The 72,089-nt window shown below is 35.3% G+C and overlaps 1 protein-coding gene and 1 pseudogene across 2 annotated transcripts; one reads left to right on the top strand and one right to left on the bottom strand.

Moving 5' to 3' along the window:
• Nucleotides 1-25,791: 25,791 nt before the first annotated feature.
• Nucleotides 25,792-71,844, bottom strand: LOC143406803 (solute carrier family 5 member 4). Of its 2 annotated transcripts, none has more exons than XM_076865678.1 (15): nt 71,680-71,844; nt 70,906-70,977; nt 69,231-69,335; nt 67,382-67,441; nt 64,314-64,418; nt 51,052-51,157; nt 45,495-45,575; nt 43,689-43,909; nt 38,008-38,143; nt 36,341-36,448; nt 35,219-35,369; nt 31,524-31,692; nt 31,079-31,294; nt 28,302-28,401; nt 25,792-26,006 (listed from the first exon to the last, which is right to left on the bottom strand). In XM_076865678.1, the coding sequence occupies exons 1-15, from the start codon at nt 71,815-71,817 to the stop codon at nt 25,792-25,794; spliced, it is 1,983 nt and encodes a 660-aa protein (XP_076721793.1). In that variant the 5' UTR covers nt 71,818-71,844. The 2 variants fall into 2 exon arrangements, with proteins under 2 accessions (XP_076721793.1, XP_076721783.1); XM_076865668.1 differs by having other exon boundaries at nt 28,281-28,401; nt 71,680-71,817.
• On the top strand, nt 46,296-46,856 carry LOC143406812 (cell division control protein 42 homolog pseudogene; annotated as a pseudogene).
• Nucleotides 71,845-72,089: the final 245 nt, after the last annotated feature.

The raw sequence follows: 72,089 nt of genomic DNA, 5'->3' as shown, positions 1-72,089 counted from the left end.
TTGCTAAGGATTGCTTTGGATACTCTGGGTCTCTTGTTTTTCCAAATGAATTTAATGATTGCTTTTTATATTTCTATAAGGAACGACATTGGTATTTTAATTGGAATCCCATTGAATCTGTATAGCTTTTGGGGTAGTATGGCCATTTGACAATATTAATTTTGCCTATCCAAGAGTATGGGAGATTTTTCCATCCTCCAAGGTCATCTTCAATTTCTTTCTTTAGTGTTCTGTAGTTTTTCTTCTACAGGTCTTTCACCTCTTTTGTTAATTTGATTTATTGATTGGAGTGTATATTTTTAGGTTATTGTGAATGGGGTGGTTTTCCTAATTTCTCCTTTAGAGGTTTCATCAGTGATGCATAAAAATGCATTTGATTTATGGGTATTGGTTTTACATCCTGCTACTGTGTTAAATTTACTTATTAAATCTAGAAGCTTTCTGGTGGAATTTTTTGGGTCTTCTGGAATTTTTTGGATCTTCTAAGTATAGAATCATGTCATTGGCAAATAGTGATAATTTGAGTTCTCCTTTTCTTATTTGTATCCCTTTAATTTCCTTCATCTGGCTAGAATTTCAAGGACTATGTTGAATAGAAGTAGTTAAAGAGGGCATCACTGTCTTGTTCCAGTTTTTAGAGAGAATGCTTCCATTTTTTCTCCATTAGGAATGATATTGGGGCCTTGGATTTAGCATAGACAGCTTTTACAATGTTGAGGTATGTTCCTACTATCCCTAGAATTTTTTGGTGTTTTGCACATGAAATGGTGCTGAATTTTGTCAAATGCTTTCTATGCATCTATTGATATAATCATATGATTCTTTTCTGTAAGTCTATTGATGTGATGAAATAACCTTTATTTATTTCCATATGTTGAACCAACCTTGCATCCCTGGGATGAACCCCACTTGATCAGGTACTTTATCTTTTTACTATGTTTTTGTATGTGATTTACCAGAATTTTATTGAGAATTTTTGCATCTATGTTCTTCAGGGGTATTGGTCTGAAATTTTCTTTCCTTGATGAGTCTTTGTCTGGCTTTGATATTAGGGTGATACTAGCTTAATAGAATGAGTTTGGAAGATTTCCCTTTTCTATTTCATGAAATAATTTGAGAAGTATTGATAGTAATTTTTCACTGAAGGTCTTGTAGAACTTGGCTGAGAATTTTTCTGGACCTGGGCTTTTCTTGGTTGATAGGCTTTTGATGGTGTCTTCTATTTCCTTGCTTGAAATTGATCTGTTTAAATTTTGTATGTCCTCCTGATTTAGTTTGGGAAGATCATATGCCTCTAGAAATTTGTTCGTGTCTTTGAGATTTTTTGTTTTATTGGAGTATAAATTTTCAAAATAATTTCTAATTGTCTTCTGTATTTCAGTAGTGCCTGTCATAATGTTTCCTTTTTCATCATGAATTTTAGTAATTTGAGTTTTCTATCCCCTTCTTTTCATTAGGGTTGCTAAGGGTTTATTTATTTATCTTTTCAAAGAACCAGTTTTTTGTTTTGACAATTTTTTCAGTTGTTTCCCTTTTATTCAATTTCATTTATTTCAGCCCTGATTTTAATTATTTTCTGTCTTCTTCTGCTTTTGGTGTTGATTTGTTCTTTTTTAGGGCTTTGAGATGTAATGTCAGGTCATTAATTTGTTGACTTTTTCTTCTTTTAATGAAAAAGTTTAATGCAATTAACTTTCCTCTTAGCACTGCCTTCATAGCATCCTAGAGATTTTGATATGTTCTATCAGAGTTCTTATCTATCTCTAAGAATTTCTTTTTATTTCCTCCCTGATATCTTCAGTTATCCATGCATCATTCAAAAGCATGTTATTTAGTCTCCAGGTGTCGGAGTAGCTTCTATTTTTTATTTCATCATTGATTTCTAATGTCCTTACATTATGGTCAGATAGAATTCAAGGTAGTTATCTCTATTTTTTCCTATTTGATAAGACTTGCTTTGTGGCATAAAATATGGTCTATTTTGGAGAAGGATCCCTGGGCTTCTGAGAAAAAAAGTGTATTTGCTCACTGGTGGATAGAATATTCTATATATGTCTGTTAAGTCTAAATTATTGATCATATTATTGAGTTTTATAGTTTCTTTGTTTAGTTTTTGTTTGGAGGATCTATCCAATGGTGAGAGAAGTGTGTTAAAGGCACACAGTGTTATTGTGGTCCATTTGATTCTTGAAGATGAGAAGGTTTGATTGATATACACAGATGCACCATTGTTTGAGGCATAGATATTTATGATTGTTATATCTTGTTGAAGTATGATTCCCTCAAGCAGTATTTTTTTATCCCTCTTTACTAACTTTGGCTTGAAGTCCACTTTGTCTGATATGAGTATGTAAATCCCTGTTTATTTACATAATCCATGTCAGTGATATATTTTTCCCCATCCTTTCACCTTCAGTCTGTGGATGTCTTTTCCAAAATAAGCTGAGGGCAGCTTATTTTGGGGTCTTTTTTTTAATCCATTCTGCTAGTCTATATCTTTTTATTGATGATTTTAGGCCACTAACATTCAGGGTTATTATTGAAATATCATTTGTATTCCCAGTCATTTTGGTTTATTTTCAGTTTTTAACTTGACTTGGTTTCTCCTTTGATTGGCTTTTCCTTTAATATAATTCCCCCCTTTGCTGATTTTCATTGTTGTTTTTCATTTCCCCCTATGGAATATTTTGCTGAGGATGTTCTGTAGCTGAGGTTTTCTCTGTAAATCCTTTTAACTTTTGTTTATCATCGAAGGTTTTTATTTCACCATCAAATCTGAAGCTTAATTTTGCTAGATATGAGAGTCTTGGTTGGCATTCGTTTTCTTTCAGAATGTGGTACATGTTGTTCCAGGCTCTCCTAGCTCTGGGGGTTTGAGTTGAAAAATCTGCTGAGAGCCTGATTGGTCTTCTCCTCCTACATGTAGTCTGATTTCTTTCTCTTGCAGCCTTTAAAATTCTATCTTTTTTCTGTATGCTAGGCATTTTCATTATAATGGGCCGTGGGGTAGATCTGTTGTAATTTTGTACATTTTGTGTCCTGTTAGCCTCTTGTATTTGATTTTTCAATTCACTGTTCATGTTTGGGAAGATTTCTGATATTAATTCATTGAAGAGATTGTGCATTCCTTTGGTTTGAATCTCTGTACCTTCCTCTATCCCAATAAATCTTTGATTTAGTCTTTTAATGTTATCTCATAATTCTTGGATGTTCTGTTCATGTTTTCTTACCATCTTCACTGTGTGATCAATTTTATTTTCAAGACTAGATATTTTTGTCTTCACTGTCTGAGATTCTGTATTCCAAATGATCTAGTCTGTTGGTGATGCTTTCTATTGATCTTTTTATCTGGTTTATTGTTTTTTTAATTTAAAGGATTTCTGTTTTGTTTTTTGGGGGGTTGTTTGTTTTGTTTTTGTTTTTCAGGATCTCTATTTCTTGAAGTAATCTTTGCTACTTGAATTTGCTCTCTTATCTCCATGTTGGAGTGATCAATTATTGCCTGTACTTGCTCTCTTGTGTTACTGTTTGATTCACAGATCATTTTAATTATGTACATTCTGAACTCCTTCTCTGACATTTCATTTACTATCCTGTCAATGGATTCTATTATTGTTTTATGTCAATGGATTCTATTATTCTACGGTTGGTTTGTATGAGGCAATTTTTTCTCTTGTTTTTTCATATTTTCCATGTGTCTTTTTCTCTCTTGCAATGTGGATCTAAGGTATTACAGTTCTACCCATAAACTTGTTGTGTCCCTGCAGGTTACCAATGCCTTGCCTTTATGGGGGAACTCAATGTTTACAATACCCAATGTATGCAGTATGCAGCCATAAATCTAATAGATCCTGTTTAGACAATTACAGATTTTTCGTTATAAACAGTGATGATGATTATCATCAACCATATAGTCAATAGGTTTGCATAAGGCTTTACAGTTTCTAATTGTGGACAGGAAGAGAAAGGGGGATGTAGAATGAGATGTTCATGAGGTAGGATGTGAGAATGTAGTGGTATTAGATTATAGAAAGAGTGAAAGGGGAACCAAACAAAGTGGGCTGTTAGAAGAAAAATTAGAAAGGGGTGCCCCCATGCAGGGCTCTCTTTTGCCTCTCCAACAAGATGGTGTCAATTAGCACACCTAGTAGGGATACCTTTGGTGTAACCAGGTCCACAGGAACCTTGGTGATGGTCTTTCAGGTCTTGTTAGTTGCCCCTAGATAGAAGTGGTCACATCCCTAATTGGTGACAGCAGTAGTGTCAAACTTATAAGTACCTTACTGTTGGGCTTCCAGGCCCCAGTTGGTGTCCCAAGATGCAAGCTGCCCCGACTAAAGATGGCAGAGTTGGCAGTGGAGGCAACCCAAGATAGCAGAAGTGGTGTCTGAAGGTGGAAGTGACTGCTTTCAGAGATGGGGATGGAACGATGCCCCCATGTGATGGCATTGGGTGGCCTGTGTGGTGATGCAGTGCTGCAGCAGGCAGCTACCTCTAGGCCCTTTCCATTATCTTATGGTGGAAGCTACCATGTGGGAAGGACTATGGCTATGGCTGTTGTGTCTCAAGATTGAGGCAGTCTGGGGGACCCACAGCATGGTTGAGTCATTTCTCCATGTGGGCCCAGTCAGGTCCAGAAAAATCTTCAAGCATAACAGTAACGGAAATCTCTTAAAATAGCACAAACAGCTTAAAACCAAATTGTGAAAAGAAAGCTGAGCTGGGGTCTGCAGCCATCTTATGTAGCTGTCAGCTGACCCATTTCCTTCTTAAAGCATGTCTTCCCATGCCCAGTCAACTGCAAACTGAGCCAGGGGAAAGTGCAAAGAGATCTCTTAAAAATCCAGACAGAATGAACTTCTAGAAGGACCACTATTAGCCCTAAATCACCAAAATTGTTCCCCCCTCCACACTCACTATGAACTAGGATAACCAAGCAGGCTGGAGGGGTCTGGTGCCAGGGAAGTGCGACAAGCCCCACTATGTATCTGTGCCCCAAGCAAGAGCAACAAAGCAGCAGCTTTGGAACTGAACAAAAGAAGGCAGATTCACCAGGCCACCAAATACCAACTCTTGGGTGAGGCACCATAGGAAGTCAAGGAATAGTCCCCAGGATACAAATAGCAGGAATGAGGTTGAAGGGCCTGCCAGAGGGAAGCTGCCTGAATATCCAGTGGCATAGAGACCCAGCAGGGAAGTTCCTGAGTCTATGCAGCAGATAAGAGCTGATGCCAGTGCAATCATAACTGGCAAGTGACAGGGCATTACTTGGGATATTTTCAGGTCCTGGCATCAAGAATCAATAGAAGAATTATGTGATGCATGCCATTCACAACCTGGGGCAGTAGAAAATAGAGTCTAGGTGAACCACTGGAGTCCCTTTACTACCATATCTCAGAAAGCTGTGTTGGCCAGGGGAACACTTCTTCACCACAGATAACCCGAAGAAAGTTCACAACCAACATTTCTGCACCCACAGACAGCCACCAGGATCTTCACTTCTGCAAAATGGAATGAATAGAGGAGAACAGGTACACACAGCGATCACAGGGACACTCTAGAACCTAAATCCTGAAATACTACACATGCAATAGAAACAATGTGCCAACTGAGCAGTCACCTGCAGGCCCCAGAGCTGACAAACCAGAAGCTGCTGATAGGAATACCATAGCAAACATGAAATTGTCCCCTGTCTCCCAGCAACTCAGGAGAGAACCATGATTTAAGACTCATGGACATCTACTAAATTTCCATACCACGATGAAATCCAAACCAAGATCCAATAAGAATTTTCTTCATCGGGATATGGTATACTATATACAACTCTAACATCAACTTTGATTATATAAATAATGCCTTAATTTGAATATAATTGTTAACCTAATTGCCAACACTGTACATTCAACACATTTGATTGTATTTCATCTAATTGTTTGAAGCATTAAATAGAATCAAACTTCCTATCTTTGTTTTCCTAGCTCTAATTTATATCTGCCTCTCTCATTTCCTACTCAACCCTCAAATAACACCCATCTTTCTCTTTCTACCTTTGTATAAATTACCCTTTTACAGCCTCTTCCTCTCCCCCTTTCTTTCTTTCTGTCAATTTTTTCCTCTCCTATTTGTCCAATCTTATTCCTTCCTCCTTTTAGCCCTCAAGGGTATAGTAAATTTACTAAATTTAAAAATAATTTTTTACCTCCTTCCAGAACTTTAGTTATATATCTGAATGTAAGGAACAACAGAGATCAACTGCAGCAAGTTTTTGTTCTTATAAGGTTGAATGGAATAAGGCTTGGCCCCGAAATGACTATAGTAAATAGGGCTAAGTGTCATCACTTAAAGTGGGTCTGATATCAGAATCAGCAGAGGTCACAAGTGGATTAAAATATCATCTGGATATTCACCTAACACAGGACTCTTAAGAAAAAAGATCACAAATTGTTCCTTCACATAAAAGAATTCAGAAACATACTGATAGATGGGTAGACATAGAAACATGAAAAGACAAGGGAACAAGCCATCCTAAACCACCCAAAATGCCTCAAAAACAGACCTCATTGAAATCACGATGGAGGAAATGTCAGAGAAGAAATTTAGAAAGTTCATAGTTAAACGGTTCAATGAGCTAAAAGACAATGTATGGAGTGAAATCCATACATTGGAAGAGGAAGTGCAAGAAGTGAATGATCAACTCAATAAGGAGATAAAAGTTTTGAAAAAGAACCAATCAGAGATAATCAAAATGAAGGAATCAATAAACCAAATTAAAAATTCAATGGAAAGCATCACCAATAGATTAGACAATTTTTAAGATAGATTTTCAGACCTTAAAGACAAAGTATGTTGAAAATAAAGTTGACCATAAAGAAAAGATGTTAAGAGACTGTGAATAGAATGTTCAAGAAATATTGAATAACATTAAAAGGCCAAATTTAAGATTCATTAGGATAGATGAAAGCTCTGAAGGATAAACTCAAAGAAAGCACCATTTTTTTTCTATGAAATAATATTAAAATATTTTTCAAACCTAAAGAATAAAATGAAAATTCTAATACAGGAGGCATATAGGGCTCCAAATATACAAAATCACAACAGATTCTCTCCAAGACACATTACTATGGAAATGCCTAACATACAGAATAAGAGTAGATTTTTAAAGCTGCTAGGGAAAAACATCAGGTCACATTTAGTCATAAACCAATCCAGATTTCAGCTGATTTTTCAACCCAGACCCTAAAATCCAAGAGGTCTTGGAATATTATATGCCAACATTTGAAAAAAAATGAATGATAATCAGGAGTAATCAGCCCTAAAAAATTAAGTTGAATAACAATCAAATTTAAACACTAGAAATTAATCAAAATGACCAGAAATAAAAATAACAAATTATATATATATATATATATATATATATATATATATATATATATATATATCTCCTTCAATCTAAAGACATGGTTGGCAGAATGAATTTAGAAACAAGAACTTACCTGATGTGGTGGCACACACCTGTAATCCCAGTGACTTGGGAGGTGAAGGCAGGAGGATTGCAAGTTCAAAGCCAGCCTCAGCAATTTAATGAGATGCTAAGCAACTCAGTGAGATCCTATCTCTAATAAAATACAAAATATGGCTAGGGATGTGGCTCAGTGGTCGAGTGCCCCTGAGTTCAATCCCTGGTACATTCCGCCCCCCCCCCCCAAAAAAAAGAAAAAAAGAAACAAGATCCGATAATATGCTGTCTCTAAGAGACTCTTCTCTCATGCAAACACATTCACAGACTGAAGGTAAAAGGATGGGGGAAAACATACCATTCACATGGATCTTGTAAACAAGCAGGGGTTTCTATCCTTATATTAGATAAAGTAGACTTCAAGCCACAATTAATCAGAAGAGACAAAGAAGGTCATTTCATTCTACTTTAGGGAAAGATACATCAACAAAAATAGCAGTGGTAAAAATTTATGCCCCAAACAACATAGCATATTCATACAATAAACACTTCTCAATTTCAAGAATTAAACAGACCATAACACAATGATACTGGGTGACTTTATACCCATTTATCATCACTGGATAGATCTTTCAAACAAAAACAAACTAAAAAAGCAACAAAACTAAAAAACACAATAATTAAGACTTAATGGACATATATAGAATATTTCATCTAACAATAACTGAATACATTTTCTTCTCAATAGCACATGGATTCTTCTCTAAAATAGACCATATCCTAGGCCACAAACTCTTAGCAACTTTTTTTAAAAAGTAGAAAAAAGTGCCTTGTATACTAGCAGATCATAATGGAATGAAATTAGAAATCAATGATATAAAAAAATAGAAACTCCTTTAACACCTGAAGATTAAATAATACACTTTTGAATGATGAATGGATAGCAGAATAAATTGGGAGAAATAAAAAATACGGTAAATGAGAATAATGGTACAAATCAAAATCTCTAGGACACTAGGAACAGTTCTTTTTCCTTTTTTTTTTGTTTGTTCTTTTTAGGTATACATAAAAATAGAGTATATTTTGACATATTATCCATACATGGAGTATGATTTATTCTAAGTAAGATCCCATTCATGTGAATGTACAGGATGTGAAGTTTCACTGTGGTGTATTCATATATGAACATAATAAATTTATGTCTGATTCATTCCACTATCTTTCCTATCCCTATCTCTTGCTGCTGATTTCTAGTCTCACTTCATTGTGGTCTAATAGGATATATTGGATAATATCATTTCCATATTTTCTAAGACTTAGGTTGTGACCTAGAATATTGTCTATTTTGAAAAAGTTCCAAGAGCTGTTGAGAAAAAGGTAAATTCAGCTGTTTAAGGGTGAAATATTCTGTAGATGTTGATGAAAGATACATCAATAAAAATAGCAGTGGTAAAAATTTGATCTATAGTGTTATTTGGATTGCATATATCTTTATAGATCTTTTGAAGTCCAACAAACAGTATAAATGTGTTTATTTTCCCCCATATCCCCATGAGCATTTGTTATTATTTGTATTCTTGATAATTCTCATTCTGACTATAGTGAGATGAGATTCTCAGCATAGTTTGTTGTTGTTCTTTTTAGACGTACATGACAGTAGAATGTATTTTGACCTACTAAACGTGTTGAGAGCCACAGCTGAAGTGGCCCCAGCAAACTTCCAGCTGCCAGCTGATTGGCATGCTCATTGGGCTGTTTCCCCGCCCTTTAAGACCACGGAGCTGCTCACTGGGGGACTCTTTTGGCTCCGCCCACACGACCCAGCTAATCCACCTCAAGAGCTGGAGGAGAGGGGGTTGAGAGGCTCCCCAGAAGCCGGTGGTGGCAGTTGGGCTCTGAGGGAATTCCTGAAGAGCTCGTGTGGTGCAGCGTGTGTGTTCTAAAAATAAAGTTCGTTTCTGCTTGACAAGTGGCTCGTGAATTGTGCCCAGCCAGACTGCGGCATAAACATACATGAAATATAACTTACTCTAATTAGGATTCTATTCCTGTGGTTGTATATGATATAAATTTACCCTGGTTGTATATTCAAACACAATGATAGAAAAGTTATGACTGATTAATTCTGTTCCCTTTCTATCTCTCTCGCTCCCCTTCCCTTCCTTTCATTCCCCTTTGTCTGATCCAATGGGTTTGTATTCTTCTCTTTCATACCCTCCCCCATTGCAGGCTAGCATCCACACTTCAGCGAAACATTCAGCCTTTTGTTTTTTTGGTACTAGCTTATTTTACTTAGCATTATGTTCTCCAGTTTGATCACCTTACTGGAAAAAGCCATAATTTTATTCCTCTTTATGGCTGAGTAATATTCTATTGTGTATATATACCATATTTTCTTTATTAATTCATCTGTTGAAGGGCACCTAAGTTGGTTTCATAGCTTGATTATTGTAAATTGAGCTGCTCTAAATATTAATGTTGACTCATCACCATAATATGTTGATTTTAAGTCCTTTGGGTATAAGACAGAGTGGGATAACTGGGTCAAATTGTGGTTCCATTTCAAGATTGCTAAGGAATCTCCATACTGCTTTCCAGAGTGGTTGCACCAATTTGCAGTCCCACCAATAATGTATGAGAGAAGATTTTTCCCCACATACTTGTCAGCATTTATTGCTTTGTACTCTTTGATATCCTATCTACTGGTGATAAGGGTGTTTTAATTCACCCACGATCGTATTGAGGTCTCTCAGATATTTAATGTCAAGGAGTATTTTTTTAATTTAATTAGATGTGCTACATTTTGGACATAGATATTTACTATCATTATATATTCTTGTTGGATTTTTTCCCTTTACCAGGATGTAATGGTGTTTTTTATCTTTTTTGATCAATTTTGCCTAAAATCAACTTTATCAGGTATGATAATAGCTGTTCCAGCTTATTTACAAACCCCATTTGCATGTAATATTTTTTCCATCTTTTATCTTTCAGCCAGTGGGTATTTGCTTATGAGATGTGTCTCATGCAGAGAGCATACAGTTAGATTTTGTTTTGATGCTTTCAGCTAATCTATATCTTAAATGGAGAGCTGAGACCGTGTCTATTCAGTGTTATTATGAATATGTTTGTGATTTACTGCAATTTTGATTTTTTTGTGTTGTTTAACTCAGTCTTGATTCTCCCTTAGCTTATTTTATTGATATTCATCTATTTGGGAGTTTTAGGATTTGTTTTGGGGGTCCTCTGTGTGCAGTTTATCTTTGATAATTCTTCAGAGTGATGGCTTTTTGTCATGAATTCCTTTAGTTTATACTTGTCATAGAAATTCTTTATTTCTGTATTGAATATGAAGGAAAGTTTTTCTGGGCATAGCAATCAGATGGAATATGTCACTATAAGCACTCCTTTATTGTAGTGTCTGAGTTGGGAAGTCAGAAGTGAGCCTTATTTATTTGCTTCTTAATGTGACCTGAGGTTTCTCTCTTACAGTTTTTAGTATTATTTTCTTATTTTATGTGATAGGCATTTTATTATGATGTGTCTTGGAGACCTTCTCTTCTGGCTATATCTATTTGGGGTCCTGTATGTTTCCTGTACGTGAATGTCTATTTCTTCTCTGATATCGGAAAAGTTTTTTGTAACATTCTCATTGAAAAAGTTCTTAATGCCTTTAGCTTGTATCTCTATATTCTCTTTTATCCCAATGATTCTTAAATTTTGTCTCTTGATGTTATCCCAGAGTTCTTTTATATTCTGATCCTATTCCATTTTTTTCCTTTATTGTAGGCTGTGTACTCAATTCATGTATTCTGTCTTTAAGACCTGAGGTTCAGTCTTCAAATGCTGAAGTTCAATTTTCAATAATCTGTTTGTGATGCTTTTAAGTGATTTGGGAAATGGGATCCTGGGAGTTGAATCCAGAGGCACTTAACCACTGAACTACATACCCCAGATCCAGCCCTTTTTATATTTTATTTTGAGAGGGTGTCTTGCTAAGTTGCTTAGGGCCTCACTAAGTTGCTGAGATTGTCTTTGAACTTGTGATCCTCCTGCCTCAGCCTCCTGAGCTGCTTGGATTACAGGCATATGCTAACATGCCCAGCTCAAGTGAATTTAATTTAATTCATAGTGTCTTTTATTTTCAGAAATTCTCATTGGTTTATTTTCAATATTTATATTTCTTCTTTATTGAAATATTCTTTCATCTCTTTATTTGTTCTCTTAATTCATTTTTTAGAGCTTTTATTAGTTCACTGAACATTCTAATAAAGATTTTATAATCTTTTTTGGAATTTTATCCTCTTCCATATCTTGTGGAATCTTTCAATGAGGGATTATAAATTTGAGGGGATATTTATTTACCTGTTTCTTCATATTTTTCAGAGGTACTGGACTTACACACCCATTAAGGTAGATTCCCTTTCTCTTTTATACATGTGTCCTAATGTATGTAGGGTTTTTTAAATTTTTCTAGAATTTTTGTTTTTTAATATTTTTTAGTTGTAAATGGACATAACTTTATTTATTTATTTATTTATTTATTTATGTAGTGCTGGAGATCAAACTCAGCGCCTCACATGTGATAGACAAGCATTTTACCATTGAGCCACAACCTCAGCCCCTAGAATTTCTGTTTTTGATTTACAATTGGATGTCAAGGGATAGGACCTGAAGTTCTCCACTAGTTGCTCCTCCTTGGGGCCTGGTTTTTTGTTTGTGGCTTTTGTCTGCCCAATTCTATGATTTGAAGTAATGTTAAGATGCAGGTGGAGCTAGAACGTGTGTGTAGGATGATAGTCACTGTTGCTCGGCTGAGTTGTGAGTGTTTCTTGGCAACAGTATTTCTACTCTGTGATCTTGAAGCATCCCAATCACTTTCAGCCTCTCTTAGAGGAAGGAGTAGCTGGAATAACACTGATGTCATATGCAGATGTATAATTTTAAGATAAATGTCCCGTGTTTACATCTGTAACATTATTGCCACCTATATAGGAATGCTAGGGTAAGCATTCATCATCAGTACCAGCAATAAAATTTTGGACAAGATCAGGCATTCAAACATGAGGTGTCTACCATGTCATCACTAGATTAATAAACATAGTATGAAAGGGGTATGATTTACATCTATATAATTCTATATTTAGAGGAATTAGTTACTTAAGCACAGAGAAAAATAGGGCATAACTATGAGGGAAAGTCTAAAATATTTTTTTAGAAAGTGATAAAGGAGAGACCAGTGGTAGGTAGCAGATGTCAGCTGTAAAGAAGAAATAAAAGGTTTATAAAAAATAAAGATAGGACATAGGAAAAGAAAAATTTGGCTGTTGGTGAGGAGGATAGTGATTGAAGGGAAGATAAAAGGGATGAGAATCAAAGTATGGACAAACTAGCAATTGTAAGATCAAAAAAACTCAAACCCCTATATAAATGAACCCCACCCAAGACAAATCAGGCTATAAAATAAATAGGTGCAGAGGGAGCAATTAATGTGAAAGTAAAATTATATAAACACAGAGATATGATAAATTGTGGTATAAAGGTGTATTAAGAATTGTAATGCAAAAAATAAATTTAAAAATTTTTTTTAAAAATTATATAAACATACTAGTACTTTTTCAAGCCTATCTGCATAGTGAGTACATATACACACACAAACACAAAAACATACATAATGGGAAAAAGAAATAAAATATTATGAAATTATGTTTGAAAATTTTAAAACTTTTTAAAAATAAAAAGTTTTAATTAAAATGGCAATATGAAGAAAAGAAAAAAGAAATGAGCAACAAAAAAATAAACATAATATAAAATGAAAACTCTTACTGAGAAATAAAGGGCTTATTTCCACCAATTCTCTGATAGCATGACCACTTGTTTTCTTGGCTGCAGGGAAGCAGCAGATGGTCACCCTCTCTGGTAGTATGAATGCAAGTGTGAACATGATCATGAGTGCATTTTCCTCACCCACAGGAACTCCCGCACGTGTGGTTGAGTTCTCTGGTAGCAGATGGCTGGCTGCTTTCTCTGGCACAGCAAGCACAGCAGGCAGCCACCTTATCTGGTAGGACAAGTTCATGCTTCCCCCCACCCCATCCCCAAGCCCAGCAGCCAGTTTGCCTTGCCTAAAAATGCTTCACCTCACATGAGAGTTATTTTTGAAATTGCTTTCACTTATTCACTTCCTAGCTGGCTATTAAACTCAACTATTAAAATAATCAGGCTATTAAAATAATGATATTACAATCAGCCTTCCCTCTGTAATCCAACAGGTTACCCTAAGTCAATTCTTCTTTATTTTTTCAGTGTCTTTATCAGCCGGTCATGCTGTCTCTTTTCTCTGCACTGTCCCTCCCCTTTGCGACAGCTGCTGGCAGCCACACTAGAGCCCAAACTGGCACTTACTCTGATGTGTTATTTCTTATATTTGCATTTCTGACTTCTTTGACTCTATAGATAATTTCTTTACAGCTCCGTGTTCAGTTTCAGTGAGTTCCCCAGTTGACAACCTTGCTGAGAAGCCACTTCCTGCTTTGTAAGTTCAGTGCTGAGGAGCTACTAGAATGTGCACCCTTCCTCTAATCTCATTTTGGGGTGTGAGGGGTACTGGGGATTGAACTCAGGGGTACTGGACCATTGAACCACATCTCCAGCCCTATTTTGTATTTTATTTAGAGACAGGAACTCACTGAGTTGCTTGGTGCCTCACAGTTGCTGAGGCTGACTTTGAACTCAAGATCTTCCTGTCTCAGCCTCCCAAGCCGCTGAGATTACAGGCATGCGCCATCATGTCCTGCCCTTTAATCTCATTTTAATAGTACTTTTTAGTTATGCATACATTAGGATTCATTTTGACATGATTATAAAAGCATGGAATACAATTTGCTCTAATTTAATTCCCATTACTTCACCTTTCTCTCCCTTACTCCTTCCCTTTTTCCCTTCTCTCTATGATCTTTCTGCTATTTATTTAAGTTTTTTTGGTTGTTGTTATCAGTGTCTTGTGTGTTTACATAAAGATGAGATTTATTGTGGTATAGTTTATATATATATATATATATATATATATATATATATGCGCATGGGAAAGTAAGATCATAATCATCTCACTGTTATTCCCTTATTCTGTCCCTATCACTCCCCCTTCCTCTACTCCACTGATCTTTATTCTGCTTTGATGGAATTCTCCCCTTTGATTTTACTTTCTTTTTTCTTCTTTTTTTGGACAAGGTTCCATGTATAAGAGAAAACATTTGAAATTTGACATTCTGCATCTGACTTATTTCACTTAGTATAATGATCTCCAGTTCCATCCATTTGTTGGCAAATGCCATAATATCATTCATTTTTTATTAGGAATACTTCTTTAATCATTTGTTGACAGGACCTAGATTGATTCCATACCTTGGTTAATGTGAATTGTGCTTCTATAAATGTTGATATGGCTGCATATTAATTCTTAATAATTGCCATTCTGACTGGAGTGAGATGAAATCTCAATGTAGTTTTTATTTGCTTTTCCCTAATTGCTGTGGAACATTTATTTTATGTATTTCTTGGCCATTTGTATTTCTTCTTTTGGGAAGAGTCTCTTTAGTTCTTTTGGCCACATATTAATTTGGGTATTTTTAGGTATTATGCTTTTTAGTTCTTTATGTATTCTGAAAATTAATCCCCTGCCTGAGGAGGAGGTGACCAAGATCTCCCATTCTTCAGGCTCTCCTTCTTCTAGTGATAGAGACAATACAAAACAAAATCAAAATATGTTAATCAAAAATTGTAACCCTCAAAATACAGAGCATGGGAAAATAACCCTTTCAAAAAAGAAAAACAAGTCCAGAAATGAGGAAAGAGAAGCAAATGTGTATATGTATTGGAGTCTTTGAATCAATCAGTACATATTTAAATAAAACAAAAACCTAATATAGAAAAACAAAACAAAACCCAAATAAAAGGAAAATCTTGGTGAATTGTTAAGAAATTAAGGAGTCATTTCCACTGTTGTGGACAAAATAGTAAACATATGTGTTCTCTGTCTGTGCCCAACTGGTTTTCTTTTCATTTCTTTTTGAAGTGTGAACTAAGTGTGGGAATATGGGCCTTGGACTGTGAGTCCTTCATTTTTATTGTATTGGCCACCTCGTTGAAAGTTGGGGCTTAAGACTTCCCAGCTTCCCTTCTTGGAGGATTATTGGGGACAGTATGGGATGCTGGCCAGGTGGTGAAGCTGGTGGCTGGGGCAGTTGGGCCTGGCAGCAAACTGGCATGACAGGCACGCTGGACTGTGGCCAAATGATGATGAAGTGGTTGGGCCAGGTGGGCCAGCCACAAAGTAGTGGGTCATGCAGGCTGGGCTGTGGCTGGATGGCAAAGTGGATGGCCACATCTAGCAGGCCTAGCTGACCTCAGCCAGGCAGATCAGGGCTGGGTGATGGCCCTGTAGCCATTGGTAAAGCTATGTGCTGGGCCAGGGAGGCCTAGCAGTGAAACAGTGGCCTGGCAGGTTGGGCTATGAGCCAGCAGGAGAGCTCCTGTTTGAGTGAGCAGAGCAGTGGTCCAGGTCAATGTCCAGGGGGCCAGGGAACTGGGAGCTACAGGGCCCAGATGCCCAGGCAGTTGCCAATCTGTTACTGGCACTGGGGACCTGAGAACCCAATGGGTGCCAGACAAGAGAGGATGCTGGGGACCATGGTGATAGGACAGGAGATTAGCCCAGGTGTGCCCCAGGAAACCAGTGGGTGCCAGACTGGGGAAGGCACCAGGGATCAGGCTAGTGTTGGGACCTGGGGTGGGGAGCTGGCCCAGGTGGGCCCTGGGAACTGGTGGGTGCCTGGGACTGTGTGGTTGCTGGGATCAGCCAGCCAGGCATGCAGAGAGCCAAGTGCTCTCATACCCACCTTTCCAACCTCCTGACCACTGTCAGCCCCCATAAGCCTCAGGATTCACAGGACTGGAAACAGCCTCTCCAAACTGTGCTCCTCCAAGCAAAATGGTCCCAGTTTCTGACTTTCCATAGGTTTGCTAAACCCAGCCAAGTCCTTGCTATGCTCAGACAGGCCCACATAGACCTAGCCAAACTCACAAATCTGTATTTCCAGTTCCTGTTGGTGCAGCTGCATTGCAGTCCCAAGATGGCTCCTGAATTGGCTCTTCACTGGATGATTAATAAATTCAGGATGACTTTCTTAGGTCCACTTAATGAGTCAAACAATCTCTGGTTCAGCTAGGACAGACTGCCCCTCCAGTCTCAGAATTTTTCTCTCAGCCTTGGGGAGAAGAAGTATTCCTACTGCTTGAGTTCTGGGTAGCCAAGCTAGGAGAAATGCTGCCTCACTCTAATCTGCAATCTTGTCCCTCCTAATTCACTATTCTTCTAATTAGATTTATTCATACACTGACTCTAATTTTTTATTTGTTTTAATTATACATGACATTATAATGCATTTATGCACTTTGATAATATCATACATAGATGGGATATAATTTCACATTTTTCTGAATGTAAATGTTGCAGAATCATATTGGTCATGTAGTCACATATATACATACAGTAATAATGTCTATTTCATTCTACTATCTTTTCTATCCCCACATCCCCTCCCTTACCTTCCCATCACTTCCCTCTACCCAATATAAGGTAACACTATTCTTCTCTAGTGCCCCCAACTTATTATGAATTAGTATCCGCATATTAGAGAAAACATTTAACCTTTGGTTTTGTGGGATTGGCTTATTTTGCTTAGCATGATATTCTCCTTGCATTTACTGGTAAATGACATAATTTCACTCTTCTTTAAAGCTAAGTAATATTTCATTGAGTATATACCACATTTTCTTTATTTCTGATTTTTAAAATTTCTTCTGCATGAAATATTTCATTGAGTATGTTTTGTGATGATGGTTTAGTGGTTATGGATTCTTTTAGTTCCTGCTTGTCACAGAAAAATTTTTATTTCATCATGGTATGCTATCTTCTTAATGTGTTTTGAAAGTTTTTTGCTAATATTTTATTAATAATTTTTGTGTCTATGATCATCAGAGATATTGGTCTGAAGTTTTCTCTCCTTGATGTCAAGGGTCAATGCTTTTGCTCACACATGGAAACTAGAGAAAAATAAGCCAAAAATGAGGTACATCCCTTAAAAATAGAAGGGAGATCAGTGGAATAGAAGGGGATAGAAGGGCATCCAGGAAGGATGGGAAATGGGAGAAAATGCAGAATAAAATTTACCAAATGATCCTATGTACATATAAGAATATAGTGCACTGAATTTCAACTGTATGTATATCTATAGAGCATTACTAAAAAACTATGATAAATGGAAGGAAGACCAGCAGGGGGAAGTAGGAGGAGCAGGGGAAAGAGGAGTGAACATATACCTGGGACTGAAGTGGAGCAAATTATATTTCATGCATGTATGATTTTTTCAAGATGAGCCCTAATGTTAGTATAATTATAATATGCTCATAAAATCATTTAAAGTTTACAAAAAAAACTAAGTATACATAGGTGCTACATAGATAACAACTTAAAGATGTGGACTCAGTGGCATTCACATTTTTATTTCTCACAGCTCCTAGCCTAGTGTCTTGAGCATGTGAGTGCTCCAGATAACAATGTACTACAAACATGGCCAGTGTAATCATAGAGTTCTGGGTTCAAATTCTAGTTCTGCCATTTATTTAGAAGTGGTATCCCTGAGTAAAAGTTTAATTCTCTGAGAACAATTTCCCCCTTCCAAAAGCTGGAGATTGGTAATAGTACCTTCATTTTAAGATCCTTTTTAATGTTTTTATTAGTACATTTATAGTTATATATAAGTGGGATTATTTGATGATTATATATGCATGGAATGTAGTTTAATCCATTTCAGTCCCCAGTGCTTTCTCTTGCCCTTCCCTCCTCCCTCCCCACATTCCCCTTCCTCTATTCTACTGATTATTCTTCTACTTATTAAAAAAAATTATTAAATTAAGAATTGAAAATGTTTTGATGGGACATGAGAAAATAGAAACTTTAAAGATGATTAAAAGATTATGCTTATGCATCTATATAAATATAATTATCAATCTCAATGATGAGGAAAGGTTGTTAAATGAACAGTTTTGCAGGAATATCAGGAATTAAATTGATCTAAAAATAGTAAATACCACACCACATAATATGGAATAATTCATTATTGTTTATATTACACAAATTTGAAAATTAATTATGATATATTATTAGTACTAATTTAAATATTTTAAATATGCATTTTCTAAAGATCAAATGAGCAGAGAAACTGTAGTTTTAATATGCATGAATACATATTATTCATAAACCTGAATCTATAAAAATAGAAAAAGTTACCAAACATGATTCTAACACTAAAAACACTGAAACATAAAACTAATTTATATATTTATATATAATTTATTTATATTTATATTTAATTTATGTATAATATAGTTGAATTTTTCTAGCTTTTTTTTGACAAGTTTGAGATTAGCTTTGTTTATGTACAATGTATCTCACCTGTTCTGTATGAAAATTTAAAAATAAATTAATAGAAAAGATAAAACAAAAAAAGAATTGAAAATAACAAACATAATAAGAAACACTTTAAAAATTAAGAATTTCTCATTGGTTACATATTGGATATAATAGAGCTTTTCTAAATAGATTTAAATCAGGGAGAAAATACAAAAGTAAACTCAAAGTAGAGGAAAGACTTATGTATAAAGAACAGAAATTTTGCGACTGTTAGAAGAAAAAAAGTAAGAGAAATACTTCAAAATGTAGTAACAGGCAATAACTTCCTAAACAAGATTCCTATAACTCAGGGAATAAGAGCAAGAATCAATGAGTGATGACCATAAAAGACTGAATTCCCTTTTTTCTTAGCATTACATTAAACCTTTTTAAATAGAGCATATTTTAAGTCACAAAGAAAATCTTATCAAATAAAAAAATAGAGATAATACTTTGCATTCTATCAGGCCATTCTATCAGTGGAATGAAATTAGAAGTCAACAATAAGATAAAAAAAGAAACCATTCTAGCACATTAAATAATAAAGGAGATTAAATAATACACTTTTGAATGATGAATGAATAGCAGAAGAAATCAGGGGAGAAATTTTTTAAAGTTCTTAGAAATAAATAAGGGCTTCAACATATCAAAATCTCTGGGAAAGTATAAAGGCAGTTCTAAGAGGAAAATTTATAGCACTGAGTTCATACATCAAAAAAAATAGAAAGATATAAAATAAATAATTTAACATTATGCCTCAAGGTCCTATAAAAAGAACAAACTACCAATAATCAGTAGAAGACAGGAAATAATTAAAAGCCAAAATCAGTGAAATTGAGAATTGAAAAACAACACAAAAGATCAACAAAGAGTAGATTTTTTTTGAAAGGATAAATAAGATTAATAAGTTAGTTAGCAAAACTAACCAAAAAAAAGAAAGAAAACACTCAAATTACCAATATTAGGCACTACTGAAATCCTGAAGGTAATCACAAATGATTTTGAAAATTTATATTTAAACAAATGAATATCAAGTAATGATATTAATCATCTATCAAAAGCCTTCCAACAAAAGCAGTATGGAGACTTCTCAGAAAACTTGGAAAGGAACCACCAATTGACCCAGTTATCCCACTCCTCGAGTTTTACCCAAAGGACTTAAAATCAGCATACTACAGTGATTTCAATGTTTATAGCAGCTCATTCACAATAGCTAAACTATGGAACCAACCTATATGCCCTTCAACAGATAAATAGATAAAGAAAATATGATATAGATACACAATGAAATATTACTCAGCCTTAAAGAAGAATGAAATTGTGGCATTTGCAGGTAAATGGATGGAGCTAGAGAACATCATGCTAAGTGAATTAAGCCAAACCCAAAAAACCAAAGGCCGAATGTTTTCTCTGATAAGTGGATGTTAATCCATAATGGGGGCAGAGATGAAGGAACTTTGGATTGTGCAGAGGGGAGTGAGTGGGGAGGGGGTGTGGGTATGATGAAATGAGATGGGCATTATTACCTTATATACATATATGATTACATTATTGGTGTGAATCCACCCCATGCTCAGCCAGAGGAAGAAGTTGTGCTCCATTATGCACTATGTGTCAAAATGCATTCAGCTGTCATGTATAACTAATTAAAACAAAAACATTTTTAAAAAGCCTTCCAACAAAGAAAAGTCCAGAATCAGATTTTTTTGTTTATTTGTTTGGTTTGGTTGTTTTTTTTGTTTTGTTTTGTTTTGTTTTTTGTGGTACCGGGGATTGAACCCAGGGGCACTTAACCACTAAACCACATCCACAGCCCTTTTTTGTATTTTTTTAGAGACAGAGTCTCACTGAGTAACTTAGGGCCTCCCTAAGTTGCTGAGGCTGGTTTTGAACCCACGAATCCTCCTGCCTCAGCCTCCCATGCCACTGGAATTATAAGCATGAACCACAGCACCCAGTGAACCAGATGGATTCTTAGTCAAGTTCTAACAGACCTTAAAGAACTAATACAATCTTCTTCAAATTATTCCATAAAATAGAAAAGGAGGGAACACTGACACATGCATTCTATAAATGTGTCATGCATTCACTTTGATACCAAAACCAAAGACATATCAAGGAAAGAAAACTTCAGTCCAATATCCTTGATGAGCATAGATGCATAAAAATCTCTTAATAAAAATTTGGCAAAACACATACAAAAACACATTTAAAAGATGTGTATCATGATCCAAGTGGGTTTTATCCCATGGGTGCAAGGAAAATGACATATGGAAATCAATACATGTAACTCAGCATATAAATAGAGTTAAGAATGAGAATCACATGATTATCTCCATATAGTAAAAGCATTTGACAAAGTCTAGGACCCATTTGTATTTAAAATATTAGAGAAACTTGGGTTAGAAAAAACTCATCTCAACATTGTAAAGGCTATATATGACAAACCCAAGGAGTTTCTTCATTCGGTATGATACTGAATGAAGAAAAACTGAAAGCATTTCCTCTAAAAACAGGAACTAGATAAGGATATCCACTCTCACCACTCCTATTCAAGATAGTCCTCAAAACTCTAGACAGAGCAATCAGGCAAGAAAAGAAAATTAAAGGGAAATAAATAGAAAAAACAACAGGGTAAACTATTTCTGATTGCTGACAACATGATCCAATATTTAGAAGACCATAAAACTCCACCAGAAGATTTCTAGAGCTGATAAACAAATTTGGAAAAGTAGCAAGATACAAGATCAGCATAGAAAATCATATTCTAACTCCAACAATGAATGTGCTGAAAAAGAAATTAGGAAAACTATCCTATTCACAATAACCTAAAAAAAGTTTTAGTAATCAACATAACAAAAGAGGTGAAGGAACTCTACAATGAAAACCATAGAATACCAAAGGAAGAAATTAAATACCTTACAAACTAGAAAGACTGCCCATGTTCTTAGCTAAGCAGAATTAAAAATTGTCAAAATGGTCATACAACCAAAAGTGCTATACAAAGAGATCCAATGGAACCCCATCAAAATACCAATGACATTCTTCACAGAACCAGCAATAGCAGATCTGAAATTAATTTTGCAAAATAAGAGACTCATAATAGTCATAGAAATCCTGAGTAAAAGGAGTGATACCAAACCTTGAATTATGCTACAGAGCTAAAGTACGAAAACAGCATGGTACTGTCACGAAAACAGAACTGAAGACCAATGGACTAGAATAGAAGACACAAAGGCAAACACACATAAATATAGTTATCTGATACTTGGCAAAAGTGCCAAAAACATATTTGGAGAAAAAATAACCTTTGAAACAAATGGTACTGGGAAAATTAAAAATCCACATGAAGAAGAATGAAATTGGACCCCTAGCTCTCATCCTGCATAAAAGTCAACTCAAAGTGGATCATAGACCTAGGAGTTAGATCAAAAACTTTGTAATTTCTAGAAGAAAATGTAGGACCAACACTTCAGCATGTCAGCACAGGAACCAATTTCCTTAAGAAGACTCCTAAAGTGCAAGAAATAAAATCAAAATAAGTGTTATGGCATAAAATTAAAAGCATCTGCACAGCAAAGAAAATAAGTGAGAGCACGAAGAGAGAAGTGATGGAATGGAAGAACCGTGCCACCTGCTCCTCAGATGGGGCATTATAATATCCAGAATATATGAGTAACCCAAAAAACTTAAAACCAGAAAAACAAATAACTCAATTAATAAATGTCAAAATAACTAGACAGACATTTCTCAAAATAAGAAATACAAATGACCAACAAATATATTTTAAAAATCTTCAACATTTCTAGCAATTAAGGAAATGCAAACCAAAACTACATGGAGATTTTATCTCCTTCCTGACAGAATGGCAAATATCAAGAATACAAATAATAATAAGTGTTGGTAAGGATGTGTGGGAAAAGGGACACTTGTACATTTTTGGTGGTACTGCAAATTAGAGTAACCACTGTGGAAAAGATTATGGAGATTCCTCAAAAAAATAGGAATGAAACTACCATATGACCCAGTTATCCCACTCTTTGGTTTATATTCAAAAGATTTAGAATCAGTATACTACAGTGATGCAGCCACTTCAATGGTTGTAGCAGCATAATTCACAGTGGCCAAGTTATGAAACAAAGCTAGATTCCCTTCAACACATGAATAGAACAAAAAAATGTAGTCTATATATACACAATGGAGTATTATTCAGTCATAAAGAAGAATGATATTATGGCATTTGCAGGTAAATGAATGGAACTGGAGACTACAATGCTAAGTGAAATAAGGCAGTCCCCAAAAGTCAAATGTCAAATGTTTTCTCTGATATATAGAAGCTAATACAACATAAGGGGGAAAATAGAGAAAAGTGAGGGACAAATTCCTTCAAAATAAAGGAAATATCAGGTGAAGGAGATTGAGGAAGGAAAGAATGACAGGATAAGAAAAGTTAGTGGAATGAATATGACTGAACTTTCAACATGAATATACCTCAATGAATCTCAAAATCAAATATATCCACAAGACCCTAATTTAAAAAAAAACTATAAGTAAATTGTAGAAATATCAGTGGAGTGGAAGTCAGGGGAAGGGGAGAGTGGAGATGGGGAGGGGAAGCATTGGGGACTGAAATAGAGCAAATTATATTCCATGCTATTGTGATTATTTTAAAATGTACCCTGATTATATATAACTAAAAAGAATCATAAAAATAAGTGGGGAGACTCAATTGAAAAAGCTCCTTCATAGAAAAGGATATAATAGAGTGAAGAGGCAATCTACAGAATAGGATAAAATCTTTGCCAGCTACTCTTCTGGACAGATTAATATCCATAATACATAAGGAACTAAAATAACTCAACAATAACAAAAACACAAAACAATAAATGAGCAAATGAACTAAACAAACATTTCTCAAAAGAAGTACAAATTGCCAACAATTACATGAAAAATGTTCAACATCTCTAACTTCCCAGAGAAATGCAAATCAATAGTACACTGAGATTCTATTTCATTCCAGTCACACTGACAATCATCAAAAATACAAATAATAAATGCTGGTGATGATATGAAGCTACAGGGGAAAATGAATCCTTATGCACTGTTGGTAAGGATGTAAATTAGGACAAATTGCTACGGAAATCAGTTTGGAGGTGTCTCGAAAAGCTAAAAATAAAATTGCTATATGATCCAGTTATTCTAGACTCATCATTTATCCAAAAGAAATGAAGTCAGCATACTATAGAGATACATGCATCACCATGTTTATCCCAGCACAATTCACATTAGCCAAGTTATGGAATCAGCTTGAGTATCCTTCAACAGGTGAATGTACAAAGAAAATGTGATATATACACACACACACAAACACACACACACACACACAATGGAGTTTTACTCTGCCATAAAGAACAAAATTATGTAATTTGCATAAATGGAACTAGAGATCGTGTTGTGTTAAATAAGTCAATCTCAGAATGACAAGAATCAAATTTTTTTCTCTCATACGTGAAAGCTAGAGGGGAAAGAAAGGGAATAAAGGGGCATCTTGGAATAGAAGAAAGACCATTAGGGTAAATAAAGGGGATCAGGGGGAGAGAGGTAAAGCATATGATGGAGATATTGAGGAGTGAAATTGATCAAATTATGTTTCTATGCCCAAATTTGCCACAATGAACCCTGCCTTTCAATATAATTAATATGTAGCAATTAAAATCTGTTAAAAATGGTATATCAGGGATAAAATAAGCATTATGCAAGAAAAGAAACAAATTCAATTTTAATTTTTTTGTTCTTTCTCTTTTTTAATTAAAAAAGCAGGATTCTGTGGCCTATCAATTACATAGTAATTCCACAGACATTTTTAAACCTAAATATGACACGCCCAGCCCAATCCATTTGTCTCAGAGTTAAATACTGGAACCCACACAATACAAAATAGGCTGTGAGATTTTGTGAAAAGTCACCTGATGTCAAAATTGGGAAAGTGGAGCTCTGACCAAACTCTACTACTATCAGGCTGTGTGGATGTAGGTGAATTACACAACATTTCTAGAAGTGAGATTGTTCATATGTTTTAAAAAGACTATTTGGAAATATATATATTTCCACTAAAGACAAGGTCAAACTTTTTAGTTCATCTACTATTGTCATATTTATGTTCATTTCCTCTGTGGGGGAACATTACAACTACATTACAAATGTTTATAAATGCAGATGCATAAGGAAGATTGACCCTCCCAGTTATACAGTAAGAAGGAGAAATTGTCCTGGACTATTCACATATGGGAAAAGGTTGGCTTATTTATGCAGATGTATGACCTAATTCATTGGTGATTTACCTACAGTCCAATGGACATAGAATGTCAAAGTCTGCAGGGCAAGAAAACTCTTGAAATAAGGAGTTGTTCATCAAAGTTCTCAAGCTTTCAGAAGCAAGATGAATAAATTCAAAGTATTGAAGATACAACAAGCTGACCATATTTAAAAATACTCTGGTGTACTGGAAGTTGCTGAATAGCTCTTCATTGTTATCACTACAAATGCACAATAGATGACTCTCGACTGGTGCAGTAATTAACTTGACTGTGGTAATCATTTTAATATAAGTATGTGTATTACATATATATCAAATTCTGACTGGAAAAAAGAATTTAGACCTAATCAACACAAAGGAATAATAAAAGCAAAAAAAATCTGGTCTATAATTATCTAATTAGATAAATTTCCAACTGCTTTCCATTTTGCAACACAACAAACTTCGATGTGAAAATCAATAAAATTATCCTTTGCCTAGCCAATATTTTAGTGGCTCAGCAAGAGGTCAGGCAAAATAACCATGGATAAAGACCGCTGCAGCTAGCAGGAGGATGGCATTAATGTTCAGTACAGTCCTCCACAAGGGCTTCTCTGATGTGTCTGTCAATTTCCTCTTTAAGGCTTCTTCCTCCTCTTTGGTCAGTTTGGGCCCTTCCTTCTGCAAACCACAGAATAAGTCATATGTCTTCCTGAGACATCCACGAGATTGCTCAGGATGATCTGAAACAACAAAAAAAAGATGAAGAAATCATCACAAAACATGGAAAACAGAAATCCTTGTCAATGCTCTACATATGACCATAAAAAATCATAACAACATATAAATGTTGGAAGAAATCATAGAGAAAGTAGCTACATTTGGTTATGTGAAAACAAAAAATTTGCATGGTAAAAGCCCAATAAACAAAGTAAAAACATTGGGGAAAGCATTGGCATGTTGTTTTAGAAAGGTACGAATATCCATAGTATAAAATGAGTTTCTAAAAATCGGAAAAGTCCATCAACTTCCTCATGTAAACATTCTAAAGAGATGAAGAAACAGTTCAAAAAATAAAAATAAAAAATGGCTATTAAACTCACTCAAAAAAGAGAAATTTAAATGAAAACTTGCTGAAATGCCACTTCCCATCTATCAAAGGCAAAATTTTAAAGTTACATGTTAAGTCTATGTAGAAACAGCAATTGTCTTATGTAAAATACCAATGAATAAGTATCACACAACTGCATAAATAAGTCTACTTTCTCCCTCTGTGCACATGATCCAGGACAATTTTTCCTTCTTACTATTTCATTGTGAGGGGAAAGCTTCCTTATAATTTATTTTTTATATTTTTAAATCATGCAAGAAAAATACTGTTTAAGTCCAAAGAAGTAGAAATTGGAGAATATAACAAAATAACATTGGCTTTTTGACCTCATAATTCTCTTAAAACCTATCCCAACAATATATTGGCAAATTTACAAAAATACTTATTTACAAAGCTATTTTGCAGCATTGGAAAATCTAAAAATCATAATGAAAGTAAGACTATAATTCCTATACTTAGAAATAAGTGATAATGAAAAGTATACAAAATAAATTCATTAGATGCAACAAAAGTATCTTTGAGAGAAATTTATACATCTTCCAATATTTTTACATTAGAAAATAAGATAGCCTAAAAATTAATGAAATAATACTCAATTGAAGTCAGCAAGTATAGTTAACAGAGTAAACTCAAATGATATAGATGGAAAAGTACACAAATGAGATCAGAATATAATGAAATATGAAAGAAGAAGAATAGAAATATATATAAAATTCGTTCTTTGATTAAAGTAAAATAGGCTAGTCTTTAGTAGGATTTATCATGAAAAAAATCACAGAAATTATATTAGGATTTAAAAGGAAATATAAGTACAGAGGCAGAAGAAATTAAAACAACAATATATAGAATAACTTTATGCCAATATATTTAAGATGTATACTAAACAGACACAATCTTAAAAGTATGTAACTTTCCAGAATAGATTAATGAAGAAATGAAAATTCTATAGCCATTATATAAAGTTAATAAGTAGTTCAGAAGCTTCTCTCTTTTTCTCCATTTGTCTCTGTTCATGTGTCTCTCTCTCTCTCTCTCTCTCTCTCTCTCTCTCTCTCTCTCTCTCTCACACACACACACACACACACACATACACACACAGAAATCCCTAATTTTATTTCTGGCAGAATATTAAAATTTCAATGTGGATATCACTCCAATTTTATTGAAATATTTTCATAAAATTAAAAAATGCTACTTTTTATTTATTCTGAGAACACTGATCTTAACACTAAAACCAAGTACAATACAGGAAAATTACAGGTCAGTCTTATCACAGGAGTACTGATATAAACAGCCAAAAGAAATAGAAGACATTGGTCCTTTCTTAAATTGAAAGAAACTAAATCAAAACTAAAGAATTAGTGTAGAGTTCAAGACAATATATCTTGACATGATAAATCTTGTCAGTAGTTTTAAAAAAGCATGAGGTAATCAAAGCCATAGTGAACTTAGATTTTAGGAATATTTTTTTTTCTTTTGTACAGGAGGTAGAAATATTCTAGGGGGACATGATGCATGTGGGGAAAGGGAGGTAACTTGCCTACTTGGGTTGAAGAAAACAGTGAGAGGTAAGGTTGGGGAGCAGGTAGGTTTAGATACTTAAGCAAAATCAATCAAAATGAATTTGTTGAAAACAACATGTAACTAAAAACAGAAAAGTTTGTAATTATCATTTTAGCAAATGCCATGCATTATTATGGATGGACAGATAGATGGACAGGCAGATGAATGAACAGATTACATATGTAACAACTAGTTGTATTGTTTGCTGAAAAGATGAAATTGTAAAGTTTCAGTTTGCCACAAATTGAATAGTTTTTTCAGAAGCTGAATTTCATGGCATTTAAAAAAAAAAAAAAATCTCACCCTAAACCAAGCCATGCACACAGAGTTCCTACATAGAAACCAAGCGTAAGCCAGACATTACCTTCCTCCTCAGTGTCAGATTCTTCATGCCTTATTTCTTCTGCATCTAAATCAATTCGTTCCTCTGTACTGTTCCGAAGAGCCCAGCACAGGCGATACAACTGACCAGAGATGCCCAAGTTAGTTAGTGATGGAAAAATGTTCCCAATAATCCATTTGTACCCTTATTTAGTGTATGGTTTAAAAAATCAAACTTAACAAGAGAGTATGTCATAAAATAAAGAAAAAGGGCCTCCTGCCAAGTTCACTCACTAAAACATTTTTACTTATAATTATTCTAGCAGATTTTCAAAACTCCAAAAAATATTCTTAGAGGTACAACTGCTGAATTTGTGATTCCAAAAAAATAAAAGTTTTAGCTAACATATACCATGCCCCTTGTTCATTCATTATCCTATCATCCAACTGCTAGTAGCATATCATAGTTTATAATTTTAAAAATATTTTCTGATATTGTATTTCTGATCCATTAGATTTAGATAGCATCTATGTGTTGTTCTTAAATTCTAATTGCAATTAATATCCTTGTTAGCCTTTGGTAACTCATCTTCAAACTTCTGTCAACTATACCAGTACTCTAAACTGTTTTGTAGAATTTTAATTTAATTTATTTCTGTAATATAAGTAAGATACCTACACTTATTCTGTATGTTGATTAAGAAATTGAAAATAAATAACATATGTGCTATCATTTTTTATTGGTCACAGATCCAAGTTAGTGATTAGATACAAAGAATAAACACCAACCTTGTGTCATGCTAAGGAAATTGTTCCAATTATCAATAGGTTTTTTTAATTTAAAGTCATAAATAATGCATCATTTAATATAATTCACAACTTTCTTGTACCAATTTACAAAATTTTTGTAATTGGCTTTCTTACCTATTATTGACATAGAAATATATGCTTTCACCTTATCACAATGATTTCTCAACATAGCCTTATAAGCTCTTATTCATAGCATTTCTTTTATTAGATTAAATCCACTTTCTTTGTAAAGCTCTTTTCCTTGGACTCCTTGAATTCTTCTTCTTAGTTGCATCAATTTTATTCTAGATTTCTCCAAAACTGGAATATCTCACTACTGCTCTAACAGGTTAGGTACATAACAACACATTTCATGGCTGTCTATGAAAACATTTAATGCCCAATATTCAGTGTAAATATTGGTGATGAATTCAGGTGACATTTCTTTGGTAAACTAATTTCACCTACTCTGTCTCAAGTTTACCTATCCACATAGCATCTACTGGTCACTTCTCAAGGAAATATAAAATATATATTATTTAAGATTAATGTTGATTAATTGATGATGCAAAATAAAAATATACATGTAGTAATAAATTCAATCAACATTAGTATTTAAATTATTCATATTTTTAAGTGATTAATATTTTCTGTGTCCCTATGGTGCCCCGCTTCCAGAGATAATTGCTAAAAACTTCAGATGTGAGCATGTCAAGATTTTTTCTATGCATAGATGAAGACATTTATTCCTATGTGTTTTTTATTACAACTATGATATTAGACAGTAGTATAATACTCTGTATATGTTTTTCCCATTTAGCCATAATACAGACATTTTTTTAAATCCCTGTTCATTTTATTAAGTTCCTGAGTCCGGCACTTTTTAAAATATATTTTAGTTGTAGATGGACACAATACCTTTATTTTATTTATTTTTTATGTGGTGCTGAAGGTCAAACCCAGTGCCTCACATGTGCTTGGCAAATGTTCTACCACTGAGTTACAACCACAGCCCCTTACAAACATTTTTAAAAGCAAATAACAATATGTAAATCAATGGTTGTGCAACTGAAGTGATTCTGCAATCTGTATATGGGGTAAAAATGGGAGCTCATATCCCACTTGAATCAAAGTGTGAAATATGTTATATCAAGAACTATGTAATGTTTTGAACAACCTACAATAAAAATTAATTAAAAAATAAATAAAAAATAAAAGCAAATAACAAAGCTCCCTCATCTTGTATCGATTCCTTTAGTGGTGGAAATTTGGATTGTCTTCACTTTTTCTATTAGAAAACATTTGCAGAGAAAATCCTTTTATAAATATCTTCCTACCTTTATAAATTTTTCTACATAAGCTACTAAAAATGAAATTCTTAACTCATAAGGTTAGAAATCTAAAAATTGACAAATGTTGCCCAATTGCAAATTATAAAATGCATACCCTCAGCAATTCTGGACTGCAGGCATTCTTTCACATCCCATCAACATTGTACAATATTCATATTAGGTACTTTCATCTATTTGAAAGGCAAAAGATGAATGCCATTTTATTTTTCCTTTTCTTGCCCCCTGCTACCATGTGCTTTTTTTTTTCATCTCTGTTGTCAGTGTTTGTTTATATTGTATATGAGGTTCAACTTGCCCCCAAACTGGCCCCTCTCAGATGACAGTTCTGCTGTTACATGTCACAGTCTCTTAGGCAACAGATCCCTGACTCTTAAGCAACACTAAGTATTTCTCCCTGGTATGTTTTAACAATGGTGTAGATTTACCTACCAATAGCATTCTGCAGTTTAGGGATTCTCTAGCCCATTTCCTAATCTCTTAATTCTTAATCACTGGTGCTTTTTACATACTAAGGCAGAAAATTGTTGATTAGTTGAATGACAGATGACAATACTCTCTTTTTTTCTACTTTATGTGGTGCAATGATTTCATCGACCTGAGACTTGTGTACCAGTTGTCACTTAAGAAGGCAGAGAACTCTTATTTTACAATGAGAAAATTGCCATTACACAATACTCACATGTACATCAGGAATGGGTTTCGTTAGGAAGGAAATCCCCAGGATGGCCAGTAGAGATGAGCAGAAGAGAATGATGGAAAAATACATATAGTGCACTCCACAGATGATCTTGGGACAGTCACTGGCAACCAAGCAGGTCCCTGTTCCATAGGCAAACTCTGCGATCATACGAATAAGGCCTATCACAAGTCCAATTATTAGACCCCAGAATGCTCCCTGCAAAGGAAATAACGATAAATCAATGTTTAGAAAAGATGACGAATCAATCAAGTAAATCATGATTATCATTCAGTCTACTTTCTCAACTAATGACAAATAAAGGGCTAATCATGAGCACAAGTTTATGAAAACAGTTTTATGAAAGTTGCAATGTATTTTGCTATCTCAGCCAAAGAAACAATAATTCTCACTCTGGCAGGAAAATTTTTTCCCAGTTTTTGCTTACTTGTTCGTTGACTCTTTTACAAAAGATGGCAAGCAGGAAGACAGCTGCAATTGGAGGCCCAAGGTAGCTGGAAATTGATGATAGGTAATGGAACAGCTGTCCTTTTTGAGATACTTGTACTAATGGAACCCATGCAATGCTGATGACAAGTAATATGATGACAAATATCCTGGTAGGAGAAAAAAATGTTTGGGATTTTAAGCAAAAGTATCATAAGCACCTCCATTTCACTTTAATTCTCCTTTTTAATATTTTTTAATTGTCAGTGGACCTTTTTTTTAATGTGGTGCTGAGAATCAAACCCAGTACTTCACACATGCTAGGCAAGTGCTGTGCCACTGAGCCACAACCCCAGCCTCTCACTTTAGTTCTTTAATCCATTCTTCTGGCCTTCCATTAATTTTTCTAACAAAATTTATGTTCTAGACTCGACATGAATCCATGCCATGCTTAACACTTGTGATTAGTAAAATGTCAATAAATTGCTTATTTATAACTCATCATGATATGTTTATCTATGGGACTAAGCATCCATTCATAAGACAGTTCAAATGTCAGCAATTGACTAATAATTCCTTCATGCAATGTATATATCAGTTAGTAATTATAATGTACCAATTAAAAAACAATAAATAAATAGAAGGAAGACCAATAAAGGAAGGGGATCAGGGTGAGGAAGGAGGGAAGAGAAAGGGGAAATACTGGGGATTAAAATGGAGCAAATTATGTTATATGCATCATGAATGTGTCAAAATGAACCACACTGTTATGCATAACTATAATGACCTAATAAAATGAAATAAACTATGGGAAGTCAACATTATGCATAACACACAGTATGGTCAATAAACTACACCCAATAACTTTATTGTTATTAATTAGAAAGTCATGTGCCTCTCCTGCTCTTAGCTTTAATTCCTTTCTATCACATGAAAAGTGAAATCCAGTTTCCTTATGACTTCAATATCCCTGCAGATATCACCTCTGGCAACTTCCTAAGCTTGTTTCTTATCATCTTGTGCAAGTCTCACTCTTTGTTATTAACCTAAACACCATTAATTCTGTCTTAATTTTCTTCATAGTACATCTTGCTACCAAATGGAGCATACATTTGTTGTATTTTCTTCACAAAGACCTAAGTCCCATGAAGCAGGAATTTTTAAAGTAGTGGTATGGGGGTTTTTTTCATATTTGTTTTCTGGGAGAATGTAGGCATTAAAGAGAGAGGAAAACCAAAACTCATTAATATTTATATTCCATGATTTTATAATTGTCAAAGTGAATTCTAATGTTGCATATAATTAAAAAGAACTAATAAAATTTTTAAAACTAGGTAAGATATCATTAGATTTAAAAGAAGTGTTGTGCTCAATATTGTATACCTATTAATGAGCCTACAGCATCCCAGGACTCCTGAATTCCAGTTCCACACATTCTCTCCCATGAGAACATCAAGGTCTGACTGTTCCTTCTCTTTTACTGTATTTGTACAGAGTAAGATATGAGCAAAGTGAGGTCTTCAGGTTTTTCCTCCAAGTGTTAAATTTCCTAAAGCTGTTACTTTGTTAACAACAAAGCACAATCTTTTTTTTTTTAGAAAATTTTTTAATATTTATTTATTTATTAGTTTTCAGCGGACACAACATCTTTGTTTGTATGTGGTGCTGAGGATCGAACCTGGGCCGCATGCATGCCAGGCGTGCGCGCTACCACTTGAGCCACATCCCCAGTCCCACAAAGCACAATCTTTTAAGCAGATGATGAGTTTTTTAAACACCAACTTCACAGAAAATTTGTTAGTGCCCTTCCAAGATTGGTTTTCATAGGCACTGAACTTCTGGACTATGCTGAGTGTCCCTACCCTGAAGCCACTGAGGTATGGGTCTCCAGGTTGCTCTATTCATTGAATAAGCCAGGGGTAAGGAAGAGATTCTAGGTTAAGAGAACAGTAGGACTCCAGTTCCCCTTCCACTTAATTGAAAGGCTTCAAAGTAAACTTCAAGTGTTAAGCCACAAGTACATAATGACACATTTTCACTATATAAAACACACACAAGTACATTACCAAAAAACATTGAAAGCATAGAAGGAGATATGTTATCACTGTAACCTGTTATGGTTTAGATATGTATGCCCCAAAAGCTCATATGTGAGGCAATGCAAGAAGGTTTAGAAGTGAAATGCCTGGGATTTGAAAGCCTTAATCCAATCAGTGAATTAATCCCCTAATGGGGATTAATTGGGTGATAACTGTAGGCAGGTAGGGTGTGGATGGAGGAGGTGGGTCCCTAGAGGGTGTGTATTTGGGGTATATATTTTGTCTTAGTTGAGCAGAGTACTCTCCCTGGCGTTCTCTCTCTCTCTCTCTCTCTCTCTCTCTCTCTCTCTCTCTCTCTCTCTCTCTCTCTCCCCCTCTGCCCTAATTCCTGGTAATGTCCTGAGCTGCTGTCCTCCACCACACTCTTCCACCATGATGTTCTGCCTCACCTAGAACTCCAAGGAATGGACCAGGTCTTCTACAGAGACCTCTGAAACTGTGAGTCACAAAAAAACTTTTCTTCTTCTAATCATTCTTGTCAGGTCTTTTGGTCATAGCAGTGAAAAAGCTGACTAAAACAACCACATTTAGAATTATTGTGCCTGTCAATTTGATTATTTTTGCAAGTGTCATAATTATTTTTCTTTCAAGATCTTTTCCTGCATTCTTGTTAATCATAACTACTAAATTTTAAAAGGCCAAGAGTGAAAGATATGCAAACATATAGCAATCTACCATAAAGAATTATGTGTCCATGAGTACCAAGAGATGTTGACAAAAATCCTCAATCCAGATGTCCGTGAAAAATAAATTCAACTATATTATGATAATGGAATATCATATACCAAGAGACTGAATGAACTACAGTTACAAATAACAGCATGGCTGAATGTCACAACAGCCAAGATATCTACTGGGCTATTCTATTGATAATAGTGCAAAACTGGAAAAAACTAAACTACAGCATTGGAGGTTACAGTGATTATCTTTGGAAAGATGGGGCCCAACAGGAAGTTTGGGTGCTGATAATGGAAACTTCCTGTTGGGAATTTTAAAAACATTTTATAAAATGCTATGACTGTATAGAATCCACTTGTGAATTGTGAAGGGGGAAAAGAAGATTATACTATCTAGTATTTCTCAACCTCACTGTGTGCAAGGCCCTCAGACTGCTTTGGGTCCCCTGGGTTGACAAAAGTATCCAAACAGCCTTTTGTATTTAGTCACTTTACTGAGTCTGTCCCTTCTAACATGACCCAGTCATTAATCAATGCAGTTGAGTGGATAACTTACCCTATTAATTCTGTGACATACATGGAAACTTCTAGAGAGAACACATAAAACTATCAGAGTTGATGGTAACTACACCCCATTACAACATTGATGGGGTTTTTTGAAGATGTGATTGAGGAAGTGCTTAGGGGAAGAAGAAATAAGAGACAAATACACTTGAAAGTCTAAAAAAACAACTATTTGATTTTAAATTCTGGCCTCAATTTTTATGTCTAGAAAGAGCAAATTGAATTAAATGCCCTCTACTTTCTTCACTTTAGAACTGTTTGATTACTTTCATTGAAGCCAAAGGCTAAGAGTTGCAGTTCACTTCCACATCTGCCTTTCCCTAGAGAAATTCTAAATAGAAACCAGGTTCCCTTACCGTCCAACTATCAGGAGCTCTTTCTCTGATGCCTGCTTTCGAATATTGGTATAGATGTCAATGGAGAAGAGAGTGCTGGCACTATTGAAGATGGATGTCAAGGAGCTCATGAGAGAGGCCAACATGACGGACAGCATCAGACCTCTCAGTCCTAAGGCCAAGAGAAAGTGCAAACATCATTTAGCAATTGGGTGTCATGGTCTACAAGGTTCTTGCTAAAAACAGAGAGCCATATAAAGATAAAAATGTCACCTGGAACATTGATTAACTACTGTAGTTTCTTTTTACTTATTTATATATAATAGCAGAATGCATTACAATTCTTATTACACATATAGAGCACAATTTTTCATATCTCTGGTTGTATAAAAACTATATTCACACCAATTTGTGTCTTCATACAGATACTTTGGATAATAATGACCATTACATTCCACCATCATTTCTAACCCCATGCCCCCTCCCTGCCCTTCCAACCCCTCTGCCCTATCTAGAGTTCGTCTATTCAGCCCATGCTCCCTCTCCCTATCCCACTATGTATCAGCCTCCTCATATCAGAGAAAACATTTAGCATTTGTTTTTTTGGGATTGGCTAACATTTTAATAATAATCCAGTACATAATTTTAGTACTAATTATAAGCATATTTATAAGCTGAAAACTAATTTTGGGAAAGAGTGAAGAATCCAGTATCATCTTTCTTTGGAAAAGAAGGTCTTGGTTTCCTGAAGAGTTTGAGAACCAGAGAAGTAGAGGCCCAGTAGATAGCACTGCTGAAAAGCCCTTTGGTGGGAAAAGTTGAGGGTTTTGAAACATAATGGAAGGTCCATACTTCTCACTTCAGTTCCTTCTGCCCCTTAGTAATGGACCTAAATCTGCTAGGACAGAGTAGAAGATGGTCTTGATCCTGAAAGAGCAAGGGTTCTAACAGAACCTGCATCTGGTTCACTCTTTATCTCCAGGCTCATCATATGGTTGGCAGCATGTGAAAGGGGCTCATGAAATATCTGAATAGAATTGAATTAATGGAAGTAAGAATACTAAGGTTTATTCTACAACCCTTCCTGATGACCTATCCATAGAACAGACATCTGAAGCTGTGTACGCAAGGACATTCACTTACCAGCAGGCATCAGTTCCAGCACCAGCATTGGGTAGGCATAGTTAGTGCAGCCAACTTCAACACCACAGTGCTTCACACATTCAGAAGGTACAACACAGGCAACTATATCTGCAGAGATGTGTGGAGGTTAGTGCAGTGAGCAGGCAAAACCCACAAACAATGAACAAAGAGATAATGTATAAGACCATTAATAGGAGGAAATATATTTTCCTCAAAATTGGAGAGTCTGCTTTGAACTTCATACAATGGATCCTGTCCTTCTTTGCCCAGAACACAGCATCCAAGTATCTCATCTCCAAAACTCCCTTGCACTGACCATGGGGCAGGGCTCTACTTTGGGAGATAATGTGGCCAGATCATTAATGCAAACAGAAAGAGCTGATCCCATCTTCCAGAAAATGGCAAGAGAACCAGTTCTCCCAGGAGAATGATGCTCCAGAAGTATGAAAACACCCAGGAAGCTAGGCCCAGTGTCCAGTCACATTTTTCTCAGTGTCATTTGCCTACATCTAGGAAGATGTCACTGTGATGGTTAATTGGGTGACTATCCCATGAGGTATGAAGTCTCACTTCTGTGGCAGGTGATGAAATTTTGCTTAAGCAATATTAGGACAAGAGATATGAAAAAGTGTTGCAAGTCCACCCAGAATAATAATACACTAGCACAGCATCTTCTTTTCATTTTGTTCTTTTCTAATACTTTTCCACAGAGAAACCAATATCTTTCATGGGGGGGGGATCATCTTTGAGATAATATTTTGCAGCATTCTTTCTACAATAACATAATAACCTCAACAGTTTCCACATTTTTGAGATAATCTTTTCCCCTAGTGTAGAATTTTCCATAAATGAGGTAAACAATAATTATTTGGCTATATTCTGCTAGGTGAGTATTGATACATTTTTTTACTGTTATAAATAGTAAGAATTTCACAATAAGAAGTGATGTTTACCACTTGATGGTCATCTTGAGATTTCAGTGAAGTAAATTAATATTTATTTGAAAAAATACAGAGTGGATTTAGTGTTAGCTAACAGATTGCTCCTAATAAAAAATGAAACCCCAATTAGCCAGGAAAAGATCAGCTATGTTTTCTTTGCTTTTCACAGTAAAGAAAACAAATGCTGACTTTTTAGGGATATTATCTACATTAATAGCTATCCTCTCCTGAATCCAAAATGAATGGTCCCCCCAAAAATCTGATTCTGACATCAAAAACTGATTCAATTCTACAGTTATCTCAGAGACCAAGAAGTATGAATTTATCTCAAGACCTTTTCAGTCAGAGATGTGATTAAACTCCATGACTACAGATCACTCAAGTCATCTTTGCCCAATTCTACCTCAACCTTCAGTGTTCTTCTGTCATATTCTCTAGATTTCCTTAAATTCAAGCCACTCATGAAAATAGTACTCACTGTCTCAAATGTATATTAAGAGACAGACAGGCATCAATAAAAACATTAATAAAACAATGTCAAATTGCCAAATTTTCCTGCTTTTCATCCCCTTCACAAATCTTGAATTCTTCTTTTACTTCCATCCAGAATTAGGGTTTTTTTGGTGGGTGGGGGGGACAGGGGCATTGGTCATGGGTTTATACTAAAATTTTAAAATATTTCTTAGGATTCATAATAAAAAGAGGATATATGGATTCATGGCTTGCCTGTATATAGGATACGACTGATCATTCCTGGCATCACCATGAAGAATATGGGCAGAATCTTCAAATAGCCACACATGATGCAGGCAGCCTTCACGTGAGACATGTTCTTGCCACACAGGCAGCGTTGTACCATAATCTGCCAGGAAAAATACAACATATTAGTAAAATAACCAGGTAATGATTTCCAAGGAGGTTAGTGACTTTGTTCAGGGTTTAATGTTGCAATAAGAAATTACATCATGGTTAGTGGAAAATAATGGGCATTAGAATAAGGTCAAGATTTGAATTACTACTCATTTTGCACATATGTGATCCCTGTGAGTCTGAGGTTTCTCATTCATAAAATAGGGTTCTCTCTTGCAGGGCATTCTGAATAATTACTATGATGCATAGAAATAACTTTGTTACATAGAAATCAATACACATTAAACTACAATTAAAGTATTTTTAAAGCTCCAAGATTGCAGATCAACAACCATAATGTGCTCCATTAGTTGCAAAGAAGTTACATTGATGCTACCACAAGTTGTGTACATTGCGTCTTTAATATTGTAGGCATTATCAGCAGCTCCCTACTTTAATTATGTAATGGCACCCTTGGGAAATAGACATTTGCCATAGAAACACCATAGTCAGACAATCATCAGAACTGAGCACTGAAATTTTCAGATTTCTTCAAAATATTCTGAGAATCTCATCTAGTTGCAAATCAAATATGATAGCACTGGGGAAAATTATGCATGTGGTTTTGTAATTTCTACTTAATTTGTGCAGTCTCTTAACTGAGAATTTTCCAGCAAAGGAGTGTTTATACCTATAATGTCAAGACTTCTCAATATTTTTTAAAGGACCATCAAAATAGGGATGTCCTTTAGATAATCAATTTATTAGTGTTAACACTGGTATCATTTAATGATTGGTAAGAATATGGCATTTTTTAGACAGGTCTAGAAAACAAACAGTTGACAAATAATAAGTGAGGACAGAAACCCTGTGAGCAGATAAGCAGGATCAGGTATCAGATCTAAACAAATGTGAGGCTGCTTGCAAAGCATAAGTCAAGGAGTCAGAAATGAAATAAATATAATAAAGAAGGTTCTACAAATTCATAAAGAAATTTTGCATTATTTGACAGATATTTTGAGAAAATCAGTTTATTACTTGGGTAGTACAGACATTTTAACTGTATAATTCGTCCAACTCATGAACATGGGATATTTTTATTTATTTGTGTCCTCTATTTATTTAATCAGTATTTTAGAGTTTCAATTATAGAAATTTTTCACTTCCATGGGTAATTTATTCCTAGGTATATTAATTTTTTATCTACTATAAATGGGATATTTTCTTTAATTCTTTTTCAGAAAATTTACTGATAGCTTATAGAAGTACAACTGATTTTTGTATGTTGATTTTGTATCCTTCAAGTTTACTGAATTATTATATATAGTTCTAATAGTTTTTATTGTGGCCTTTAATGTGATATTAGACATATATATCAGAATATATCTCAATATGCAAATGTAGTCACCCACAACAGAGACAATTTTATTTACTCCTTTCTAATTTTCTAATCTGGGTATTCTTTATCTCTTTCTCTTGCCTAATTGCTCTGGATAGGACTTCCAGAAGTATGCTGGATAGAAGTGGTGAAAGTGGGCATACTTGTCTTGTTCAATATTTTAGAGGAAAAACTTTCACCTTTATCCTGCTCTATAAAATGTAAACTGTGGGTTTGTAACCTTTAACCTATGACCTTTATTATGTTGAGGTACATTTCTTCTATACCTAATTTGTTGAGAGCTTTTAACACAAAAAATGTGCTAAATTTATCAAATGACTTTTCTGAATCTATTGAAATACTTATGAGTTTTTTGGTCCTTGATTCTGTTAATCTGATATTTCACATTTATCATTTTGCATACATTGAACCATCCTTGAATCTATGGGATGAATTCTACATGATTATAGTGAATAAACTCGTTAATGCACCATAAAACTCAGTTAGCTAGTTTGTTGAGGGTTTTTCCAACTATGTTCATTAGTTTACTCTTTGTTATTTTCTCATATAATTTTGATGTCAGGGTAAATCTGACTTCATGGAATGAGTTTTGAAGAATTTCCTCCTTCTAAACTTTTTGGAATAATTTGAGAAGAATGTTCTTTGAACATTTGTTGAGAGTTTGGCAGTGAAGAATCAGGCCTTGAACTTTGATGAAAGACTTTTTATTACTGATTCATCTTATTACTCATTATTGTTCTGTTTAGATTTTCTATTGCTTCATGGTTGCATGTATATAGGAATTTATCCATTTCTCCTGGCCTTTAAATTTCTTCCTCAAACTTGGGAAGTTTTCTGCCATTATTTCTTTTTCCTTTTTTTTTTTTTTTTTTTTTTTTTTTTTTGGTGGGGATACCATACCAGGGATTGAACTCAGAGCACTCAACCACTGAGCCACACACCTAGTCCTATTTTGTATTTTATTTAGAGACAGAATCTCACTGAGTTGCTTAGTACCTCGCTTTTGCTGAGTCTGGCTTTGAACTTTGAACTCTTGCTTCAGCTCTGCCATTATTTCTTTACATTTGTTTCTATCCCTTTCTCGCTTCTCCCCTTCTGCTTTTCTCTCCTTCTGCCCTTCTGCCCTTCTGACCTTCTCCCCTTCTCCTCTCTTTAACTTTTTTTAATCTTTTTTTCCTTTTCTTTTCATTTAATAATTTCCAATGAGCTATCTTCAAGTCCATTCATCTGCCTTCTGCTAACTCTAGTTTGCCATTGAATCTCTCATATTTTGGCATTAACTTCTATAATTTTATTGTCATTATAGTCTTCTATTAGATATACCTATGGCAAACTCGTGCAGGGTGTCTACTTTTTAAAAATGTTTTTATAGTTATATGTAATGTAATTTTTGGATTTTTTTCAATTCTGTTTTTGTATTATTCTTTGGCTTAGTGATTTCTGTTTGGTAATTAAAAATTCTTTATTTTTATTTGAATTAACATGTTTTAACTCTACATATTAGTGGAGTTCAGTGTGATATTTCAGTGTTTGATGATAAAATCCAACCTCTCTTTATCCACCTGTCTCAACCTTCCCAATTTCTAATAATCACTAGTTTACATCAAGGTTGACTTTTTAAAATTTCCATATATGAGAGAAAACATACAATACTTTTTGTTTTTAAGTGTCTGGCTTATTTAAGTTAATTTAATATCTTCCAGTTCTATCTATTTAGTTTAGTGCTCTTATATATTTCTCTCTCTGTTAAGTTCTCTGTTTATGTATTGCTCTTCTTACCTGAGTGAGCTTTAAAACTGTTCTTTCAAATTCGGTCAGGTAAATTGCATATCTCCATTGCATTAGATTTAGCTCCTTGAGATTAATCTTAGTCTTTTGTTTGGAATATATTTTGTAGTTTCTTTATCTTCCTTGGCTCTCTATCTAATTTTGTGAATTAGATAAAGAAACCACCTCTCCAGATCTTGGTAGACTATTCTTGTACAGGAACTGTTTCTCTGCAATCATCCTGGCAAACGATTTCATGTAACTCTTTGTGCTTATCCTACCTGCTGTCTTTATTCTTAGTGACTCACAAGAAATTACAGAGTGTCAAGTCTTGCTATTTCCTTAAAGAAGGTAAGATAGAATCCAGTCTTTTGGGGCACAGCTCAAGAGATTGGGATGTTAGATGTTTGACCCGTTTCCTTCTTTTCTTAAAGAAAAGCTGAGGGCCAGAGTTCGTCTCCCACTCATTCTTCCTGACACCAAGGAAAATATGTGAGGCAGATGCCTGTATTCTTGATCAGCCTTCAAACCTGAGAAGGTAATTGCTTAAAGTTTGCAAGTTTATTTTATCTTTATCATAAGAATTGAACCCAAGGTCCTGTGTATACTAATCAAATGACCTGCCACTTAGCTATGCCTTCAGCCTATTCATGAGCTTAAAAGTCTTGTTTTTATTCACTGTAGTGAAAGAGACTCAGGAGTGCAAATCTCCACCAACTCTGAGTCTAGTGAATTTGGAGCTGTTTCTGTGGGCAAATATTGTAAAGGTTACTCTTCTCAATGTACCTAGAAACTACTTTGAGGAAGAATCTGAACATCTGGATTTACTGCTGTAGGGAAGAAGTGGCAAAGAGTGCTCACTCTCTCTTGTTTAAGCTAGAATGTTTCATTATCTCCTTGAAGGGGGAATCATCTGGTTTGAAGTTATCACTGAACAAATCCTGGAAAGAAGGTGCAATCTCAGAATGGTCCCCTAGCCTCCCTTTAATGAGAATTTTCAGATGTTTGTCTTAAGATAAAGTCAGAGGAGAAGATAGGTATAACCCCTCCATTCTTGCTGGTAAAGATTTCCAACCCTTTTCCCATGAGAGACTGTAGGACTGGAATTGTCACTGAGGCAAACTGGGGAAGAAAGCAGAGAGTGTTTTTATTCTTGTTTAGGCTAGAAATGGTTCATTCTCTATTGATACATAGAATAGATTCCCAGATACTAGCTTGGTAAAGGCCAGAAACATAGGGAGCTATTGGGAAAACACACAGTCAACTCATTCCAGGGGAAAGATGGAATCTGGGCTGATCCCTAGGGCTACAGCAGCTAGAAGAACTCACATGGTTCAAAACATTCTTCTTTCTTTGTGATTGAAAGTCATGGTGCAATACACTGTGCTTGCTATTCTTCAGGCAGGATGACTCTAAAGCCCTCTAGTAGTGACTTTAAAGTTCAGCACCATATATGTGGTGTAAGCCCTTTCCACCCCTTGGGAAGATGCTGGGAATTGACTAAGACTCTGTTCACAGTGGGGTTAGTTGGAATTTTTTCTCTGTTTTGATGTATGTATTTTCTCAGTCATCTATCATATAGTATTTTTTTGTCAGGGCAGGTGGGATTCTGAATTTGTTTTCAAAAGAAGGGAACTTTCTGTAGATGTTTACTCTGTGTTTCTGGGAGGGGGAATAGTCAGGAGCTTCCCACTCTGACATATTACTGATTTCACTCCTCCATTTGGAGGTATAAAGAGAAGATTTCAGCAATTCACAGAGATCTTGGTATTTAATGAGTAATAATTTCCAAGAAAAATTAAAACAGTGTAAAAAATCAAAATATACCACATCTGATTGTAGTTATTAATTACTCTCATATAATCAGAAAATTAGAGGCATTGCATACTGATCTGTCCAAAATTATGATATAGACATACTGGGAGGATAGGAAAACAAGAAATATGATACAAGGAATTGAGAGTAGAAAATTAAACCCTCATCTCTCATCATGGGAAGCCAACAGAAAAATATTAAAACTGGAAAACCTAGAGGGAGCAATATAACAATCATTTGAATAATGTGGGATCAAGTTACTGAGAAAATTTTGACTAATTGGATTTCAGTAAGGTATGAGCTCCAAGGCAATGTCTATGCTGACAGATCACAGTCACACACTGAATATAACAATTAAGAATAGAAATAAACACAAAAAAATCCTTAATTGAAAGAGCTAAAATTCTTTTCCTCTGAGGAGAAAGAAACACGGTATAGAGAAGAGAATCAGGTATATATTTTTATGAAAAGCCTTAGGACAGTGTTTGATACTTTAAAAGATATATGTGTAGGTAAAACTAGAAACTAGATGCTTTTTTACAACATAGAAAACAACAATACATACACACATGCTCACCTGATCTGTGCACCAGTACCACACAGCTAAGATATTCATTCCAAACATCAGTCCTGGCCATGGAATATCCCCAGTGATAGCATCTCGGAAAATGTGAAATGCATCCGCCTGGGGAGTGTAGCACTGGGGGCTGATTGTCAGGTTATCCCCCTCGATCACAGATGGGATGGCATTCATGTACTTCTCTGTAAAGCTGTCGTAGCCTCCAACTTCAGCAAATGCTGAAAAGGCATCAGATAAAATAAAACTGTATGAAATTTCAAGACACCTGATGATTATGATTGCTCCTTTATAGTGGAAGTACTAGAGCACCTCCCTACAGCTTGGTAAAATCCTCAGGGGCTTCCCAACATCATGTCTTTCTAGTTTCTCCACTGGCCTCCACCATGACTGAAGACTGGTTTTCACATAATACAGAAAACAAATAATTCTCTTTTTTTTCTCCTAGTGCTCTTTAAAGTTTTAATTTTGCATCTAGACTTGTGATAACAATAAAACTTTTAGCTCACAGACAGACACTGATGTCTCACCACCACCCAGAGCAGAATCAAACAAGATGATAAGCTAAGAGATTCAGCCTAATGAAATTAGCCATCAGAAACTCCAACTCTTCTGAAAGGAACAGAAAGAAATGCCTCTCTTATTCACTCAAAATCTGGCTATTCTGACCTTATGTGCAATCTGATTTTCTGATGCAATATTTTATTCTGTTTATGTTACAATAAAAAAGTTGGAGATATGAGCAGAAATTGGAGGCAGCAGGTTAGATGTGATGAGGAAGAATGGTCAGACTAAGACCACTGGAGGCTGGAAAGCCTAGTTAAGAGTAAACAAGAATTATAGTTAATCTTAGAAAGATGAATCTCGACCTCTAGGGCCACTTTTACAAGTTTAAATGATGCAAAATATACCCAAGTATTATATAATTGTAGAATTGTGGTTGGCATTAATTGTTCACTAATTAGTTGAGCATTTACTATGTGACAAACATCATGCTATTGTGCAAAATGAATTTTTAAGGCAGCCTAGTGTAAGACACAGGCAATACAAAGAAATTGTTAAGAAGAAATATGAGCCAGGGCTCAGAGACACATGCCTGTAATCCCAGCGGCTTGGGAGGCTGACAGGAGGATGTTGAGTTCAAAGCCAACCTAACATTTTTTTACTATGTGTATGAATAAGAATTCTTATTCTTTTACTATGTGCAGAGATAAATAAATATAATAAAAACCCAAAATGATCAAGCTTAAATTAGATTCATGAATATAATTAGTTTTCACTACTTTAGAGAATAAAGTGAAAATAATCAAGGAAAACTCCAACCTTGGTTTACATCTTCCAATAATATATTAGGTAGTGCATTTTAATAGATTTATTCTAAAATATCTGTAATGAGGATTAGATTCAGTTTGGTAAATTTTTCCTACTACTTAATCTTTCATTTTATGAAAATTTTATGTAACTCAAAGGTATATATGCTTTCAATGAAATGCACCAATATTTGTCAATTTCTGGAAATCTAATAGTATGGATTTCGTCCATTCTGCCCACAAAGAAATTAAGGTTAAATAATATAAGTTACGCGATAATTTTATGAAGGAAATAAAGTTCTTGTCTCCATTTCCTCATGCTGAAATAGGGCAGCAAGAATGAATTCAGGCATCTATTTCCATGGTGGGAATAACATAAATGATGGGGAAATGTCACCCAATAGAACTGGGAAGCAGTAGTAGAGATCAGACCAACAGAAGTAAGTCCTATACCAAATCTACAGAGTCTAAGGCTGTGAATGCTGTGATCACTTACCAAACCCCATGAGAATAAAAGATCCAGCCAACATGATGATAGCCTGGAGGGTGTCTGTGTAAATCACTGAGGCCAAGCCCCCTGTGAAGAGAAAGAAGAGGCCCAGGTCATTTTGTCCATGTCTACTCATCTACTTGCCTTTACTGCTGGGTTCTAAACTATTCAAACCATGGAGATGACTCACAGAAAACATATCCAAAGCTCTTGGCTGAGCCACAAGCTTGTCTTGACATCATTATCTCCTTAGTGTGTGAATCTTCCACTTATATCCTATCTCCTTTGTCCTGATTTAAAGTTTCTATGAATCAGAATGGAGTTCCATCTTCATGTGGATGTTTAAATTTTAAGTAGGGGAAAATTTTTATTATCTCAAAAGTTTCCCTGAACAATTTCTGAATTCCTCTCATTTGACAAAATATATGTGCTCTCAAAAAATCTATCTAAACTGTTTTTGCTCTTCTTTTATGACATATCATTGTTCTGTTAGTTGAATACCTGAAACACTCATTGACTTGTATTTTGCATCAATATTAACAATAACAAAACACATTTTTTTTTAGAATAAGGGGGTTTTGGTCTCTTTAGTGTTATACTTGACAGTAGACTTCATTGTGACATAATTATAAACATAGAATGTCAGGAGGGACCAATGATTCTCTGGAAAACAGGACAGTAAGGCCCTTATCTCTTATATAATCTGAACATACACTCAATCTATAAAAAGGGCCAATACCCCAGCAGTGAAGCTGAGATCAACATCAAATCGTAAATATTTAAAGTGGATACAAAACTATTTCCACAATGCAGACAATTAAGTGTGTAGTGGGCAATGGTGCTGTTGGCAAAACATTCCTCCTTATATCCTACACAACAAACCAATTTCCATTGGAATATGTACCAACTGTTTTTGACATCTGTGCAGTCACAGTTATTATTGGTTTGCAGTCAAGGACTCTGGAACATTTTGATACTTCAGGGCAAGAGGATTATGAGAGATTATAACTGCTGAGTTATCCACAAACAGATGTATTTCTGTTTTTCAGTGGTCTCTCCATCTTCATTCAAAATGTGGGGGGAAAAAAAGTGTATGCCTAAAATAACTCACCATTGTCCAACGACTCCTGTCTTGTTGTTGGAACCCAAATTGATCTCAGAGATGAATCCTCTACTATTGAGAAACTTGCCAAAAACAAACAGAAGCATATCACTCCAGAGACTACTGAAAAGCTGGCCCATGATCTGAAGGATGTGGAGTGTTCTGTACTCACACAGAAAGATCTAAAGAATGTGTTTGATGTAGGAATATTGGCTGCCCTGAAGCCTCTAGAACCAAAGAAGAGTTGCAAGTATGTGCTGTTATGACCACCTCTCCAGACCCCTTTCTGCAAAGATAGTGTTGTCATCATACTAAGTAATATTTAAATCAAACTAAAAATTAAAAATTAAAATTTATTTCTGCCATGTTGACAAATGCCCTGCATCTATGCACATGCACTCATGTGAGACAAGGCCCATAGGTATGGCCCCTGCTTTCTCTCCCAATACTAGTTAATTCTGAGTAAATATGCATTGTCATAAAAATATTCAGCACTAGTTTTTGTTTTGTTACTTTTAAAAAAAGTTTTTTCTATTGTTATTTTAAAGCAAGGCATGCTGTGATGACTATGTAACAGATTAATTTGTTGAAATCATTCCCTGAATTGAACCTGTACAGTAACCTAAAACATTTTAGTGGCTTTTTGTTCTTATTCTTGTTCAATGAAAATCATGGAGAGAGTCTTGTGGACACTCTTTAATAAGGTTAATTGGGATTTTTTTTTCAGCTTATTTAGGTTGCAATTTTCAGGGGGTTTTTTCCACCTTCCCCAAATCCTAAATCTTGTAGATTTATTAGTGTAAAAACTAAGGTTTTCTCATGTCTCAATTTTTTGAATATGCATTCTTTTCAAATGTATTAAACAAACAAAAAACCCTCAAAAATGGCTCTAGAACTGTGGGGGGTTTTCCTAATGAAATATAATCGTGCAAAATTGTAGAACTCATTGTGATTTGTTTATAAATAATTTGGCCAATTTCATTGCTTAGTATCTATTCTCCCTTTTTCCCTATCATTTTCCCTTTCTGATTCCTATTCTTTCTGGTCCATTATGCTTTTGATATGAGGTGTCCCCAAAAAGCTTCATTTCTGTAGGAGTATTCAAAAGTGAAATGATTAGACTGTGAATGCCATAATCTAATCAGTCCTTCCTAGTTTGAATGGACTGGGCAGTAAATGTAGTCCAGTGGATCACTGGAGAAATGCCCTGAAAGTGTGCATCTTCCTTGTGGTCCTTACCCCTCTGTTTCCTTATTGACATGAAGAGAGTAGCTTCTCTCTGCCATACCCTTCCTGCAAGATATTCTGCCTTACCTTGCCAAGAGCAATGCCGTAAACCACCTAAAGACTGAGATTTCTGATTTTATGAGCCAAAATTAACTTTTCCTCCTCTAAAATCTTCTTCTTCTTCTTTTTTTTTTTTTTTTTTTTTTTGTACCCGGGATTGAACTCAGAGGTACTCAACCACCAAGCCATATCCCCAGCCCTATTTTGTATTTTATTTAGAGACAGTGTCACTGAGTTGTTTAGTGCCTCACAGTTGCTGAGGCTGGCTTTGAACTAGCGATTCTCCTGTCTCAACCTCCCAAACCTCCCATACCATGCTCAGCCTAAGTTGTTCTGGTTGGGTATGTTGATCACAGTGAAGCAAAGCCAGCTAAAAGAGAAATTGGTACTGAAAAGTATGGTCATTTCTGTGACTAACCTGACCATGTGGTTCAGAAGATTTTGGAAATCATTTGAAGGAGGAATTTGGAAAAGTTTGGAAATGCAGGCTAGAAAAGCCTTAGAATGTTATGAGCAGAGCTTAATGAGTGATTCTGGTGGGAGCTCAGAAGAATATACTGCTGATATGAATGCAGACTGAGCCCATGAAGTTTCAGAGGGAAATGAGAACTCTAATGGGAATTGGACTAGAGGCCACTCATGTTACCTTCCAGCAAAGACCTTGTTCACATTTTGTTCATGTCCTCACTTTTGTGAGGCTGAATATAAAAATAATGCACTAATTAAGGTAGCAGAGGACATTACAAGGTACTATAGTCAGAGGCACAGATGGTGGCAGCTTTATCCCTGTTTACTGGAGGAATCAGGAGCAGAAAGTAGCTAAAAGATTATAAAAACTAGCCAAAAATCCTTGAAGTTTAACCAGGAAAGTACTTGTAAAATTGGGGCCAAGGAAGGTGTGCATGTTGAAGAGACTGTAGCCCCTAAAGTGATGCTAATGACTTTGCAGAAACAATGGGAAATCTTCAGAGGCATTTCAGAAATTTCAAGAACCATGGCAGACTTGAGGTTATAGAAGGGAAACTTCCTTCAAAAAGAGATCATGTGGGTAGCCTGCTTGCACAGGGTGGCCTAGGATATTTTTTCACCATGCTAAGCCATGCAGTCACTCAGAGGTACTTCAGCCATGGTTCTAGGAGGCTGCAGTATCACATGAGCTGGCTGAGGAAATAAGCATCATCCACATGGTGCTGGTTCTGCAGGAATGCAGATTGCTACAGTTAAGGGGTCATGGAGGATTCCACTGAGAATTCAAAGACAGACCTGGGAGACCAGGCAAAATGTAGCAGGGTCAGAGTTCCTGCAGGCTGCCCTTGAGAGGGTGATGCATTAAGCTGTGAAAGTGAGGCCAAAGCTGGAATGGAGACCCCAGGAATTAAGAGATGCAAGTTATATGGACAGTCCATTGAGAAAAACTGTTAGCTCAAGAGGAAACTAGACTAAAAGAGAGGTTTTGTGCACTTGTTTCACCATAAAAGTGAAAGGAGTAGGGCTGCCTATGCCCTTTGGAGAAAATGTCTTGCAACCATATGTCCTAGATGCTATACATGAAGTTATGGGACCTGATGTATGTGGAGTGATAGGATTAATTTTCCTAGCTGGGTTTTAGTCTTGCTTTGGCCCCATCTCTTTTTATTATGCTTCTATTTCTCCCTTTGGAATGGGAATGTTCGCTCTGTGCAACTATATATTGGATATGTAGCTCGCTTTTGGTTTTTATAGGAGCTCACAGGCAAGAGTTTGATTTGAATCTCAGAGATTTGGACTTGGTCTTTGGGATATGCTGGAACTATTGAGACTATGTAATTCTTGGAGATGGATGAAATGCATTTTGCATGGTGAGATAGACATGAACTTTTGGGGGACAGGGGCAGAATGTTATGGTCTTGGTAGGAAGCATCCCCAAAAAGCTCCTGTTGTTCTGTGGAAATATTCATAGGTAAAAATGATTGGTTTGTGAAATCTGAAATCTAATCAAGTCCTTCCTAGTTTGAATAGACTGAGTGGTAACTTTAAGCAGATAGGATGTGGCTAGAGGAGATGGATCACTGGGGGAATGCCCTGGAAGGGTATATCTCTCTTGTGGCACCTTAACTCTCTCCTGTGCCATGAGGTGAGCAGCTTTCCTCCACCACAACCTTCCCCACAGTTGTTCTGCCTCACCATGGGCACAGAGCAATGGAGTTGGCTGTCTATACTGAGATCCCTGAAACCATGAGCCAAAATAAACTTTTCTTCCTCTAAGTTGTTCTTGTTGGGTATTTAGTCATCTGATACAAAGCTAACTAAAATGTGGTCTTCTTTCTATTTCCATGAAAATTCTCTTTTTGCCCTTTTTTCTCTCTAGCTTCCACATATGACAGAAAATATACTATGCCTGACTCTCTGGAACTGGCTTATTTCACTTCACAGGATACAGAAATGTCTCTTTTTTTGGCAGGAGTGGGGTGCAAGGATTGAACTCAGGGGCACTTGACCACTGAGCCACATACCCACCCCTATTTTGTATTTTATTTAGACACAGTGTCTGACTGAGTAGCTTAGTGCCTCACTTTTGCTGAGGCTGGATTTGAACTTGCTATCCTCCTGCCTCAGCCTCCCAAACCACTGGTATTACAGGCCTGTGCCACCATGCCTGGCTCAGAAATATCTTTTATTGTTCAAGTTATCAGCTATTTTTTAAATTTTGTCCAACTCAAGTGGTATAGTTTAATTTTCATAAATTTGTATGCATGAGACACTAAACCAAAAAACCTGATTGAGAGCCTGCTTGAACTATTGCTGCACACCTTTTCTCCACAACCAACTTACTGCTCCAGTTCTACTTTCCTAACCAATGATTGTATTCATTTAAACTTCATCTTGTATTTTTAATCTATGAGCTTCTTTTTCATCTCAACCTTCCATGTGTATGATATGCTGAATTCTAAATGATAATCTGGATACCAAACATAAAATGTCACTTTTCTTAATCAAAGTACTCATATATAATACTGAGGATTCTTTTTTCTTTACTACTTTTACTATTCATGTTTCTGATCTTGTGCCTGACTCTCATAGAGGAAATGAAATGGTATCCTTCCCTTGACAATGACAAGGCTAACACTGGGTTACTAATTGCAGGGATAGGTTAAGCAGAAGGTAACATACTGTGTAAAACACTAGCAGACTCACCAGTAATTGTGTAAACAGCAGTGACAGCCAAGAGGATAAAAATTGCCAGGTAAATATCCAATCCCAAGGCCAGCTGGATGAATATGGCTCCAGAAAATATACTTGACTAAAAAGGGAACAGAACAGTCGGGATGGGAAAGAAACATGCATTTCACTTCTATGGGTTCTTTGCTCCAACGTCCATTCTCCCTCCCTTCTTTTCCTAGTAAACTCCTAATCATTCTTTAAGGCTCCCATTTAGATGTCTCTACAACAATATCTTCCCATAAAGCTTCAAACAGTAATTTTCTCTCTCTCTTCTGTATTCTCATAGCACTTAATTCATTGCCTAATTAAGGTACTTATTAAATTATGGGACGTGTCCTGAGAACATTTTTTGTACCATGATGCTTAAAGATACTGGTACTGAGTATTTGTTTATAAGAATACTCTTGATGTGATAGAGTAGATAGATAGATAGATATAGATTTATTTCACATAATATTCTTGTTTGATTTTTATTTATATATGTGTTTTTATTTTGTAAAATCACATACAATATTGGGTTTCTTTCAGGAGATTAATGTGGAAATTTGTTCTCTATTTTGCAAAAGTTTAAGCTATCAAGGAATTACAGGTTGGGTCTATTCCAAGAGATGAATGGGGTAATTTTTCCTTCTGTTCTGGAGAACCTTAAGTTTTCTAGGATTTATTTCTCCCCCAAGCCCAAAAGAATTTACTCCTATAATCTTTTGTTTTCCAAACTCTATGTAAAGGAGATATCTTTATTACACTTATTGTGCATCTAAGGATTTATCTAAGTTCTGGGGATTTATCTAGGGTCACAGAGGTAGCTTGTGGCAAGCATAAAATTTGAACACATGCAGCATTACTTCAATTTTTACATTGCTTAACATAGTGTTAGCAGCTGTCATAGGATTTTACTTAATGAAATATAATAGTAATATTCATAAATTCAAAGAAATCATTATGATCATATGGAAATAATGGCCACATGGTTTTGAATCTCTAAAAGAGACAGAGTAATTATTTAGTCAAATCAACAAAATTAAGCATTTCCACAAAGTCTAAAATGCAATACAAGGGAACAGATCAATGTTATCCACAATATTTAAATGGTAGCAAGATTGGAAAGAAGTAGAGATATACAAAAACGTATTTGAAGAACCTTAGAATTAGACATTCTCACCTAGCAAATAGTTATTCACTGGGAATCATAATAGGACAATTTTAGAACTTTAGCTTATAGTGAAAATAATTTTGCTCTAATGACTAATGGGTGAGTATAAATATTCCTTGATAGGTTCTGAAGGGACCAGAATAGTCCAAATCATACAAAATCTCAAAAATAACTGCCCAAATTCTCTTTAAAAACAGGGACTTGAGGGGCTGAGGTTGTGGCTTAGTGGTAGAGTACTCATCTGGCATGCATGATGCACGAGGCACTGGGTTCAATCCTCAGCACCACATAAAAATAAAATAAAGATATTGTGTCCACCTAAAACTAAAAAAATAAATTTTAAAAAAATAGAGCCTTGATGTTCTGCCCTAGACTAACCCTCCCACCATAGCAACCCCCACCATCCTGAGGGTGGAGCTAGCATCAAATTCCAGACAAACCCACCTAACTGCTGAGAAGGGAAACTGAGAAACTTTTGAAATCCAATAAAAATAATTGGTCGAAATTTTGAGAATTTTTTTTCTCTCACATTTCTACTATTTTTGAAACCAAGTATTTTTCATCCATCAGTTTATTGGGACTGGGATGTCTGGAGAGTATGTTACAGTTTTGTTGTGTTCTTTTATTTTTACTTTTTTAAAAAATTTTACTTTATATTTTCCTCTCACTTATCTCTTTCCATATTTTTCTCTCCCTGGATTCTCTTTCTCTCTTTTATCCTGCTAACAGCCAACCTCTATTAATTCCTATGTTACTCTCCCTATAATTTTTTACTTCTTTTTTCCTCCTTCCTCATAACCTCACATCTTACATCACTTCTGTTCATTCTTTGTCTATGATTTGAAATTGTAAACCCTTTGAAAATTTACTGTTTATATTGTAGGCAATAGCTGAACATATTTATTGCAACAAGACTGTAAATATCTTAATAGGAGCTATGTGGCTTAAGTCTATATATGTTTTCATTGGGTACTGTTAATATTGGTCTCCCCCTTAAAGGCAAGGTACAGGAAACCTTCAGGAATATTATAAATCTACATGGTAGAAATTGTACTGCCTAAGATCTGCACTGCTAGATGGGAAGACACGTGGACAACATAAGAGAGAGAGAGAGAGAGAGAGAGAGAGAGAGAGAGAGAGAGAGAAGCACCCCAAACAAACCAAGATGCTCCAATAATAGAGCCCACTGACAACAAAATAGAAGAAATGTCAGATAAGGAGTTTAGAATGTGCATAAACTGATCCATGACATAAAGGACAATGTAAGGAGTGAAATCAGAGATAAATTTCAGGAGGTGAAAGATCATTTTAATACAGAGATAGAAATTCTGAACAGAAATCCTCAAACTGAAAGAATCAATAAATCAAGTTTAAAAGTCAATGGAAAGCATCACCAATATACTAGATCACCACTGGATAGATCTTCCAAACAAAAACTAAATGAAGAAACTATAGAACTAAATAATACAATCAATAATTTAGACAACAGACACATATGGAACATTTCATTCGTCAATGAGCAAATATACTTTTTTCTCAGCAGCACACAAATCCTTCTCTAAAATGGACCATATCTTAAGCCACAAAGAAACTCTTAGCAAATACAAAAAAAATAGATATACTACCCTGCATTCTATCAGAACATAATGGAATTAAATTATAAATCAGTGATAAAATAAAAAATATAAGCTACTCTACTACCTAGAGACTAAATAAAATACTAATGAATGATGAAGGTATAGCAGAAGAAATCAGAGATGAAATTAAAAAATAATTAGAGGTAAATGAAAATAGTGATACAACATATCAAAATTTCTGGAACAGTATGAAGGCAGTGCTAAGAAGAAAGTTCATTGCATTGAGCTCATTCATTAAAAGAATAGAAAGTTGGGCTGGGGCTATAGCTCAGTGGTAGGGCACCTGCCTCACACATGTGGGGCAATGGGCTCAATACTCAGCACTACATAAAAATAAATTTTAAAAGATATTGTGTTCATCTACAACTAAAAAATTTTTTTAAAAGAATAGAAAGTCAATGAATAAATGACCTAACATTACATCTCAAGGCCCTGGAAAAGAACAAATAAACAGTAAAAGATAGGAAATAATTAAAACCAGAGCTAAAGTCAATGAAATTAAAACAAAGGAAACAATTCAAAAATTTGACAAACCAAAAAGTTGGTTCTTTGAAAAAATTTTAAAAAATTGATACACCCTTAGTCATGCTAATGAAGTCAAAGAGAGAAAAAACTCAAATTACTAAAATTCATGATGAAAAAAAGAAATATCACAACAAACACTACTGAAATAGAGAAGATAATTAGAACCTATTTTGAAAATTTATACTCCAATAAAATAGAAAATCTTGAAGACATCAAAAAATTTCTAAAGACATATGACCTGCCTAAAATGAATCAGGAGAACATACACAATTTAAACAGATCAGTTTCAAACAATGAACATGAAGACACCATTAAAAGCCTACCAATCAAGAAAAGACCAGGACCAGATAGATTCTTGAGTTATACAAGACCTTCAATTAAGAATTAACACCAGGTGTGACACTAAATGTAAAGTTGTGCTGCAATTGTATACAATGAATCAAAATGCATTCTGCTATCATATATACCCAGTTAAAATAAATTAATTAATTTTAAAAAAGAATTAACACCAGTACTCCACAGATCAGTCCATGAAATAGAAAAGAAGGGAATCCTTCCAAACTTATTCTATGAAGCCAGTCTCACTCTGATACCAAAACCAGACCAAGTCAAATCAAGGAAAGAAAATTTTATAACAATATCCCTGATGATAGATGAAAAAAATTTCAATAAAATTCTGGCAAATGGCATACAAAAACATATTTAAACGATAATGTGGGCTGGGGTTGTGGCTCAGTGGTAGAGTGTTCATCTAGCACATTTGAGGCCCTGGATTTGATCCTTAGCATCACATAAAAATAAATAAATAAAATAAAGGTATCATGTCCAACTACAACTAAAAAAAAATTTTTTTTTAAAAAGTAATGCACCATGATCAAGTGGGGTTCATCCCAGGAATGCAAGTTTGGTTCAACATATAGAAATCAATAAATGTAATTCATCACATCCATAGACATAAAGACAAGAATCATATGATCATTTCAGTAGATGCAGAAGAAGCATTTGACAAAATACAGCATGGCTTTATTTTCTGCCTGCAAAAAAACATTCAACTCAAAGTGGATCCAAGACCTAGGCTAGTATAGCATAGAGGATGGCTTCATTTTCAAAACACTAGAAAAACTAGAGACAGTAGGAACATACTCCTACATTGTAAAGGCTATATATGCTAAAGCCAAGGCCAACATCATTCTAAATGGAGAAAAATTAAAAGCATTCCCTCTAAAAACTGGAAAAAGACAGGGATGCCCTCTTTTACCACTTCTATTCAACATCATCATTGAAACTCTAGCCAGAGCAATTATACAGAAGAAAGAAATTAAAGGGACAATAATAGGAAAAAAGAAGGCTCAAACTATCCCTATTTGCCAACAACATGTACCTATATTTAGAAGACCCAAAAACGCCAGCAAAAAAACTTCTAGAACTCACAAATAAATTCATCAAAGTATCAGGATATAAAATTAATACCCCTAAATCAATTGCATTACTATATATGCCAATGAATCTGCTGAAAGAGTAATTAGGAAAAATATACCACTCATAATAACTTCAGGAAAAATGAAATACAACCTAACAAAAGAGGTGAAAGACCTCTACAATGAAAACTATAGAAAACTAAAGAAAAAAAGCATAAGAAATAAAACCAAGAATCAGTAAGTGGGATACCATCAAATTAAAAAGTTTCTGCACAGTAAAGGAAACAGAGTATGAAGAGGGAGCCTATAGAAAGGGAGGAAATCTTTGCCACCCAATTCTCAGGGGATGAATATTCAGAATATAAAGAACTCAAAAAAACCAAAAAACTTAAAACCAAAAAAAATTTAATTTAATTTAAAAACCCAATTAATATATGGCCAAAAGAACTATATAGGCACTTCTCCAAATAAGAAATACAAATGACTAATAAATTACGAAAAAAAATTCAACATATCTAGCAATTGGGGAAATGCAAATCAAAACTACATGAATGGGATACTAAAATTTTTACTCCATGTATATACAATCTGTCAAAATATACTCTAGTGTCATGTATATCTAAAAAGAACAAAAATTTTTAAAGGCTTGGAAATTTTTAAATGAAAAAATAAATACATGAAAATTTTATCTCTAGTCAGAATGGCAATTATCAAGAACACAAATAACAAATATTGGCAAGGATGTAGGGAAAAGTGTACACACATATATTGTTGGTAGGAGTACATATTAGTAAAACCACACTGGAAATCAGTAGTCCTTAAAAAATTAGGAATTAAATCACCATGTGACTGGGCTATTCCACTCCTTGGCATATACCCAAAGATCTAAAATCAGCATAATTTAAGAATGCAGCCACATCAATGTTTACAGCAAAACAATTCACAGTAACCAAGCTATGTAACTAGTTTAGGTGCCCATCAACAGATTAATTAATTTTTTAAATGTGGTATATATACACAATGGAGTTTTACTTAAAGAAGAATGAAATCATTGCATTTTATGGTTAATGGATAAAACTGGAGAACATCATGCTAAGTGAAAGAAGCCAGACTCAGAAAGCCAAGGGTCATATGTTTCTCTGATGTGCATAAGCTAGACAAAAATAAGGGAGGGGAGGGAAAAGGAGTAAGGAATTCCCAAGAAAATAGAGGAGAGATCAATGGAGTAGAGGAAGGAGATTGAGGGGGAGGCAGGAGTGGTGGGAAAAGGGAGGAATGGTGGAATGAATCTGACCTAACTTTTGTGTATATATATGAATATACCATGGTGAATTTCATCTTTATGTTTATGCACAATGCAATAATTTAAACAATTATAAATAAATAGAAGAAAGATTACTAAAGTAGAGGAAGAGGATCAGAGGGAGGGAATGGGGAGGGAAAGGGAAGTACTGGGCACTGAATTGGAGCAAGTTATATTCCCTGCTTCTATAATTATGTCAAAATGAACACTAACATTATGTATAACTTAAATGAACAAATAAAACATAAAAAATAAGAAAAGCCAACAGGAAAAAATTATATGGACTTATTTAATAGGTAGATTTGAAGCCTAACTGTTGGAAATGAAGACCTAACTATGCAGAATTGAACACATGAATTAGAGTAACAAATTGTGAAAATGTGAGATGGCAAAGAGACTTGGGTATGGTAGTAAACTGGATGGAGAAGTGACTGGAAAGATATGTCAGTTTAACAAAGTTTGGAAATCTGTCCTTGACAATAAGAATGATGCTATTCTTCTGGTACAGGGAAGACTCTTTCACAAGAATGATCTTGCACCTGCTGTTTTCACATGCCTTTAAGTCAAAACAATCAATATACCAGAGCCACACATTTTGAGATAGGATCTTCTTAATTCCTTTTCCTCATTCTCAATAATAAAATAGTTTAAATTTTTCTTTAGACTCAGAACCAAGGATGACTACCATCAACTTTTCTATTCAAAATTGTTCTATCCAGGCACAGTGGTATATATTGTAATCTCAGTGGCTCAAAAGCCTGAGTCAGGAGGATCCCAAGTTCAGAGCCACCCTCAGCAACTAGGTGAGGCCAAGTAAGAAATAATAATGGGCTGAAGATGTGGTTAAATGATTAAATGACCCTGGGATCAATCCCTGGTACCCCCCGCCAAAAAAAATATTTTAGAAGTCTTAGTTTAAAACAAAGACAATAAAAATAAATAAATAGTAACAAAGTTGGAAAGAAAAGCCCTTCAATTAGGTTAATCACCCCTTCATGATAAAAGCTCTAAACAAATGAGGTATATACAAGGAACAGCAACCCACAAGCTAACTTCAACTTAGGAGAAAAGTTTAAAATTTTTCCTCTAAGATCTGGAATAAGAAAAAGACATCCACTTTTTTCACTCTTTTTGGCTGCAATTTTGTAGCCAAAGCAGTTTTAAAAGAGAAAGATATAAAGGGAATCCAAATTGGAAAGAAGAAAGTCAAATGATCACTATTTGCATGTAATGTAATCTCCTTTATTGAAAACCCAAAAGACTACACCAAAAAAAAAAAAAAAACATTGAAACTGAAAACAGCATTCATTTGGATTGTAGTATACAAAATCAACATGCAAAAATTAGCACACAGAGAATGAAACTAGTCCTCTATGACTCACCATAACAAAAATCAACTCAAAAAGGTTCAAAGCCTTAAATATAAGACTTGAAATTTTGCAACTACATTAATGCAATTTACATACAAACTACCAATGCAAACTCCATTTCTCACTTGTGAGATTACATTTGGCAGGCATTCAATGCACACTGCACATTCTCCTGAGTTCTCCTCCTTTCACAATTCACAGGTGCCATCTTTGAATTCTTCCCAGAATTCTTTGCCTCTATAGAGCACAAAAATGGAGTATGCATTTGTGGATTTTCTCTGTCAACCTATACTTGCACTTCCTTTCTGCCTTCAATAGCATCTGCTGATAGCAGGTGTAGGCTCTTCTAACTCTACCTTGAAGATTAAAGAGGAACAGTCATTTGTAATTTGTGTTCAGTTAATCTTTGAACACTGGGAAGGAGAGCTGGGTTATAAATCAGATGACCAGATAATAGGGGAAAAGTATAAAATACTGAAAAAAGAAGGGTGCTTCCACATCTGCATTTGAATATTGACTCCATCACTTAGTATTTGTGAATTGCGTCAATTATATAATTTTGCTGTAGTTTGATTTTTGATTTGTAATAAAAAGGTTAAAATATCTATCTCATAAAAAAAAACCCAACTACCTGAAAAAGAAATCAAGAAAGCAATACCATTTTCAACATCTATAAAAAATATCTAAGGCCGGGTGCAGTGGTACACGCCTGTAATCCCAGAGGCTCAGGAGGCTGAGGCAAGAGGATTGTGAGTTCAAAGCCAGCCTCAGCAAAAGCAAGGTGCTAAGCAATTCAGTGAGACCCTGTCTCTAAATAAAATACAAAAAAGGACTGGGGATATGTCTTAGTGGTCGAATGCCCCTGAGTTCAATCCCTGGAACAATCAATTGATCAATTTAGGAATAAATTTAACCAAGAAAGTGAAAGATCTCTCCAATGAAAATCATGAAATGTCAATGAGGGAAATTATAGAGCACACAGAAAAATGGTAATGCATCACACATTCGTGGACTAGAAGAATTAATATTGGTAAAATGTCTATACTACTCAAAGTGATTTACAAATTCAATTCATTCTATATCAGTATATCAATGACATTCTTCACACAAATAGAAAAAATTTTAAATTCCATGAGTATTACAAAGGCTTTGGTAACCAAAGAATTCTAAGCAAAAAGAACAAAGCTGGAGACATCACAATATCTGACTTCAAAAGATACTACAAAGTTACAGTAACTCAAACAGTGTGGTGCTGCCATAAAAGCAACACATAGACCAATGGAATAGAAGATAAAACCTAGAAATTACTCCAAATTTTTACAATAAACTGATTTTTGAAAAAGGAACAAATAGTACACATTGGATAGAGAACACTTTCTTCAATAAATGGTGCAGAGAAAACTAGATACCCACACACAGAGAATGAAACTAGTCCTCTATGTCTCACCATAACAAAAATCAACTCAAAAAGATTTAAAGGCTTAAATATAAGACTTGAAATTTTGGCAACAAATATAATAAAAAAATAGAAATACTTCAAAGCACTGGTATGGGCAAAGATTTTTTATATGGTCTAAAAGCACCAGAAACAATAAGCAAGTTAGATAAATGGGATTATATCAAGGAAAAAATAAAAGGTGTGAAGAGACAATCTGCAGAAAAGGAAAAAATATTTGCAAACTTCTTAACCAACAAGGGGTTAGTATCTAAGATATATACAATATCTGAATATATATTTTCAAAAGAAGACAAATAGCTCAAAAGTATATGAAAAATGCTGAATGTCAATAATCTTTGAGAAAATTAAGAGCAAAGCCACAATTATATACCATCTCACCCAAATTAGATTGGCTAGCATTAAAATTAAAAAGAAAATACAAGATGTTTAAGATGAGAAGAAAGGGGAACTCTTATACACTGTTAGTTTCAGTGTGAAGCAGTACAGACATTATGGAAGACAGTATGGTAATTTCTCAAAAAAATAATAATATAACTACCATGCGAGTTAGCCAATCCCAAAAAACCAAATGCCAAATGTTTTCTCTGATTTAAGGATGCTGATTCATAATGGGCGGGGGGAGAGGAGATATGAGAGGATTAAATGAACTTTAGATAGGGCAAAGGGGAAAAGGGGAGGGAGAGGTAGGGAGCAAGGAATGGGGGTAGGAGAGGCGGTGGAATGAGATGGACATCATTACTTTAAGTACATATACAAAGACACAAATGGTGTGACTCTACTTTGTGTACAACCAGAGATATGAAAAATTGTGCTCTAGATCTGTAATATGAATTATAATGCATTCTGCTGTCATATATAACAAATTAAAATTTTAAAATTGAAAAAAAAAATATCTACCATGTGATCCAGAAATTCTACTGCTGTGTACACATCCAAGTGAAAGGAAATCAGTAGTTTGAAGAGAAATTTGCATTCCCATGTTTATTGCAGCACTATCCCCAATAGCAAAGATACTGAGTAAACTCAAGTATCCAAGAATGGATGAATGGATAAAACACGAGGTACAGGGCTGAGGTTGTAGTTCAGTGGGCTTAGTGGTAGAGCACTCACCTAGCACGTGTAAGGTAACAGGTTCAATCCTCAGCACCACATAAAAATAAATAAATAAAATAAAGATATTGTGTCCATCAAAAAAGTGACATATATACATAATGGAATATTATCCAACTATAAAAAGACTAACATTCTGCCATTTGCAATAACCTGGATGAACCAGGAAGACATCAGGTTAAGCACAGTAAGCTAGGAACAAAATGACAAATACCAAATTTTCTTACTAATATGTGGAAGCTAAACAAGTTGATGTCATAGAAGTAGAGTGTAGAAGAGTGGTTACCAAAAAACTTGGAAGGGTAGAGTGGTAGGAGGGTAGACAGAGACTGGTGATTAAGTACAAAAAATGCAGAAAGATAGGAAGGATAAGTTTTAGTATCCTATAGCACAGGAGAGTAATCATATTCAACAATAATTTATTGTGTTTTTCAAGTAAAGGTTTTTCAATTTTTGCAGCTCAAAGAAATAATACATGTTTTAAATGATGCCTATAATAATTATGCTATTACACATTATTATTATATAAATATATCAAAATATCAGTGTGCCCCATAAACAGATACAATTATTATATGTCAATTAAAATTATTAAACCCAAATTATCTTATTAATAATGTCTTGATTTTTATTTCTATTTTACAGTTCTTTTTTATTTCTATTTTATTTTTTATTTCTATTTTACAGAAGTCTTTAGGTTGGTGATTTTGAAATTATATTATCATGGTAAAATATATGTGACATAAAATTTGCCATTTGAACTATTTTAAGGGTGCAATTCAAGGATATTAACTACATTCACATTGATCATAAAATATTTCTCACTATAAAGAGGAACTATGATGTTACATTTTTAGAATTTTCTTTTGCTAAAAAGTACAAGACTGGAACAACTGTCAACATCTGAATAGATCAACAGATTAGGTAATAGTTTGAATCAAAGTTAGGGTTCTGATTTGAAAATTCCCAGTGTAATTCTCTAAAAGAATATTAATGTTTTCAGTAAATGCAAACTGAAATACTTAGGAATTAAAAGACAGTGTGCCTAAAACTTATTCTCAATTTATTTGTGTTATTTATTTATGTTATTGGAGGTTGAGAATAAATAAACAAGATGACCTTTTTTTTCAATGTGGACTGTAGTGATCTCTGAAAACTGCTTCAACCTAAGTCCTCATAGTGATGCATTTAATAAGTAACCAGTGTAAAATCTGTTATCAGAGTATAAAAGTACACAAATCATCATATCTAAGATTAATAATTATTAATATTGCTTAAAATCTAATCTTGCAGGCAAGAATGAACTCCTGTTGTGGTTTCTTTGTAGCTCACCACAGACCTTGCACAATAAAATACACGTGTAGGCGCACGTGCACGCGCGCGCGCACACACACACACACACACACACACACACACACATTGCCTGCACCATACACAACATTCCATTTCTCCTCCACCACAAGGAACCCTCCACTCTAGGATATGTATCCCTCAGAGACTCCTCTGGCTGCTGTCATTCTGCCTAGTACCTGTTGCTGCTCTTCAGACCCATAAAGAAGTATATGCGACAGAGAAAAACTGAAAGATTAGTAATTCAACCTACTTACAGAGCAAGCACTAAGCCCCCTGACACCCATGGGCTCCTCTGCTTCCCTTTGCTTCTTCTAACCTCTTTGTTCTGTAGATTACTTAAATGGCCCCTCTATAAAATGACTTTCAATTCCATCCAGCAGGGACCATATCCTTTTCTGAATGTGAACAATATGATTCCTATACTCTTCCACACACTCTTGTTCAGCTTGTATTTTTTTATATTTACATGTATTATCATAAGAGACTATTTTGTGTATTGAATTCTTACCTCCTTAGCAATGTGATAAATTCACATTGCTCAGGAATCTTTGTTACCCTAACACTGAGTTCAATAATATGTAATAAATACTAGGAGATGCCCACATTTTGCTAGTTAAAAAAGGGGGGAGGGTACCTAATCTAAGCAATTTATTGCAACATTGACTTAGCTTGATGGAAGAGTATTAGTGAAGGTCAGCATTTTCTCTCATGAATATTGGGATAGCTATCTGAATTGTAAATTTAATGAGATTATCTCTTTAGTTACCGATATATGAAGAGCAAAGGAATTATTCTTTCTTTGTTTTTTATTTTTTATTGGTTCTTTTCTTTTTTGTTTTTTACAAGTGCTACTGAATCTTCAAATCCCGTCTTTATTTTCTGAGAATAACTCAGAAAATGTAACTTTTAAAAAAGGTCTTAAATTCTTTTAACATTTATTTGTGGCACCAGTTTTACAGCAGTGATCTTAGATAAAATAGGATAAATTTTAAAAGTCAGCATAATAATATAATAATATACTTTTCTTCTAGTTCATGTGTGTGATAATCAAGGTTGAAAATGGAAATTTAAACCTGGACTGGCTCTGAGAAAGAATAAGAAGTTTATTGTCAATAAAATAAAAGTCAGAATTGTCAAAAAGAAAGCAAAAAAAATCCCTTTGGAGGCCTTAGTACCTTACTTACAGGGATAAGTTGCTCACAAACAGAGTACCGAGAACTGGAAATGGAAAAACTGGTACTTCCTTAATATCCCTACAGACCTGGATAGTTCACAGAGTGACCAGTCTGCCCTTAGCATGAAAATGTCCATGGATCTGCAGAATTTTTAACCACTCTGATTTGAGTCAGTTTCCTACCACTGGGCTCACTCAGTCCTTGCTTATTTCCAAATATGCTGAACTTCAGTTTCCCAAGAATGCTGAGCTATGCACTCACCCTTCCCCTTTTTGTTATAAAAGCCTCAGTTCTGCTTCATCCCAATAAAACATTTGTTTAGTTTCCAAATTGAATTTGTGTCTTTCATTTCTATTTAACTTCATTTGTGACTTTGATTCAAATCATGCAGCATCAAAGGCAACAGACAAGAAAAGCCCTCTTCTTTATTGCTAGATAGCAGTGTTACTTGAATCCAACATTTTGTTCTTTCTGTATAAAACTTTTTCCATATTTTCTTGAGAAGGTATGTTTACACTTATGAGACATTCATGACTCAAAATTTAGTAGTCTATAAATACAGGGAGTCTATACCTCACCCTTTTCCTAATTAATTCTCTGTAGAGAGACCTAAGGGAATTGGGTCCACCCCATAAAAAGTTATCAAAAGTCTATACCTCCCACTCTTTGATCTCACTCTGGTCCCATCAGGCAAACTATTGAGGCTAAAATTCCCAAAGGCACTGAACTCACAGAGATTCTCACAGCCACACAGATGAAGAGTGACAAGACAGAGAGGTAGATCTGGAGTCTCTTCCCTCCAAATCGCTTCCTGAGATATTCCGGCATGGTCATCACCTGCAAAGACAAACCTCAACAGGAATTCATCTTCAGACCTATTGCATTCAGATTGTTCAACACTCGGTAAGCACCTATAGGCAGTTAAATACTGCACATTGTGCCTTGGGAATACAGAGATAGGAAAGGCACATTTCCTTGGTAAGATGACAAAACCAGAATGAATACAGGCTCTGGTAGCAGACCATCTTGGGTAATCCTCCAGCCCCAACATTTACTGGGTGTTATGATCTCTGACAAATGATAATATTTTTGAATCTCTGTTTTCTCATCTGTAAAGGGTTTAATTAAGTACCTACAAGAACACCAAATGCCTGGTAGACCCTCAATTCAACAAGTAATTTTTATTTTTACCAATAAAGTTGCAATCCATTAAAAACAATATTACTTGCAAATAATGAATAATTATGATTATACAATGCACAAATAATTGAAATAGTTGCAAATTTGCACTTGGGTATTTATTTTTAGGGATTATTTAATCATAGAGAATACCATAAAATTGCTATTTAGAGAAATACTCATGGTTTTCATTACGAAGTACAACATTAAATATGTAATCTTTTATCACATCAGTGGTATCACCTAAAGGCCGAATTTATAATTAAAAGGGAAGCAGGACTAAAAATCTGACCAAAGAAAGAGTGAAGAAAAAGTGTGTAAGATGTATGCATGTGTGTAGCAACTGCTTGCTTAAGATATTAGCATGGATAAAAGAGAGCCAGGTGCTGTGTATCTGGTAATGGGGAAAAGGTCTCCGGAGTATTTCAGAAATCTTCAAGGCTGCCCCTTCCATCACAGGCCCAGAAGCTTAGGAGGACAGAATGTCTTAGGGACTAGACCTGGTGTCATCTCCATGGGTTTGCTACACAGGGCCACCTCAGTAATCTACTTCCACACAGCCTGCTACATTAAGTGGCTTAATTAGGACCAACACAGTTCATGCTGCCACTACAAGGAAGCAAACATTGGGTCTTGGTGGCAACCATATGGTGCTAATTCTGCAGGCATACAGAGTACAAGGACTATAGAGTAATGGGGCAGATTTCAAAGGAAAATCTAGGAAGCCGGGAAGAGGTTGGTCACAAGGATGGAGACACCAGAGTCTCCACTGGGACTATGACGGGTAGAGCCACAACCAGTACGCTAGAACTGTAAAGGGAACAGCAAAATGCAATGTCATCCTAGAAATGCTGTAGAAACTCAACTCCAATCCCTAAGATACCTTATGGACAACAGAATCTAGCAAAATCACAGCAGCAGTGTTGCCCAAGTTCTCCTGAGGTCAATTTAGAGGCTAAGTATTTAATGTTTGACCTGCTGGATTTTATATTGCTGGGACCTGTGATTTATTTCCTTTGACCAATTTTTACCTTTTGGAATTTGAATACTTTTTCTTATCCCAGTCCCACTTTGTATCTTGGAAGTAAATGACTATTTTATTTTACAAGCTTGCACTGGAAGAAGTTTGCCTTGAGTCTCAGATGAGACTTTGGACTTATACTTTGAAGATGATGCTGGAATGAGTTGTCTTGGGGGCTATTCCCATGGAATTAATGTACTTCACATTGTAAGACAGACAAAAACTTTAAGGGCTAGGGAGAGAAGTCTATGGTGTGGTTATGATTTACCTCTCAAAGGTCCATGTGCTAGAAATTTTGTCCCCAGTGTGGTAGTGTTAAAGTAGTAGGATCTTTAAGAGGTAGAACCTAGTGGATTGCTAATATGTTAAAGTTCCAGTCTCATGAATGAATTAATTGATTGATCCTCATAAATGGATTGGGTTACTTCTTGAAGGACTGAGTTACAAAGCAAGCTCACCCCACATGCTTAGCCCCTTCTGCTTGCAATCATTTCCATTTCTGCCTCTTCACCATGTTGTGACATATCAGAGATCTTCACTAGAGCCAAGCAGATGCCATCACCAGACTCTTGAACCCTAAGGATTGTCAGCTAAATAAACCTCTTTTCTTTATAAAGTACCTAGACTGAGGAATTTTGTTAAATAACACAAAATGAACCAAAATGGAATCCTAAAGGCACAAATCCTAAAGTCCAAAGAGAACTCATTGTTCTCCTGATCATCCACTATGTGGCTTCCCTCTGGAAAAAATATACCTGCTCCATTAATGGTGTCTTCATGCATTCAGGTCCTTCAAGCTTCAAGCTTCAGAATTGTCTTTATGCTTCTCTATATACAATCTTTGCATAACTCTTATCTACAATCACACTTGTCACCCCTACCCCCAAAGCAGTTTCCCTTCCTTTCTGCTTCCTTCTTACAGCCTCTGAAGCAGGTTTAAATATCTTCCTTTCGTGAATCTCCCCTTCAATTTTATTGTCAATTAAATTGTCCACTTAGTTGTGTGAACAGAAATTCTTAAAACATAAATCTGATCATGACCCTTGAATTCCTGAAACCTACATTGCCCATTTCTAGGAAGACACAGGGCACAGTCTTTAACTCTAAAATACATATCAGCCTTTCACAATGGAATGCCACCTACATCTATAGACTGATCTCCATCTCCCACCACCCTCCCTATTTTAACCAAAAATTAACCTCACCTGCAAATACTCCAAGCTTAGGAATTTTTAGCTTCCATGTATTGTTTTCTCTGACTATCCATGACCTGATTTTTCTACCTATAAAAGTTACCCTTATCCCTTTAGTCTCAGGTCAGGTCACTTCTGAGAAGCTTTCCTTAAAGCACATGAGTTACCCCAGCTTCCTGTACCAGGCTGACTTCTACCGTGGTGGTCATTATGCAGGTTTCTTACTTGGTTGCAGTTGCATTCTACACTGGGAGCCCTGCTAGGCAAGGAGTTTGGTTTTTGTCACCTGTGTGTTCTTAGCAGTAGACTGAATACCCAATTCATGGTTGAAAAGAAACAATGAATGAAAAAAAGAATATCTGAAGATACACCTGAGAGATTTACCTTAAACACTGGAGGATACTCACCCCTCCCTTGATGTAGATGGGGACAAAGATCCACCCTAGAATCAACACCATATACATGGCCTACAAGAAACAAAGAGTAAAGTTAAAGAGGCTTGACTTATGTAGCTTATTGTCATGGTCTCTGAGTCTGAAAAAAAGTTTGCTTAGATCCTGTCTCATTCAAATAATTATGATCCTCAGTAAACTGGGTGTTCCTTTCCTGTATCTGTTTGGCTCAGAAGTTCCTTTTCTAAGGCTGAGAATGTGAAGATTAGTGGTAAAAAAAAAAAAGAGAGAGAGAGAAAGAGAATAAGAGATCTGAGTCCAGATTGACTATTAGAAGATCATACACTTTTTGCCAAAATTTCTTATTATTGCCAAAATTATATACTGAATAACAAAATAATAAGAAAGGAATTTGGAGATAGAAGAATATTCCTAGTGACTTTGACATTTTGCTATATGTATAATACTTATTGCAATATAATATAGCCATTATATGCAATGTTCACAAAGAGTTTTGCATATATAATTTATGCCTCTCTCACAAACAGGTAAGGCAGGTATGATAAGCACAGTTATTCCTATCTTACTGAGGTGAGAAGTGAGTATCATAGAGATTAGCAATGCCTAAGGTCACAGACTAAAAATGGAACACCTGAGTTATCTGCAGCCTGATAATCACACCCAGTTGGACCATAGATCACTCTGAACAGGACTCCAGAGGCAGAGTCCACAGCACTATCAAAACAAAACTCTGTCCACAAAGTGTATCCGGATGCTGGGTACATAATGGAGTCCCTGATATTACTAAAATAAAATTAGGGGCAGAATTTTCAATAAGAGAGGGGCAAAGGCATTTTTGATGACTTAAGGTCACTTTCTGAGGCCATCAATGGATGATCTGTTTAAACTTTCACTAGGATACAACTTTCTTCAACACAAGCATCTTTCTCTGGCCAATATGCATGCACAAGTATATGTAAATACTAGAAAGGATAAAAGAACAAGAACAACAAAAACAAACTCAGTTTACTCAAGAAGTATTTATGGCACATTTACCACATATCCCAGCCATGGGCTAGATGTAGGGTGGTATGAGTGGAAGAGAGGACATTGTCTCTGTCTTTAAAGAACTTAGGGTCTGATTAAGGGGACATGGCTTATACCAGTGCAGCAACAACAGAACCATTCACAAAAGGAACTCAATCACAAAGTCTTATAGATTCTGCCTACTATCTCTCAAATCATTTGCCTCTCACTCTATCATTACTGCCTCCATCTAGCCCCACTTGGACCATTTGTACTCATCCTTCTGGCATTTATGCCAAGAAGCTCCCCTGACATGTATAAGTACTACCCATCTCCTATGAGGGATGCGTCCCTATTATACACTGTCAATTCTTCTCTCCTAACACTTTCTACACTGTAGTGAGTGCATGCCTGTTTCTTCAACTGGAATGTATGCCTTACAAAAAGGGATCATTGTTTTACAATATTTTTGTTCTTCGCATCCAGCTCGGGGCTTCATACATAGTGTCTAGAAAAGAGAGAAAAAAGTGACAGGGAAATTGTGGTGGTCAAGTGAAAGAAGGGATCCAATCATATAGAAACAACATATGTGGTGGGAATAGCTGCTTGATAAACATCTCAAAGGTGAGTAATAATGTGACTGGAATTCCCTTGGCAGAATGGGATTTCAGAGGTGCTGAAAGTTAAATAAAACTTAAGGAGAGGAAAATTAAAATTTTTTCAAAACCAGAGAGAAGTACAATTTCTACAGACTCCCTGAAAAACCTGGGGTTTGGGTTTGATTAAAATATCTTGATATGGGTTTGATTTAAAGAAAAAAGCCAACGATGTCACTTACATTCCATTCATCTACTACAACAGCAATTCCTGAAGCTGCTGCTGACCCAGCCAGGCCCACAAAGTGGTCACTGCCAATGTTACTGGCAAAGAGAGAGGCACCCATCTGGAATGCAAGAGAACAGGGTAAGGTTGGGATGAAAAGATCCAAATCAGACTTCTTAAAAACAGATAGCTGTTGACATGTTTCTATCACTACTCCTTAGAGCAAGGGTCAGCAATCTATGTTCCACGGGCACTATTTTTTGTATGACCCATAAAGTGAAAAATGTTTTTTTGTTTCATTTTTGAGTGGATAAAATAGTTAAAATAAAAAGAAATTTTTGCAAAAAGTGGAATATGAAACTTAAGTTTCAGTGCCCATATATAATTTTATCAGAACGCAACCATGCTTACTGGTTTACACATTCCCCTTTGGTGCTTTTATGCTAAAAATAGCAAATTTATATGAAATCAATATATAACCCATAAACAATAAATTACTTAAAATATGGCCTTTTTTAGAATAGCTTTTTTACTCCTGCCTTAAGGGATCATTAATCCATCTATTTAAAAGCTCTAAGTTGAAGATGCCCTTGGTTAAGAACTGCCAGACTTCCTGTCAATTCTTGCCTCTTGAATCAGCAACAAGGACCACAAAGTTTATTAGAAGGGAATTCCTCTCTATCCTTCCAGCCACACATCCTTCTTTTTATTCATCTATCTTTCCTTGGAATTATCTGCTCTTTTTAAGATTGAAAGATGAAGAGAAATCCTCTGAGTGAGCATAGATTAACAGCAGTCAGGTCCAAACAAAATGTATGTTACCAACTTTTCAGACCTCTGTAAAATTACTTCTTCTATTCAGATATTCAGGATCAGAGAAGTGATTGAGCTGATTTATGATTATGTCGTTGATTGAGATTTGAATGTTTCATAAAACAATACTAAGAAGGCAATGTCTGATTGGACACCCCAAATAAAAACTGATTTTCAGCTTATAAATGATCTGTTTTGTTAATCCTGGGCAGGTCATTTCCCAATCTCTATTTCCTTTCATACTGTTTACATGAGTAAGCATATCTGTGAAAAATAATTTACTGAGCACTTGCTTACAACCAGTTCTGACACTCTCCAAGTTCATAGGGAAAGATAAAGCCTCTGCTGAAATGGAAATCTGATTAAGGGGACGGGGGTCACATCAAAATGCAGAAAGAGTACCCAAAAGGTCAAGAGTCAAAGATGCATCACTATTGACACCATCACAGGGAACAGAATCCACTATTAATAAGTGCATAGAACATAAGGAGTAGGCATTCGGGGCAAGAGTGAATTAAACTGGGAGTAAGATAAGAATTGAAAGAGGAGAGGCTAATTCAGAAAAGAAGAGCATCATTAGCTCAGGATTGGGAGAAATGTAGGAATGCTTGGAACCAGTAAGAATGTAAGGCAGAAGATTTTTGATGAGGATCAGGGGTAAAGCATATGAGATAAAACTGAATTGGGGGTCCTTAAACTCCAGACTAAACCCATTCACATAAATGATGACACTATCTTTTTGCGCACAACCATGAGGCCAGAGATGTAAGAAAACAGCCAAAACACATCAGAAATGATCAATATTACTACTGTTTTCTTTATTCAATCTTAAACACAAATACAGGAAATTTATCTCCATGAAACTCTGCCCCACTTACCGGCCACCAGGACATATCTCGACCAGCCAGGAAAAAGCCTCCAACAGTGCCTCGGTTGGTCTTCAGCATCGCCTGAGCAGAAAAGAAGACATATGAAGGTAAAAGAACTGCAGATGCACAAAAGATCCCAGAGACCCTCTTCTGGCCAGGGTGCTGACAACAGTGTTTTCAGCACTCCTGCAGAGAAAAACAGTTCCATGGAACAGTTCCCTGTTAAAACAAAAATTTTTGGAGGACCTCAAAATATAGGTTCATAAAGAGAATTGAGATAACTTTAGTAATTCATATTTCTCAACTCTATCCCAGCTGCTCTGTTTAATTTCATTTATGAAAACAATATGAGGTATTATTCCAACTGTGATTGAAAGGAAATTTGCAGCCTTAATCTCATTCCTAAAACAAAAGCATAAATGTACAGGAATTATTAAGTGTCCAACTCACAAAGCCAGAAAGTGAAAAACATCAAATAATTATGATATAATAAAAATAACATCTTTGTTCATTATGCTAAATGTTGGAGATGCCAAACAAAATAAGTCTGAAATTCCAAGTGCTGATTGTTCAAATTACAGAGTTGCTAAGAGGAAAAAAAAATTCAGTAAAAGCATTATTTATGTCACACATCACATGCAAGAAGAATGATCCAAATAGAAAGAAACGACATTTGTGAAAACTGTTAATATTATCTCAGTTTTTCATGCCATACTCTCCTACCCTGAAACATTTTCCCCCAACCCTCGTGCCCAAACTGAAGCCCATTGGGATCCCACATACCCACAGCCCAACTGCCATCACCACAATGAAATAGACAACAATGACAGAGATATCCGCAGCATTTTGGATGCGCCCTGACAATGCAGGCAGTTCTGGATTTTCAGCCTTGGTAGTGGGGCTTAATGTGCTGCTGGCCATGGCTCCAGGCGATGCTGTCCTTATCCCAAAGATAGCCCCTTTCTTTATGTAAGCACTGAGTTAATGATCAGCCTCAGCAGGTGGAGCAAGATATCAGATTGAGTTCCTAGGCATGGGGACCTTTAAACCTCTCCTTTGAATCCAGGCTCTGAGACCTTGGCCTTGTAGTGATCAATGCTAGCCTAGGTAGTGACAGACCCAGGCTGATTTTCTCTTAAAATTGGGAGCCATTTCGCCACAAAGCCATAAAAACATAATATCGGCTTTACTAT

This window comes from Callospermophilus lateralis, chromosome 1 (assembly GCF_048772815.1).
Source record: "Callospermophilus lateralis isolate mCalLat2 chromosome 1, mCalLat2.hap1, whole genome shotgun sequence".
Classification (NCBI taxonomy): Eukaryota; Metazoa; Chordata; class Mammalia; order Rodentia; family Sciuridae; genus Callospermophilus; species Callospermophilus lateralis.
This window is presented reverse-complemented; position numbering and strand designations above follow the sequence as displayed.

Excerpts from the sequence above, each read along its gene's own strand:
- LOC143406803 (XM_076865668.1), bottom strand. The coding sequence starts at position 71,817 with ATGGCCAGCAGCACATTAAGCCCCACTACCAAGGCTGAAAATCCAGAA. Across the intron at positions 51,158-64,313 it reads GTGTGGCTGTGAGAATCTCT|TCAAGTATATTTTCTGGAGC; the intron begins GTGAGTTCAGTG and ends TTCCCTTTTTAG. Across the intron at positions 28,402-31,078 it reads AACCCATTCCTGATGTACAT|TTGTATCGCCTGTGCTGGGC; the intron begins GTGAGTATTGTG and ends ATCTCTGGTCAG.